The following is a 72,089-nucleotide window of genomic DNA, read 5'->3' as shown; positions in this document are numbered from 1 at the left end:
ACTTTATGTTAATACCTATCGTGACAACCCTTTTTTTGTTACGATTGTTTTCCAGTAACGTGGATTCAAGGTTCTTATTCTTCATCCATTATGATTTCTTTTTATTCAAAGTCCTTGGAGCAATCAAGGCACTGGAAAGATCTCATATGGTCTTTGATTAGAAGTCGGGATCAATTCTGTCATCTCTTGAGTCCTTACAACTCTGGCATGCCCGCGCATCACAATCTGTCGCGTTGGTGCCGAATTTCTGGGTAAAGAGACCCTTGCATCTCTTGGAAAAATTCAATCTCATTCTTCTTCTGTGGAGTTCTATTGTCTCAATCTTGATCTTTAGTTTTCTCATTCTCTTTTTCAATGTTGGTCCCAAACAAAACTTCGTTAATGGCAATTTCAATAGATAGGTTAAGCATCAAGACTCTTGATTTGGTTCTGAAGTGTGCGAAACGCAGAATTGCCATTCACACCTCCATGGTATCACATGATGTAGAAAAAAAAAACCCCCGTCAGAGCAAGCATTGAAGATCATGGAGTTAAGCTCCTACCCTTTCTATTCCATCTTTCGGAGAAGCAAAATATCGGAACCCAGTTCCAACTATCGTCTTTGCAGGCCGTGACCGATCTAGAACAAATGATATTACTTACCCTTTTGGTGGGCACAAAGCAGGACACCAAAGTGAAGAAAGTAATAACAGTCGAAATAGCTCCCAACGTCTCGCCAACATTTGCAATCCTTGGGTAGCTCTGTCATAGCAAAACCTCAATGAATGAAGCCCTAAAGGAAATTGCAAACCCAATAGTCATTAACTGCAGCAGAAGCTCATGATGCTTCATTGTAGCCTGGGATCGCAGATCCACAATTCCTGTAGCAGTTGGTAAAGCTAATCCCACCAGTTTCTTCCCTAGGATGAGGAAGACGAAGGACAAGATTAGTCGCAGTACTACAGAGTAAGAGTTTGGGTTTGAACTATATTCTCCCTATCGTTTAGAGTACGATGGGATTGTATATTTTTATTTGAAAATACTGTTACATATTACAAATGTAAGAGTTTACGATAAGTACAAACTTTTGATTGTCATTTTGGATGTGTATCAACCAACGAAGTAGGAGCAGCCTGGGCTTCTGAGGACTCATTCAATGTGGAATTTAAATTTGAATTTGAGTATGTCTTATCCTTATTCGTTACACTCCCCCACAAGCGAAACGGTCTCTTGTAGACTGTGAGCTTGTCCCTTAGAGTCCGAAATCGAGGACCTGGGAGACCCTTCGTAAGGGTATCTACGATTTGATCATGACTGGGCACAAACCAAATACTCAGTCGATTAGCTGCCACTTTCTCACGCACAAAGTGATAATCAATTTCATTGTGCTTTGTGTGGGCATGAAAGAGTGGATTTACTGCCAGGTATGTGGCACCGATGTTATCACAGTAGAGCATCGACGGTGGTGATTGAACTCCAAGATCACTAAGTAATTGGCGAAGCCATATCAGCTCTGTCGAAGCATTTGCAACAGCTTTGTATTCTGAATCTGTAGAAGATCTTGCTACGGTCTGTTGCTTCTTGGATCTCCATGAGATTAGGTTTGAACCTAGGTAGATGCAGTATCCACTGGTGGATCTTCTGTCATGTGGCCAACCGGCCCAGTCAGCGTCACTGTACGCACTTAATAGTATCGACTTTGATGGCCGAATTTGAATTCCAAGGTCTACAGTGTCCTTCAAATACAATAGTATCCTTTTGACGGCGGCCCAGTGTTCGATTGTAGGACTGTGCATGAATTGACACACCTTATTTACAGCGAACGAAATGTCAAGTCGTGTGAGAGTTAAGTACTGTAGTGCACGCACAATGCTCCTATAAAGGGTGACATTGTCAAATGCCGCACTTCTGCCTCGTGTTAGAGCTGTTGTGACAGTTGGTGTGGGCATCGGTTTTGCATCAACCATCTTGGTCTTCTGTAGAAGATCCAATGTGTATTTGGTTTGGGACAAGTGATGCACCTGTGGTGTACGAACCTCAACTCTAAGAAAGAAATTTAAGTCGCCAAGATCCTTAATGGCAAACTCTGTTCCAAGAGTGTTGATGAGGTCTTGTACCATCTTGGAGCTGGTTCCTGTGACTACAATATTGTCTACATAAACAAGGATGTAGATCATAGTATTGTTCTAGGTGCGAACATAGCTATGTCACTTGCCGAGGAGCAAAACCCTAGTGATATGAGAAATTTGCCAAGTCTTTGCGACCATGCATGTGGCGCTTGCTTCAGGCCATACAACGCACGTTGAAGATGGCAAACATAACTGGGATATGCTGGATCTACAAAGCCCTGAGGCTGTGTTATAAACACCTGCTCTTCCAAATCACCATTGAGAAAGGCATTCTGAACGTCTAACTGACATAGGACCCAGTCATTGGACACTGCAATAGACAAGATAGTTTTGATGGTGGCTGGTTTGACAACGACACTGAACGTATCAAAATAGTCAATGCCTTCTCTTTGATGAAAACCTTTGGCAACAAGTCGGGCTTTATACCAAGATATAGACCCATCAGAGTTTCACTTGATCAGATATACCCATTTGTTTCCTACTAAGTTCATGGAACGATTGAAAGGAACCAATTTCCAAGTACCATTTTTCAAGAGGGCATTGAATTCATCACTCATTGTTGCTCTCCATTTTGGACTTTTGCTAGTAATGGTATATGAAGTCGGTTCTGCTTCAATTTGGGTCATAGTAGATGTCAAGGCAGTAGCTAGCGGGTACTTTGTGACCATCATATTTAACTTCTCCACATGCTTTACAACTCCAGACCGTGATCGAGTGACCATGGGTTGGGTGATAGGTTGTTGGGGTGGTAGAATATGTGGTGCTGCAGTTGCTTGTTGCTCAGTCGAAGGTGATAGTGGGTGTGGTATAGTGGATGGTGATGGTAGATTTGGGATATTGGATGCAGATATAGGTAAGTGGGAAACTGGTTCTGTAATGGTTAAGTGGGAAATAGATTCTGTAATGGGTGGGCTAGGCACGATGGTGGGTAGTGTGGGGTTATTTTGGTTTATGTGTTGGTTAATAGATGGGTTGATGGAGAGGATGTTATCACTGGTCACGATAAGTGGTGTTGGAGTTGTTGAATTGGTTGGAGAAGATACATCAGAACTCTTGATGGCATAAGGGAATAGCTCTTCATCGAATTGTACATGCCTTGATATATCTGTACACTCAATCATTGGATCAAAATATTTGTATCCCTTGTGACTGCTGCTATAGCCAAGGAATACACATTGGTCGACCTATACTGCAACTTGTTCTTATTATATGGTCAAAGCCAAGGGTAGCAGGCGCAGCCAAAGGTTCTCAATAATTGATAATCAGGGTCCTTATTGAACAACACTTGGAATGGGCTTTGGTCTTGCAAAACTGGAGTTGGAAGCTGGTTTATCAAATACACAGCCGTTCCAAAGGCTGCTGGCCAGAAAGACATTGGAACTGAGGCTCTTGCCAGAAGTGTAAGCCCAGTCTCAACTATGTGTCGATGTTTTTTCTCCGCTCTTCTATTTTGTTCAGATGTGTGAGGGCATGAATATTGACGTGTAATGTCATTCCTCTTGAAGTAACCATCAAAGGCTTGGTACTCTTTGGCTCCATTTGACTGGAAAATCCTAATCTTACAATTAAAAATATTTTCAATGTGAGCACTAAATTGCATAAAGATATTAAAAGCCTCAGAACGGCGTACAAGTGGATATACCCAAGTAAATCTACTAAAGTCATCAAGAAAAGAAATGTAATACTGATATCCTTGAACAACAGGAGAGGGAGAAGGACCCCAAATATCGAAATGTACTAATTGAAAAGGAAAATGTGCTTTGGATTTATTGACTGCAAATGGGAGTTTGTGAGCCTTCCCCATTTGGCAGGAGACACAGACTGTTGGTGATGGAGTGGCCTTAAATGGTAGAGCAGACCGACGAAGGAGAGAATCTATGCACTTCAAAGAGGGGTGTCCAAGTCGATCATGCCAAACTGATTTGGAGACCCTTTCGCCAAGGTGAATAGTGGGCAGCGGCGATGTAGTGGCTGATGATGTTGAAGATGCCTGTGAGAGGCGATAAAGACCACCTTCAGTGGTTCCCTTGAGCAGGATATTCCCCGTGCATGGATCCTTCACATAGCAACATTGAGGATGAAATTCCAAAACTACATGATTATCGGCAGTGAACTTACTGACAGATAACAGATTTTTTGTAATTTTTGGCGCATGTAATACATTGTTAAGAGCTAAACTTTGAGAAGAAGAATTAATTTGAGAAGATCCAATGTGTTGGATATGCAAACCTACACCATTACCGACTCGTACTTGGTTTGAACCAGTGTAGGGTGAGCTTATAGCCATGTTGCTCATATCAGAAGTGATGTGGTGTGTAGCACCTGAGTCAGGGTACTATGCAGTGTCAAAGGAGGCAGGTGGGGCTGCCAAAAGTGCCTCAGGTTCAGCTGGACAATTTGCTTGATTGTTGTGTTGGTAATTCGGGTTGAACCTGTTGTAACAGGTTGCAGCTGAATGGTTTGTCCGATGACAGATCTGACAAGGCGTGGATGATATAGGCAGCAAAGGGGCATTCTACTGATTGGAATGGTACTGACCACGGCCTCGATTATAATAGTGGCCACGACCACGGCCATGGGTGCCATTGTTGGAGTAGCCATGGCCTCGGTTGGATGAAGTACCTGCAGATTTTGTTGTCACAAGGGCTTCAACCGATGGTAAATCCATATGAGATGTTCTTTGATCCTTAAGGATTTCCTGGGTAAGTAGAAGACCAGTAAAATTGTCAAGTGGTATTGGATCGATGCGAGTGGTCATTGATGTGGCAAAGGACTCATAATTTGGTCCAAGCCCATGAAGATTGCTTAAGATTATGTCTGAGTTAGGTACTGGATTAGCGGCAGCAGCAAGGTTGTCGGCCAAGCTTTTGACACGCTGAAGATATTCAGCCATGGAAGGAGTCCCTTTCTTCAACTGAAATAATTGGTATTTCAGTTGCATTATACGAGCTTGGGAATGAGACGCGTAGGTGCATTCAAGCGTGCTCCAGGATGCATGGGAAGAAGTGAGCCGAACGATCAGTGCTAGTGCACTCTTTGTGAGAGAGGAGATTATCCAGTTGAGAATAATTTGATCCTGTCGACGCGGGGTTTGGAGCTGAGTCGGAGACAAATGAGGAAACAGGAGAAGACGATAAAGTGTGAGGTGGGCAAGGTTTGCTGCCATCTACATGGCCATAGAGGTCGTGCGCATGAAGGAGGGGCATGAATTGAGACTTCCATAAGAGGTAATTGGTCCTGTGGAGTTTAACAGGAAGAAGGGAAACGATATTCGTTGGAGATATCATCGTTTGTTGAGTGGGGATAGCGGAAGGAATGGTGGTTGAATCATCAGAGTTTGTCATGGTGATCGATGACGTGAGTCATCGGCGGATGATACCAAGTTAGAGTTTGGGTTTGAACTGTATTCTCCCTATCGTTTAGAGTACGATGGGATTGTATATTTATATTTAAAAATACTGTTACAGATTACAAACGTATGAGTTTACGATAAGTACAAACTCTTGATTATCGTTTTGATGCGTATCATCCAACGAAGTAGGAGCAGCCTGGGCTTCAGAGGACTCCTTCAATGTGAAATTTAAATTTGAATTTGAGTCTATCTTATCCTTATCCGTTATATACAGAAAAAAGGAACTGGTGGATTCATGAGTGACTCCATCGAGAAGGGCCGAAGTAGTGGTAGGCGCCGAAAACTCAGATATTTGCTGCAAATAGCCGTCTCAGATTTATCAAGGACTGGAGTAGGGGTAGGTGTTCCAGATTTATCTAGGAAAGAAACATTAGAATTGCTGGACCCAAAACCAGAGAATTTCCTGGAAATAGCTATGCGAGAAATTTCCTCGAAGTAGCGCTGAGAAATCGTCAAGTAGTGATTTTGGCTGGTTCTTTCTTCTCTCAATGACTTTTGCTCGAAGTGGATGAAACACAGAATTGCCACACACCTTCTCTCGTGTGTGAAAACGACTGGATAAACATTTCAAGGATTTGATCTTCTAGGTACAAAGGGCGTTGGTGGGGTTCTGGTACGGTCCTTTCCTTGTGTCTCTTTATTTTTTGGTAGAACCTTTCCTTGTACCCCTTGGTAACAAACAAACGTGACTCATACAAAAGCCAAGGACACAGAAAGGGGAAAACTTGAAGAATTTTTATCTGCTTGTACTGACATGCTCCATTTTACTGCTGTACTAGCTTAGATGCTTGGCACGTGGACTGACTTAATCCAACGATCATAAAAAAGATAAGTAAAAGTTTGATTTATCTTTTTTTCACTTTTGCTTTTACCGTTTTTTCATTTTGCTTTTTCATTTTTTTTATTTTCCCATTTCCCTCTCATTTTCTCTCTCCTTTCACGAAGCCTTGCTTCGTTTCTCTCTGGTCTCCGACCACTTTGAAGCTCCGCCGGTGATGGACCACTGTGAAGAGCTAAAGTCTTTGCCATGAGCGCTCTGATCTCCGACCACTCTGAAGAATCTCCGTCGGTGATGGAGCTCCGCCGGTGATGGAGCACTGAGAAGAGCCAAAGTCTTCGTCGTGAGCGCGACAGTCTGAAGAATCTCTGGTCCAAGCTCTTCCCTTCCACGAAACCTTCCTTCGTTTTTCTCTCTGGTCATCAAGAGAAACCCCCCTTCGTTTCTCTCGCGACAGTCTGAAGAATCTCTGGTCCAATCTCTGGAAAAGTCTTCGCCGTGAGTGCGACCAGAGATCTGGTTTCTTGTACCCTGACTCGGTGAGTTATCGCAACTTGGAGAGAGTCAGAGCAAGTTTGGAAGGGGAAATAGGGCAAGTTGTCAGCTATAGTTGCTGGGCAGAAGGGGCTTAATGAGAAGGTGTTGCAGCAGCGTTTACCCCCAGCCCAAACTAATGGACCAATTTTATATCTTCTGTTTCACTCTATTTTCTTAATTTATTTTATGTTATACAAGGCATATAATGTAAGACTAATCTGTAACATAGTAATACGTAAAATACCTATTGTCAGTACAGAGACACAAACCAGAGAGGAAAACTTGTACAGTACGAACAGGAACAGTCACGAACATGATGAGTTGAGTCGTATCCGACAGATACTCTCCTTAAGGTTTTAGATGCCCCCACTTCTGCAACGGGGTTGACCTTGCACCTAATCCTCCAAGATGAAACAACTCCTAAACGTATAGGTTGCAGAACCTGACACGAGTACTGAAGGATATCAAACGGTTATATTAGCCCTCTACTACTAAAGAAAATACAGTAAAACTTGTATCTAGAACGGACTATTGCAGAGATAATTTGTTTCTATTGTATGTATAACGTAGGCAAGACTTTGTATATATATAGTAATGGAGTACCCTTTCATGAAGGGATACATCCAAACAAATACATGAGACGTACGTATTTTTCTTTCACATACAGGGAGTGGATGTACCTATTCGTGTACATATATGAATAGACACATACGGCTTAACCATTTAAATGAACCATGGGTGAACCAAACCGAGTTTTAAATGAAGAATCAAAACTCAAAAATGCAAAACTTCAACTTATTAAAAATAAGACTTTGCCCATACCCACACCCCGACCTCGACCACAGCCCGGCCCGGCCCGGCCCGGCCCAATTCGGCTCGGCGTGCACGATTCAAAAACACCCCAAGGATCCCCCACACACCAGAGAGTAGGGTGACTTCCTCTCCAAAGGGCTTGTACCTTAAGGAAACAATCATATATATATATACCCCTCAAGTAACTCTCCCACAACCGATGTGAGACTATTCTTGAGCTCAAAATTCTCTTACATACAAGAGAGCACAACAAATTCAAACAAAATAGTGAAAGGAAATAAAAAGGAGAGAATGAAACAAAACACAAATTTTGAAACTTTGACACACTTGAAAAAGTGTTTTTTGAAACAAGTATTTTGACTCAAAAAGTGCTTTTTATAAAATAATAATACAACATTTTAACATTGGTTGTGAAAGAATGTCTCTATTTGACTCAGTGGGATGATAAGTTTATTTTTCTCTTTCTTTGAGTAATGGCGATGACCTTGGGTTTGCTGTTGAATCACCACAGTAGCTTGCATTTCATGAGAGAACTCACAATGTTTTTTTTCCTTACTTGGTTTACTAATATAAATGTGATTGAAGTATGTGGAATTCTCTTCATCATACTTACTCTTCATCATACTAGACCACATATCACCATTGAACTCTAGTTTCTTTGATGCCCGTACTTTCTTTGCATATCACACTCTGACTAACATGGTCTTCCCAAGATAAAGTGGATGGTTCTTCTTTCTGGTACAATGTGCAATGATGTTGAACAGACTCTATATCTTAATCTTCCTGAAAGTAGATTTATGACAAGCATTCAAAATGGTCGAGTAATATTCTTTTTTTTCTTAAGATGTAACCATGCTTTCCAGCCATAATGCGCTACCCGCAGCTCAGCAAGTTTGCTAGGTCATATATTCTGGAATTAGAATGTAGTTGGGCCTTTATGTAATTGTCTTCAAGAGAGAAGTATCTAACTATTAGCCAACACTGGCCTTGAAATACACACTTAGGCAGCAGTTGGGTCTATCACCTTTCCCCCCACCCCCCCCCCCCCTCCTCTCAAAAAGTTGCAAAAGAACTTCTCCAAACTTCATATGGATCATAGCCGGATAGTCCTAAAAGCTCATCCAAGTGTAAGGAGCACCTTGCAAGGGGTTTTCTACCAGGAAATTATGATCAATAGATTGGGAAAACTCCGTATACGTCTAGAGATTTATCTTCTCTGGAAACTTCATACAGTTGTAGTCACCTTCAGCAAGTATTTTCTCTTACATGTATAATGTATTTATATACGCTGGAGTCGATGAAACTTGACATTCCCCACCTGTCTCAGATTCTGACATTAGTCCTTGTATTACTATGGCATTGATCGATTAGGTGTGGATCCTTTCCTCTGCATGGGTACCATGTAGAAGGCTAAACCCAAGTTTTGTTTTACTTGTATGGTATTTTAATCTTAAGTTTAGACAGAGAACTGGGAAGACTAAAAACTTGTGAGCTTTCTTAGGCCTACATATTTACTTGCTTAAAAATTTGGATCTGGTCAATTGATGAATTTCTTTGGTTCATAAATATGATCGAACTGGGGGGCATGCTGTTTCTATTATTACTTCACCAGTCCTCTCAAGGATTTTGTTTTAACTGGCTATTTATTAACTGAATAATCTTTAGAGTTACCCCAATTCTGAGTTCTTCATGACCTGTGTAACATGGCCAGCTGGGGTGCTTAAAAAACCATGAGTCCACTAGCATCTCTACAATTGTGTCACATACACCCATATCAACACTCTTAAAGACTAAATTTAGACACTTGAATGGATCAATTCCAGCCCTCCAACCAGCATTAGAACAGAATTAGCATGGGATCAAGGAAAAATGCACCAAAAAAATCAAGAAAACATATCAGTAACCACAACACATTAGACCCTTTGTACTTAGCCCTAAAAGTGCAATACAAATATCACATAAAGTGCAATACAATTATCACAACCAATAAGCCTATTACAATATTAATCTTAGTTTTTAGTGTTTCATCCGACTTCTCCATCCGCTTCAGTATATTCTTTGTCTTGCGGTTGTCTTCCTTGATATGTTGCAAGTGTGGACTTCTTTCATCTACCATCTGTCTTTTGGTTTTCATTGGGTACAGTCATTCCTCTGGGTCCTTGTATGGGGTCACACCAAGAGAAGAAATTACAGCCTCCTCCGGGATACTCTATGCAGCAATATTAGTAGAGCATGTTCGGGTTGTCTGCAGATTGTGAAATTCTTACCGCTGCTCTTCTATTACAAGCACATTTTATGTTCAAAAACTGCAAGTAACCTTGATTTTTATTGACACTAGATGTTGACATTGTGTATCTGCAAAATAAACAAAATAAACATTAAATTTTCTCTAATAATAAATGTTCACTAACAAAACAAATTGAAAGAGATCAATCCCCCACCCCCACCCCCACCTCTCCCACCCCCCCCCCCCAAAAAAAAAAAAAAATAAAAAAAAATAAAATCAGCAAACTTTCAATTCCAACACCTGCACAGACATGCCTTTTGATTTATAACTTAGCAATGTAGCAGTAGCATTTGTTGCAATGCGCAGTAGCAAGAAATGGATTTTTTATTGTAAACTTTCAGTCATATACTTCTATTACCTTAGAGACCTATCCTTTTTGATTACTCAAACTGTGAGCAGTAGCATTTGTTGCAATGAGTGGTTATGGACAATTGCCATGGACTGAATGAAATTAAAACATATTGATTGAGAAGATTCTAACAAGTTCAGGTGAACTCAACAGTTCAATATGGGAAAAAATTCCCTGGTTCTTCTTGTTCCATCAGTAGCATTTGTTGCAGTGAAGATTCTAACTTTAAAATGGGATTTTGTAAAGAACAATGGAATCAATCATGTGTGGTCAGTTTTCCATTTTAGAGACCTCAATTATAAGGGGTGTATGGAGAGATTGGATGTTGTGCCAAACAGATCGAAAACCAAAAATCAGCTTATGTGAATCCAAAATCCAATAGAAACAGCAAGAAAATTTGAACTATAAAATAAAACTAAGCTCCACCATGAGAGAACCCACCCTGAATGTGCTGAAGATTCTGTGAAAATTTATATCTCCAAGATTATTCTTCATAATAATTTGATTTCAAATGGGTCGATTGGAGTGAAGCTGAAAGAACCCTACCCATCAAGAACTCTACCCATCATTTTGCTTTCCCCTAATTATCTAAACTATTAAGAACCCTACCCATCAAGTGTCACTGTTAAAGGAATAAATCACCGAGTGAGTAACTTGGAATAAATCAGATCTATGGGGGTTGGACAAGCCATCGATCTTACAAACAAATAAAAGAAATAAAAAAGTGATGGTGTTGCAATAACTCATCGAGTTAGGGTACAAGAAACCAGATCTCTAGTCGCACTCACGGCGAAGACTTTACCAGAGATTGGACCAGAGATTCTTCAGACTGTCGCGAGAGAAACGAAGGAAGGTTTCTCTTAGTGACCAGAGAGAAACGAAGGAAGGTTTCGTGGAAGGGGAGAGCTTGGACCAGAGATTCTTCAGACTGCCGCGCTAACGGCGAAGACTTTAGCTCTTCTTCACAATGCTCCATCACCGGCGAGATTCTTCAGAGGGGAGTGGCCGGAGACCAGAGAGAAACAAAGGGAAACTTCTCGTGAAAGGGGAGAGAGAAGAGAGAGAAGGGTAAAAATAAAAAAGTGAAAATAAAAAATAAAAGAACTAAAAAATAAAAAGCAAAAGTGAAAAAAAGAAAAATCAAATTTTTACTTACCTATTTTATGATCGTTGGATTATGTTAGTACACGTGTCAAGCATCTAAACTGGTACAGTAGCAAAATGAAGCATGTCAGTACAGCAGCAGATAAAAATCCAAAGTTGAACTAGATGTAGGACTCTTGTGTGATGGCACCCAAAGGATAAATGTGAATATTTCTTTGTAGGGAGAGAATTGATTCGTAATGAATAAGGCAGGAGGCTATGGTTTTAGTACATAATATCGGATCGGATATCGATCACTTGTAAAATCGATACAAAATTATCCTTGAATCTCCTTAAAAAATGAGTTTTTTGACCATTTTATCCATTGTCCGTACCATGTCACAGATATGGTATCGACACAGTATTGAGATCAGTTGGCTACATTCAGGCGATACGATACCGATACTTAGAACCATGCAGGAGGCGGGAACGCTTTCTATCTGGATCATTCTTAATCTTACTAAACTTACTACCTAACATGTATAATGAAAACAATAAATCTAACTTAGCCTAGACATCTAAGTAAAAAACAATTAAACATGTAATAAAGCATAAATATCTAATTCAAACATAACAGTGATAAAGTTGTGTATATGTATATAAAATCGAATCAAAGCATAAGATTGTTCAGCTGCCTACATACCTTCACTAGGGATTAGGTTAAATGTAGTTCCGCATAGGAATAGTGGTATGTGAAGAGATAGGGGACATGAAACCATAGCTGAGTTTAAATCGTCGATCTTACGTGCTTTCCTCATCTAAGTTTGCTATCGGAAGCTTGAATATAGCATGGAGAGAAATTTACGGAAAATTATCTCCTAAGGTTCTTTGTCCGATACAGTTCTCTAGTGCCTCTAATAAAAGGGGGTGGACTCCACTGACAGTGTAGTCGGACAGGGGGTAAAGTAGTCATTTCTACCCCCTATGAGAGGAACAGTATCAGGCAGGCAGAGGATAAAGATCCAGAAATTTATTAGTAATTGAGAAACAAATCACAATAACAAAAGCCCAAAAGTGACTTTGACTGATTTTTTCCCCATGGGAGCCCAGAATGGTCAATTCACATCTTGATGGGAGCTGCGCCATGGTTTGAGATATCTATCGCTAGTTAGTTGCCGATCCTCATATCGATATCATATCGGTCACATGGTACAAGGGGTAAAATAGTTAAAAACCTTATTTTATTTAAAGAAAATCAGGGGCGATTGTACCTGACACGGCCGGCCCATCCATATTGACAAATAAAAGCATTGCGTGAAGTGGACGAAACGTGGAATTGCCGTTCGCCCCTTCGTGGAAAGTGTTTTTTTCGGTCAGACACCTTCGTGGAAAGTTGACTATGAATCTGATGCGTTTTCACGCAGGAACTTAAATACGTACCCATCGTTACCTGAAGAATTTTCTTTTCTTTCGAACAAGGATTGAAGGTCAAGGAGAAGAAAAATTTTCCTCCATCAAAAGTAGTTATAGTTACTTTATCTTGGATTACTGTGTTCTCTATGTTTCAGTTACCCTTCGAGTACATTGATGGGAACCCAGTTCCAACCATCGTCTTTGCAGGTCGGCCTTCGACCTTTCAAGCTTTCTTAGTGGCAATTACCTTTGCATTCACTGGGTCGATTTGTGCAATCTATCTCTGAAATATTTATCCGAAGATCACGAAGTTATGCAGATGCTTGGGTGGTGCATCGATGGCCACAGCTCTAGTTATACTGATTTGGGTCGTCTGTCTCTCATTTTTCTAATATTGGAGCTAACTCACTGGTGTCCTCGCTTGTTTTAATAATCTACTGAGTCCTGGACTCCTGGTTGTGACTTGTGACGATTTCTACTAATTTTTTTTTTTTTCTTTTACCGCCCTACTAAGAAATGTCTTTAGTTGATAGGAGGTTCTTTAGTAATAAGCAGTGCCTTTGTATCTGTAGTTGATACCAATTGAAGTTATTTGTACTTGGTTTCTCAATTTCAATTACTGTATAAAAGTTTTTTTTTTTTTTGGGTAGAATTACTGTTATCCCTATTGAGCCTTATCTCTCCCTCTTTTGATTAGGGGTGTCAAATTTGGACCAGAACCGGTAACCGGACCGAAATTGGCCCGCTAGGAACCAGAATCGACTCACCAAATAGCTTATTGGTCTGGCTTCGGGTCTATCGATAAGTTATTGGTCCGGTTCCAGATCTACCGATAAGGAACCGGTAGAACCGGAATAAATTCACATCCTAACCTTAATTCTTTAGACTCAAGGTCATGAGAGTAAAGGTCAAACCCTTTTATTCTTTTAGTTTTTCAATTTTGGCTGGTACCACTTGTCTCATATACTATTTTACTAAAGATTTGACTGTAAATTTTTAAGGTCCATTTAGTAATGCTAACTTAAGAACATACCTTAAAATAATCCTAACTTATGAGGGTGGTGGTGTTCCTACTTATTAATTGTTGGAATATATAATCCAGAATATCGTGGGGGTATTCTGGTTCTTTTGGGGTAGTTTATTTGTTATGTTATTAGGTATTTACTGCTGCTCTTATAGAGTCAATTAGTTAGGGGTATTACTATCTATGTTAGTCTCTTTGTAATGTTCCTCTCTATTATTAACAGAGGGGCTTGCCTATCAATGAATACAAGCTATTATTTTCTCTCTATTTCTCTCTTTCTAAACCACGATTCTGACAACATGGTATCAAAGCAGGTCTGATCTAGGTTAGAAAAAGAGGAAAAAACCCTACTCCTTCTCTTCAATCGACTTATCCCTTCTTCTCCCTTTCTTGGCTTCTCCTTCTTCTGGTTTTCTTCTTCTCATCCTTGTAAGGGAGCAGCACTAATGAGGTAAATAAAGTATTCAATGATTTAGTTGCTGCCCTCCTCCATTCTATCTATTTTTTTCATTAAAATTTTGCTAGAACCATCTCTGTGATTTGGAGTTTCCCTCTTCTTTGGATATGAGATCCCTATCACCATGGAAGGTTGATCTTCCATTATTGGAGCCTCCTATGCACCCTTTTCCAGTACCTTTCTACCCTCCATTGTCCTCTTTCCCTTTTTTTTTTTTTCTCCATGTTTCATTATTCATTCCAGCCTATAGTACCCTAATCGATCTCAACTTGTCAGGGTTTTTCTAAAACCCTGACTCCAACCGATTGAGTTTCCCTTTTCAGATGTAGCTGATTTTTTAGGGGTGATTCTCTACTACTATATTCCCTACTCAACTTGAATTTGGACCCTTTCTGATGGCTGGATTTGTTTCTACAACAAAACTTTCTTAACCTGCTAATTTGGGGCTAAAACCCTGACTCCAATCGAAATTAGGGTTACAGGTTTCAGCTTTTGCTGATTTTTAGAGGGTTGATTACTTCATCTATAAGGACCACTTAACCTCAATATTGGCCTCTTTCCAAGTGTTTGAAGACCCCTAACCCCAATCGATCCTCCTTTTTAGGGTTTTACAAAACCCTGACACATATCGATTTTAGGGTTGGGAATGCTTGCTGCTACTGGAGTTTTTTGGAGGTGTTTCTACTATCAAGAGGGACATTCTATTTCATCAATATACATGGCTTGGAGAAGTTCTATTTCGTGTGATAGCTGTTGCCCTTTTTTTCTGCAATTTTTTGGTGTTTCTCCCTCTTGAAGATCAAGTCTCAATTACAAAAAGAGGTTGGTTCTTTGTATTGGAGATCCATTCAAATAGTTGTGGATAGCATCTATTACAAACCAGCAACAATCTTTGACAAGTCATCATCTCTTTTATGAAGCCCCCTTTCCCTACAATCGATGTCATCTTTCAGGGTTTTTTGACTATAAGCGATCTAAGGGTTAGGGTAGTCCTCTCCTGCTGATTTTTTTAGGAGAGTTTTATCACTATCAAAGGAGTACTCAACCCAAGTTTCAGCATCATTCATGGAATTTTTTTGAAAAAAATTCAAGTTCACACTTATCGCTTGATTACTTCAATTATCAATTGGTTCCTATGTGGCTGCTTGCTTCAACTACCTATGGATCTGTTGAGTTATTTATTTTATAATTGCTGGTTCTATTGAGCTTTACTACATACCTTGCTGGTTGGCTTCTGTAAGCATGACTGGTTGACATGTTACTGCTACCTTTATGTGGACTACTGCTGCCCTATTATTGAGACTGAGTATCCTGCTATTGGAGATCGAATTTCTTTCATTGTTGAAGACTTTAATCTACTACCCTGGAGATCAGCTTATTTGGGATTACAACAGTGTGTTCCATGGTTATTGGTTATAACTACGAACCTATTCAGTTATGTGAAGCTTTTTTGGTTCATATCCGGCTTATTTTGGAGCTTGATCCTAGCATTATTCACTAATTCAGATCTGATCCAAGTTTTTTTGAAGTTTATTACATCAATTCTGCCCAGATATCTTCGTCAGTTCTATTTAGCATGTGGGAGTTTATAAATTGGAGTTTTTGCACACTTGTTCTTCCTTGTTTGAAGATTGATCAAACCTTGATGATTGGAGTTTTTCCTTACCTCAAATTAGATCTGTTTACTTATCAGATTTGAATATTGGAGTTAGGTGTTTCTCCCCTGCAGGAGTTTCCATCTAAAGTGTTTGTTTAATCGTTTGAAGATGGTTGACAATTTATATGTTGCATTGTTTTATATGTTGCATTGTTTTTCTCCGTGATTCATTATTCCATTGCCTTTTCTTTTCACTTCACCACCTCCCATACCATACCTTTGGCATATACCCATAACCACTTTGGAAGTTTATGGTATTCTCTATATTGTCATTTCTTCATTTTTTTCATTCCCTTAGCACCTTTTGGAAAATTCTGGAATATTATGCTTTTGCCCTATCACTTACATCATCTCTGTTATGTCCAAGTGTACTACTACACGTGAGGGGGAGATTATGTATAGTACACCTGCAGACATTGTAGAAGCAGAACTTGCAGGAACACTTGGTGCAATACGTAGAAGATCAAAGTTTCCACCATTGCCATTGGGTATCTCCTTTTTTTTGGGTTGAGTTTGCCTGTATGGGGGAGATTGAAGTATTAAAGTATTGAAGATGTTTGGTTATTGCTTGCCTATATGAGGTTATACAGTTGAGTAGATCATTTCTGCTGCCTGATTTATTTGTTTCCACTGCTTGCTACCCTAGTTGCTTATCTTCAAGATTATCAGTCAGAGATCCATCACTGGACAACTGTTGAAGATTGGTGAAAGTTTGCTGGTCAAGATTGCCCAAATTTTGGAGATCAATTGTTTCAAATTCTTGAAGGTTTATTTGGGAGCTGCATTCATATGTCAAGCTGGATTCTGCTGCAACTTAGTTTCTTCACATTTTGTTCAAGTTGGGCATTAGTATCTTGTATGCGCCAACTTGAGGGGGAGTGTTAGCATTATTATGGTGTTCTTTTTTTTCTTATTAGTTCAAGCTGGATTTTTCTTCTTCTCTTATTTGTATAATCTAGCTTGAGGGGGAGTGTTGGAATATGTAATCCAGAATACCGTGGGGGTATTCTGGTCCTTTTGGGGTAGTCTATTTGCTATGTTATTAGGTATTTACTACTTCTCATATAGAGTCAGTTAGTTAGGGGTATTACTGTCTATTTTAGTCCATTTGTAATGTTCCCCTCTATTATAAATAGAGGAGCTTGTCTATCAATGAATACAAACTATTATTTTCTCTCTATTTCTCTCTTTCTAACCCATGATTCTAACAACATTAATTAATACCGAACAAGAGGTAATGTAGACTAGTTATGTGATTTGAGAAAAAAAAATGAATCATATCTCAAGTAATTGAAATTAGTGTCTTATTATAATATTATTAAATATATGTAGCATGTATTAGGGAATTTTTTTAAAATTTTTTATTGGACTGCTTGGAACCGTTTAGGAACCGGAACTGGCCCACCCATTAATTAATGGTCCTAGATGTCATGTTTGGAACCGATTAGTTATTGGTCCGGTTCTGGTCCTGACCCCTTAGGACTATAACCATTAAGGAACCGGACCGATAGCTCAGAACTTGACCAATTGACACCCCTACTTTTGATAATAATAATAGGCCAAATGTTCTCTGTGCCGGGGCGCAGGCTGTGCCCAGACACATGGGGGTGGGTGAAATGACCACCCTACCCCCTGAATGGCAGACCCATGTGTCTAGGCGTAGGCTGCGCTGCAACACAGAGAACATCAGCCCATAATAATAATAATAATAAAATCATTGAAAAAAAAAATAAATAAGAACAATAGCTGTTTTCTGTCCGAGAGTGTGGCCCACGCTAGAATCGAGATCCTCTACTTCTGCCTGCCCAGTACTGTCGTGCGCCCTACAGATACAGCAGGGCGGTGAAAAGACTACCTTACCCTTGCCCGGGCGCCTTGCCCGAGCGGTGGTAAGGCGGTCTTTACCACCTTGCTGTGTGTAGGGCGCACGACACTACCGGGCATGCGAAAGTAGAGGATCCGGATTCCCTACGCCCACTACAACAAACTAGGTTTTTAGAGTCGGAAAAATGCTGTCCCAAAAATGTATTTTCCGTCGCTAAAACCATCTTGGGACGAAACAAATATCCGTCCTTATCCCGTCGCTATAAGAGGCGTCGCATATGCTAGCGACGGCAATAAATATCCATCTCTATAATACCTTATTAGCGACAGTAATCTTTCCGTCGCTAAATAAAACTCAATTGGAACAGATTGTTTCTGTCTCCAATATAATGATTTTAGACACGAAAATCCACTATCCCTAAAAATATTTTCTATTGGGACGATAAGTTTCTGTCGCGTAAAAGTTTTTAAAGATGAATACGTTCCGTCTCTACCCTTGTATGTGGGGACGGTTTTGCCATCTCAAAAAATAACAATTTAGGGACAATTATTATCCGTCGGTATTACTGTACTTTTTAGAGACGGAACATTTCTGTCTCTATATTACATTATGGGACAATTCCCTCCGTCACTAAGGTTATAGGTTGGGACAATAATATAATTTTAGGGACGGATATTTTCTGTCGTTAAAACTTAGAGACGGTTTTTCTCTGTCTCTAAAGATCCATGATTGGGACAATTATTTACTGTCTCTATGTTGATTACAGGTACAAAACCTATTTACCTTTTGGTAGGGACAAAAATATCCATCCCTAAAACACACTTTTATGTATATTGTACATTAATATTTATCTATTTAAGAAAAATAAATAGAAATAAAATTAAATAAAAATACACAAAATTAATATTAACATAAACTATTCTGAACAAAAGATGATTCTATCCAATTTTTATATTTACATCCCAAAAAGTGTAGCATTTTGTCCAACTATATAATGTTCTTCTCTACCCCATCCCATCCTACTAGCTTCTTTCATTCTACCAAAAAAACACTTGTTTCTTTTCTTCTACCAAAACAAACTGGGTTCTTCTTTCCTTTTACCAAAACAAACCGGCTTCTTTCCTTCTACAAAGACAAACTGACTTCTTTCCTTGACATTCAGTAACAATATGAACCTGAACAAGTTATATGGGATAAACATTAGTACAATATACTATAAATATTTGGGACTTAAGTAATAATAATTAAATACTCTTAAATAAATAAATAAAATGCACACACCTTAAGCTTTGGATCAACATGATCGCATGATTACTACAACTGTGATGGACCATCTCCATGATTTGAAGCCTAAAAAAATAAAATTCTATCAAGATTTTATTTATAAATTGATTGTATTAAAGATTTCATAAGATGTAGAGAATTAGTATGAAAACACAAACCTCTGTGGACTGCATGCTTGCTGAAGTGTTTCCTCTCACAAATTGCATTAACTCATTAAAATCGGACCGCATCGAAGAGATTTCTTCACCTTGTTTTGCTAGCCTCTCTTTCAAATCTCTCACCTCACTCCGCAACTCGGCATTTTCCTGCATAAAGGCAGCAATGTTTTTATTTGATGTCCCTTTTGGACGTATTACAACTCCAGCTAAGCGCTCTCGACCATGTATATCATCTCCCATTTCATCGCTGAAGATCTCCTCATGCACTGCCATATCCCTTTGTTCTTCCTCAGGTTTCTCCTTGAGTTTGTCTGACATCCGTTTCTGTAAATCATATTAAGTGAGTGAGACATAAATGAGAGACTCATTTGAGAGGTAACATAAGCAATTTTCTAGCTTGTATTTCAGAAAGCAACCATGAGAAATTTATCCCTAAGAAAATTTTTGTTAGCAATCAAGATTAAATCTCACATATGCAATCTCACAAGTTCAATACAATACATTAACTGGATCCGTCCATGATAAATTCCTCCTTCAAATTCAGTGTCACAAGGACCCCTAATGGCAAATTGCCATTCAAATATATTTTTCTGAACATATTACATCAAAATCAGCTGATTTTCGATAAAGAAGAGAAATAACTTCATTCATGAAATGGACTGCCACCACTAAAATTGCATGTAGACCAAGATATGAATGGAAAGTGCTGTGTTCTTGATCTCCCCATGCTTTTGTGGGAAACAAAATATAATTTCTTCAGTTGTCTCAAAGAAAAAATAGCATACAATTACCAATACATCTCAAGCATGCATACAAAATTCATTATGGATGCTACAAGACCTAGTTGAGGGTGACAACTGAAAATAAAAGGGAAAATTACTTGGACATCTCCTATACTATAGCCATTTTACTTAGACTCCCCAAAGTTTGAAACAATTACTTGAACACCCCGGTAAATAATAAGGTGTGAAACCATGAAGGGAGAGGAAGAAGGGAAAGAAAGGAAGAGAGAAAGAGAGAAAGAGAGAAAGCAAGGGAGATAGAGCAGTAATTCAGACATTAATAGACTCTATAGGGGGTTTAGAATCACCCATTATAGCAAAGCAAAGTAGGTTCAGCACCAAGCATAGATCAGAATATGGTCAAACCACAAGGCAGGCCAAGAACATAGTAGATAGATCCCATTCGCAGATTGTAAACAGACATGACCATATCTATGACCATAAACAACAACAATAACCAGCCAGAGGTAGCAGCAATATTGAAAATCAACTTAGAGTCAACACAAGCCATAACCAGAAGCTGCAGGGTAGAAGAACAAACCACACAAATCACAGATTGAAGCAGAAAATACCCAAATCACAAAGAAGTAAGGCTGTGAAATTGCATGGGGCAAGAGTTGTCTTATTGGCCTGAAACTTTGGTTGAGTATCTTTATGAGGAGAACGAATCTCCATTTTGCTCAGGTAAATCTAGAGGTTCCCTTATAAATGTGATAATCTAGGTCTGCTCTATGTTATGACTTTTGAAACCTATAGTAACAATATAGAAAGTTGTGTGTTTTGACAATACGAATATACCATAATGCTTCAAATAGAGTGGTGGCAGGGTAGGATTTGTGAAACCAACCCCATATAGTTGGGTTAAGGCTCGATGGATTCCATCATGCTACTCCCTATAACAACCTTGTGACCCAAGTGCACATGTGGAATAGACTCCATTCATTCATTTTTTTAAGCTTATTTTGAGGTCCATTCTACTAATTCAAGAAACATTCCATTCTACTAATTTAAGAAACAATTCATGTATGGACAGAGCTAGACACTCTTTTTTATGCTGCTGTGTGTCTTTTGCCTATAAGCTAGCTCAACATAGTTCTACTTGAATGTTACTTTTTATCTTAAATTTGTTATCAATTGTATCCCTTAATTTGCTGTACTAACTTACATTCCTAATACACATTGGAAACAGCAATCTTGTTTGGGATTACTTCTATACGACACCAGGTGTGACCTTTGGGACATACAATCTTGCCATAGTCTCACAGCTTCAGGAAATCTTTGATGCAGATTGGAACTCTCCTTTCACAGTTCCAGTTGAACCATTAGATGGAGCCAAGGTTTATTCAAGTCAACTAACCCTTGAGGAGTCCATCTAAGCTAGCAACGAGAGAATTTTTACAGCAAATGGCTGCAAATGTGTTTCCAGCCATATAGGTTTTAAGATAGGCATCGAATAGAGCATCATAAACTGACTGATTATATGTAATTTTGTTATCTCTACTATTATCTCATCTACTAATAAAATCAAAGCCTTAAAAAAGTTACTTTCAAGGTTAAGATTTTTCAAGTACGGGAGCCAAAAAAAGGCAATGTAGACCCATAAATGGAGGATTTATTATCTAAAAGCCCGTATCCAAAGTTCAAAGCAACTATATTAGGCAATATAGACCCATAAATGGAGGATTTATTATCTAAATGCTCGTATCCAAAGTTCAAAGCAACTATATTATCAAGCATCTATTTCAAATTCCACATGTTATTCCAAATTCCACAACCCATATCAAATTTCAAAATTCAAGCACCATATATCAAAGTATGTCAACTTCAATGACACATTCAAAGTAAACAAGATATTCAAATTAAGTAGGGCAAGGATATTTCTTAAACTTCTCTTTGTATCTCGATACAACCCGGTAGCCCTCTCTCTCTCTCTCAGAAATAAGGCTATATTTTGGGCTTCGGTGGGTTAAGAATTGGGAGTACACAACATAACAAATAAGAAATAGTTTGCATCCCCCTTTTTTACTGAATCAGCACATGTGTTTTTGTAGACTTGGTTATTACATTAAAAAAAATATATAATAGGGTGTTAAAGTAACCGATCTCATAATGTAAGGGGTACATGACCATATGTACCTTCAGATTGCCACTCAATCCCTGCCCCAACCCCTTCTCCCACTTTGCAAAACCTTCCTTGCTTCCTCCTCTACAAAACCATCCCTCCCCCCACCTTCACCCTTTAATTTTTCTTTGTGTTTATCCCCTGCCCTACCCTGTACCACAAAGAATTTCAGCCCAGCATGAAGATGCAAGTTCAAGTTTGAGGAGCAGCCACTTCATGCAAAAATGTTAAGGCTAGGACTGAGACAATTTCAAACCCCCCCCCTAAACAAAGACCCTACAAATATGAAATGAAAGCACTTGTGATCCTACAAATATGACAAATATGAACTTCGCACATCATAATTGAAATGCAGGTTGAATAATCATATCATTTTCTCCTGTGATGTGCTGTCTACAGGAGATCCATCCTTTCTAGTATGTGTTTCCATGAAAAGCTCCAACCGAGAGGGAGGCACACCATCTGGGTTCTCTTTACGCTGAACAAAAGGTATATATATTCAACATTAAAAATTTGATATTTGACTAAATATATTATATACTTGTGAATAACCCTCTTCTATATTACCTTCCTCTCTCGTATTTGTGCAAAACTCCTCTTTCCTGCAGTGTGGCCCATTTTAAGTTTGGACCTATTATCTTTATTACGCGTACACATGGCCTAACATATTTGAAACAAACACATACAAGTCTTAGCCATAGTTTGAGAAAATTATATATGCAAATCTTAACAAAATCTCGCATAATAAGAAAAACCCCAATTTAAAATTAAAAAAACATAATTTCATGGCATTAGTAGAGGTCATGCCTGAAAAGAATCGGCATCCCACAAGCGGAGGAGATCTAGCCACTACTCTAGTGGAACACGTTTATCACGATTCAGAACCCGTTCCTCATATGTGGTATATCGGTTATAGATCTTTGCCTTCAAGTCAAACTTAAAGTCTCTCCAACGATCATTCAACTTCTGTAATGCCCATGCCTTAGTATCATCGGTAAGATTAAATTTTTCCTGTAAACATTAAAAAAATAATATCAATTACTAAAACATTGAATCTGTTGGAAAAAGTAATACTGGTTGTTATTATTTGAGTGTCATGTTACTTTGATTTTCTTCCATGCATCATCTTTCTTCTCCATTGGAATCTTTCTCTAATCTGTATAATTGCACGGCAAATTCGATGAAGCACATGCTAGTGTCCCAATCCAAGTCATCAATTGGGATGTTTCATCGTTGCATGGCTGCCCGCGATCATTAACAAAAATGTCCACTCTTTGGCCAGGGGGCAATGAAGCAATTTTGAGGCCCCTTGCTGGTCCTCGCCTCTTTCTCATAATTGGTCCAGAATCTACATGCCAAAAATGTTCATTCAATTACCTTAGATGTCGTGAAATTGCATCATTTCTTCCAAAAAACATTATATAGATAGAGGAGGGATATATGGTTATGGTAAGACAATAAAATTATCAACAACTTCTAATTAAACGTTATACTAAACCAATAAAATACCAAAGTAGAAAAGTCAAGTAAAGCAAGCAAACATGCCAATAACGTTGGATGTTCCAAGTCTCTCCCCAACACATGGGTACCCCAAGATCCACTTATTCATTAACCAATAATTACTAATTGTCTTACCTGAATCCATTCCATCTGTATTAGCATCAGAGTAGGGTTCATCTTGGGCCAAGTGTGGATTAGAGGTTCTAGTTGGAGTTGGAGCTGGAGAAGACTGTCGACCATGTGATGGTTGTGATGGCTGATCAGTAGCCTCTGACTGGTTTTGCATCTCCTCTCTCGAGTGTACCCGACTTTGTTTGTGTTGTATCTTTCTCATTAGTGATACCTGTTTTTGGCAAGAATATTAATAAATTGAACTAAATAATACATAATAATATTAAGAAAAAATAATAAATAATTTATAACAAATAATTTCATGTTTACCCATTATGGTTATTCAATTTGAGGTCACTTCACTAATTAACTTTCCATTGCATTGATAACTTCGATCGGAGTGTCTATTATCATTCCTTCCATATCAGACCTGATCCAACTAACATCACCATCACTTTCCCCATTTAAACCTACCACATTTTGCCCAACTTACAATGTGCTCTGTGTTATCACCTGACCAGGAACATTAGTAGACTTCTAGACATAGCTATTAACTGTAACTGAAAAAGGCAAAAGTTAAAATTTTAAAGAGACATAATGCAGATAATACATATTAACACAGAATATACGATCACTTAAAAAATGATCATACGAAGATCAAGGTATTAAATTGATGGGGTCCACAGCCTAGAATGGGGTCCTGAAGATCACAAAGTCTGGGAACATACTTGGAACCAGAATCTAAATTGAAAATTCTGGCTTAAGGTAAAAGGGTTGGAAGCATAATGACGACATGGGTTCCATCTAAATTGGGATATAGGACTTGATTTTGAATTTAGATTGAATTTCTTCAGTGGTCCCACTGGAGCTTCCATGAAAATACAAAGTAAACAACTAGAAGAAGTGTAGCAAATCTGGGCAGCCTATAAATATGAAACAGAAAATGACTGCTCTGTTTTAGATATGAATATGGCCAGAGACATTCGACAGATTCAGGTGGGGAAACAAATAGCAGCAAGCTCTAAAGAGATATTTAACACAAAGAACATAATGGAGATGGTATGGAATTAAGCAAACCATATAAATGTGGGTCACTATACTACAGGTCATGACCCACATGACCCAATTTGCAGATATTCCAGTGTTATGTTATTTGTAAATCTAATAACATATAAATTTGGTTAACTAACATATGATGCTATCCCAATTTGCAGATATTCCAGTGGTTGGCCAGCATGCCAGTAGAATTGGAGGGGTATATCTATCCAGGATGCACCATCTTGATCATATTCATTGCAATACCCCAATTTATGTGGGAGAAGGTGATGAATTGCTTGATTTCAGAAGGCTGTTGTAGTGTGTTTCTACTCACCTTTCTCTTTCACAATAAAACTCAGTTATTCATAACTAAAAGAACTGAGGAAAAAGAAAACAGAGTGCAAGTCATAGTATAGTTGTAGGAAAACTCACCAAGAAGTTATTTTGTCATTTGCATGTCTATAGTAACTATATTTAATTGGGTGGTAAATCACCTAAGGCTTAAGAATTCAGAAATCCCATAGAAAACAAGAATTGCAGGAATTGAGGAACCAAAAAGTAATGAAAGAAAATCAATAATGCTTTCAAACAGGTCTGATGTGACTAAAATTCAAATTGAGTAGCCTGTTCAACAGGAGGAATGGTTCTGAGAACAAAATCTGAATATGAAGGTCAGATTGCAAGTTATGGTGGTTTGCTACTGAGGTTAGGAAACTAAAAATCTAGACCAGACACTGAAACAACCACAGTATTTTCAGTCATTAAAGCAGATTATTATGTATGGATATAAGAGTTGATTTAGCAGAGAATTAAGTCAAATGACAGAACCAGAATATTAAAAACAAATATAAAAAAAAATAGAGATTTTAACAATTTGACTAGAAGGACTCTTGGGTTCAACCAGAAATTTAAAAGTTTTCAAAACTGAAATCAAATCAGAACATACAGTTAATAACCAGAAAAAGAAATTTCAGGAAGAAGGTAGAACTTTAGTAAACAGAATAGTAACTAAATAAAGAAAACATAATTAAGAGAAGAAGAGGATAAGTGTCCAGGCATCCCACCTGAAACACTACCTTAGAATCACCACCAAGGCCTCCCTAGAATCGCCACAACAGAAATACTCTGAATCACCACAGAATTGGTACGCTGAAGTCAAAATTCCATTAGTCAAATCATTGGGAGCTGTTAAGCCTTAAAATATTTCTTTAAAATTTAAAAAGACAGTTCAGACACACTAAAAGTCCTCCATCAACCAACAGTCTTTGGAAAATTTTCTAACTTGGCTCAATTACCTTATAACAACCCTAACTTGATTAGGTTACTGCTTCCCTTGCACAGGCTAAGAGGAGAGTCCCTAACTGACCAAATAATGTAATAATAAAAGAAATAAAAACCCAACTAAAAAAAGAAATTTCTTCCTATCATGGACTTAAAAGGGCGGAATTCTAAACTGAATAAATAACTGACATAGACTTAAAAACAGATCTGGAATTTATAAGTGGTATTCTAGTCTATCCAAACAACTTAAACAGCAATAAAATAAAGGAAATAAACTGCTAAAAGCTAGTCCATGATTTGGAGAAGTTTGATTGATCCAGAACTTGAACCATGGGTCAGGTTTGGATCAAAACCGCATGCCATCTTTCTCTTATTTATATCACTGGAAATCTGCATCACCATTGCTCCCCTCAAACAGAGGGCGGCAAAGAGACTCTTTTCTCATGGCAGGCAGATTTTCCATGACCAAGGAAGGTTATATCATTGTAGTGGTCTATTATCTTGGGAATATTAACTAGGATGTTCTATTATTATTTTTTTTGGGGGGGAATCCAATAGGGATGGCATAATGACAGTTCGATTGCTGATGAAATAATTGGTTAACAAGTTGAGATTGGATAACGAATCAGAGGTAAGTTATTTCACTTTAAATTGCTTATGCACAAGCAAGACCGTTCTACACTCTTCACTAACACAAAAAAGTTTATCAAGTTATTCTCCAACATTAAAGCATCAAACCAGAGAGAGAGAGAGAGAGAGAGAAACTCACCAGCAACAGAGATAAGGGATTGGATCTGTGTTTAGAACCCAGATGATGATATCGCAGCTCTGTTTGTCCTCTTATCTATGCTTGCTTCCAACGATAATGATGCAAATCAGATGTTAGAAGAAGACCACATTGTTAACGTTCATGAGAGAGAGAGAGTTTGAAAGGGAGAGTGATTAAAGAGAGATAGGGGATTGCAAGAGGGAGAGTGAAAAGAGAAAGAGCTTGAGATTTCTGTGCTGAGTACAGAGAGCGAGAATCATTAGAGAGAGGTAGGGATTTCGAAAGAGAGAGTGAGGGAGAGCGATAGGAGACAGAGGGTGTTTCATGTGTTAGGGTTCTACACTTCTCACGCAGAAGTGTAGATGTGGAAGAGGAAGGGTTTTTCACAGAATAGCGGGAATGAAAAATAAAAACCATTCCCGCGCGCATAACACCAATTACCGCGTAATCCAAAAAAAATAAAATAATATAAAGGACAAGAGATCGCTACTTGGTTGCATGGTCCCTATACCAGCATCTGGGCTAATGGTAGAGTATACATGGGTATCTACCAAAAAGGGTAAGAGTGTCATTTTCACAGTGTCCTATGAGAGGGTGTACGGGGGCACCAAGCAGGGATCTTTTCCCTAATATAACTATGGGAAAAAAGATCTCTACTTGGGGGTGTTTCCTACGCCCTCTCACAGGAAACCATGAAATGACACCTTTGCCCCCTTGATGATACCCAGACGTGCTCCCCCATTGGCCCAACCGCTTTAGAGACCATGCGACCAAGTAGAGATCTATTACCCAATAAGTATTTGGGGGGGGCCCTAGGCCAACACTCCCATGAGTTTAAGGGTGTTAAACGGTCTGGATTCAGTTAAAAGGGTCCAAATCAGTTTAAATCATTTAATTAAACGGTCTCAATTTTGAAACCATAAGCAAACCATTTATTAAATGGTTTTAAGGTTCCGGTTTTAAATGGTTTGGTTTGGTTTCAGTAAATGGTATCTATTTGATTTTGGCACATTAATTTACGTTTATTTAAGGGTGTTAAAGTTAAACTGTCCGATTTGGTTTAAACCGTTTAGTTAAACGGCCTTAATTTTGAAACCATTTATTAAATTATTTCATGATTTTTATTTAAACGGGTCAATTCGGTTTCGGAAAACAGTTTCGGTTTGATTTTCTTACATGAGTCTATTTCTCTACTCCCCAAGTGAAAAGACACCTCTACCCCCTTGTTTTGAGGAGGAGAGAGATAGACACATGGGAGTGCTGGTAAGGGTGTCAACCAATACGGTTTCGAATATTCGGTTTGGTTCGATGCCTTGTGGGTGTGAACCGAAACCGAGTCGGTTCTAGGACTAACAACCAAATACGAAACACCTCAGTTCGGTTCGGTCTCGATTTTAATTCAGGTCTAATTCGGTTTTTATAATACATTATAATACGGTTCCATTTTTTATAGGCTGTTAGTTCATCCATTGTTGCTGCTTTGCTATGTTCTCAAGGAACTCTATTTGTATAAATAAATGCTCACAAAACCTTAAAGGAACACATCAAAATTATAATTCCAAAAGAAAAAACATCAATAAAATCATAGAGAATCACATCAAAATTAGCTGTTCCAAAAGAGATTATCATTTTGATTTTGGTGCATACCATTTTGGTTACTTTACTTACTTTATTAATAATCATTTACCCAAAAGATATTGACAGATATAGGGTTTAATTGGGAATAAATGGGTATTCAGTTCGATTTCGGTTCAAACTGACGAGTTTGGACATGAAACCAAAATCGAATTAAATTATCATACATCTGAACAGAACCAAAACGAATTAATTTGGTTCGGCTCGCTTTTGAGGTCGGTTTGGTTTTGACACCCTTAAATGCTGACATGTGAGTACATTTTTTATTATAAGGAAAAGTGTTACAAATCAATAAGGTTATGAATATGAAAATTGATTTGTATAATATGAACGTCAAATCAATTTTCCTATTCAAGTGAATTAAAATGTATTTATCGAATACTTTCTCACTATATGTAAGTTATGAATGTAAGATATCATTATGGTTCAAACCTGAAAATATATTAACCAAATATTGAAAAAACCGAAATTAACAGAAATTGCATCTTGACCGAAAACTTATGTCTCTTAACGGTTTGGTTTTGGTCTCACTCGTTCCGACACCGAAAGTCTTCCAGCCCAAATCGACCATTGACAACCCTATTCACGCGTATGGTATCAAAAAGTGGGGAAAAGGTTGGTGTGAATTTTTACACAATGTGGCTGAATAGGGGCCACTGATATCTACGTCAGAATGTCCATCATTTCCTACGACCAACCTTGATTCATCCTTGTTTGGCCTCCTCCGGTTTATGAACCCCTGTATGGTAAAAGCAACATGGTTAGTTGCACCGCTATCTAGCCACCAAGAACTGGATAGGGTTTCTGATAGATTGGATTCACAAACAAAAGCCAAAGAATCATTACCTGATGGCTGTTTAGGTTTGAGTAACAAAGCCTTGTATTTGTCGCAGTCCTTCTTCATGTGACCTTTCTTCTTGCAAAAGAAGTAGCGATCACTCTCTTTCTTCAAAGAGTCTTTCTTGGGTCCCAAATTGTTAGTCTGATCGAACTGTTTATTGACAGACTTATGAGTATGGTTTTTAGACTTTTTACTCTTACGGGCTTTGGAAGTAAACAGGGCAGTAGCCTTTTTCTCTTTCTTCAGTTTCTCTTCCTTAGACACAACCCTAGAAATTAGGTCATTAATACTCCAGACTCCATCTTGGGAAATGTAGTTGGTTTTTATGATGTCAAAATCAGAAGGTAGGGTATTAAGAACTTTATGAACAATCAAGGCATCAGGAAGAGCAATATTCAAGGCTTTGATTTTGGTTTGATAGTCAACCATCCAAACAATATAATCCCTAACACCCCCAGAACCATGATATTCCATATTAAATAGCCCTTGAAGAAGTCTCCCAATCTCAGTATTCGATGAAACTTGGTATCTCTTGGAGATTGCATCCAGCAACTCCCTGACAGTACATTTATCAGGCAGACTACTCTTAAGGTGTTCTGGTATTGTTCTCTTTATAGACAGTACAGCTAAGCGATTACTCTTTTCCCATGCAGAATGCACAGATTTTTCATCATCAGTACTATCATCTGTTAGGTGCATTGGTTTATCTATAACAAGGGACGTATGCATATTTGCCATCTCCATGGAAAATATAATGTCCTCTTTCCACTTCTTAAAATTTAACCCAGTAAGAATCTCAATAGTGACCATAGTATTGTTGACAGAAAAAGTGGCTGAAAATTTAAACAATGAACAGTATAATAATCAGCATGATGCAAGTATAGCTTGAAACCTTATAAGTTAATGAGAATTTTACACACATCGTTGTGAAAACACCTTTGGGCTGAATTCCCAACATGCAATTGTAAAAATCCCTACATACCAGTGGCCATGGGAATACAGCTCAACTTTCAAAATCCTCCACCTTTAGGTGTGCAGAATTCTAGCTAGGGTCAGCCTATTCACATGCATACTATATATGTACTCCTTCAAGTACCAATACATGATCACCACCTTTGGGTGTATGACCACACATCAGAGTTGAAGGACATCCCATAACTATATAAGACCTATGTTTCACAAATCCAACAAGGAAGGTCGCTTTGGCGGCTGCATCCTGTCGAAACCATGAAACCCTCTTTCGGGATTTTTCAAAAATACTTACATCCTTAAACAATGTGTTATTTTATAATTTATGACAAGGGGCTTTAAATGTCTTAAAATTAACACAAAAATAATAATAATTCTGTCCATCAAGATAGGTATTCCAGCAAGTCAGAAATTGGTTCGGTTCCCAATAGAACGAACTGATAAATTACATAAAAGGGCATGCATCAAAAGAATACTAAAAATATTTAAAATATGCATATTTGATCAAAACAGAGGGCACCACTGTGTAGAGCACAGAAAAATAGAGCCAACGCAAAAAATGAGACCCCAAACGGAGTCTCGTAGCCCCCAGAAAGCCCGGTCAAAGTTCAAGCCCAAATACGGTTTACTTTACTGGTCAAACAGGTTCGAAATGTCAAACCGAATCAATTTGCTCAACCCGGTTCAACCAGATCGGTTCAATTTCGGTCCAATCGGGTTTGGGTCAACCCTAATCGGGTCAAATTTTTGGGTCAGAAAATGATTTGACCCGACCCGATGGCGCACGTTAGCAAAAGCCCTAAAGCGATACACGGTGCACGATAGCAAAACCTGCCTCTCATTTTTTTTTATTTTATTTTAAAAACCTGAACGGCAAGTGAGATCACCCGCCGCTGCTGGCGGCGCTTGAGGGCGCGTCCGGAGGCGGCAGGCAGCGATCCACCCGCCAAAATTCCTAAAATTTTGTGCTCTACGCACCCATGTGGTCAGATTCTATTTTCGCCGGCTAAAAAAATCGGCAGTGTACCATGTCCGTACGGGTTTTTTGAAAAATTTTAAAAACCCTAAAATCCTTGATTCAAATCGAAATTTTTTTGATTCCCTTAGCATGTTCTATTATTTTGAATCCATATAGGTTTAAGAACGGATCTATGGAGGCTCTGATACCACATGTTAGAGTAAATCGATCCGAATAGGGATAAAATCCCAAAAGCCAGGATCTCCATAGGGCGTTCAAGAACACAACCAAATAAATAATAGAAACAGGGATAGAACTACTAACCTTGTTTCGCATCCATAGTGATGATGATCGCAGCGAAAAATAAAGAACAATATCTAGGTGCTTTCCCTCTATTCCCAAAGTAACTGGCCTGATGAGAATGCCAAAATGCGCAAGGACGATGAATACTGAATATCTCCCTTTCTGAATGCACTCCTCAAGAACAATTGAGAACTAATAATTGTGATGAGTAGAGGGGGGGGGGGGGACCTAGCTCTCTTTATATAGTAATTCCTAAAGGATCTCTCTCATCATAGTCCCAGTAGGAATCTATCTAGCCCACACTAAGCCAGTCCACATTAGACTTCTAATACAACTTAATGACCTCCCTAATTAGACCAAAACTCTAATTAGCCTGGTTTAAGATATTTAATATTAATCCATATAATATTATAATATTAATCCTAATGGAATTAAAATTCTAACATTTCTCTCTCGTCAGGTTCGATTCTTCTCCACTGCTAAATGCTTGCAAATAAGACAAAACAAAGGAGGTGGTTACAGATGTTTGCATTGGCTGAGAGTTCACACACAACCATGCTGAAGCATGTAAGCAGACAATGGATATGCTTCAAAGCATTATAATTTATCACTTCACTAGATTTCAGATACGAGTTATTAGTGATGTCCCCATGTGTATATAAGCCAATTTTTACATATACAGGAAACAAACCATGGCTGCCGGTTTTTAGTGGGCTCTCATATAAGCCATTTCTTACATACATCAATCCAATCACCCATGAAAATGCAAGGTCTGCAAAAGGGTTTCGGATCAGGAAAGGCAATCACCCGTGAAAATGCAAGGTTTGCAAAAAGGGTTTCGGATCAGGAAAGGCTTTGGGAGTTCACACACAGCCATGGTTGCCGGTCTTTTTTTTTTTTTGGTTGCAGGGACAGGGTTTGGGAGGTCACATGAGAGTTCACACGCAGCCATGGCTGCCCTTTTTTTCTTGGTTGCAAGAAGAAGAAGGGGGGTAAATCTCACTTCAGTACCCTTTTAGGGTAGTTTAGGCATTACAAAAAATTTAACCGATGACATCATCACTAAACTAACGAACTTGACCTACTTGAAACAAATAGTAAACTGCAAGGGGTGTTCAAGTAATTGTTTCAAACGTTGGGGAGACTAAGCAAAATGACCATAGTATAGGGGGTGTCCAAGCAATTTTCCCTTATTTTAATTATTGACGCTATGAATCATCGATGATGTTGTAATTATTTTATGGGAAGCAGTTTTCTGTACGGGAGTGTGGCCTACGCCGGCACTCCCAGAGGTGAAAAGACATCTCTGCTCCCTTGTTTTAAGGAAGAGAGAGATAGACACATTGGAGTGCCGGCGTAGGCCACACTCCCGATAAAGAACTTTTTCCCTTATTTTAATATATCTTTTTGAAGTATGAAAAAAAAAAAATACAAAATAAAACAAACAGCCTCAGAAGGTTTCCTATATAAACCGAGATGGGGACTTTTATGCTATCGACCAAAGTTCCAAGGCATTGAAGGAGATAAATGGAAAGCAGTGAGAAATCTTTGAAGCTCCAAACGCAGCCATTGCAAAATCCTGATTTCATCACTATACGACTGCCTTCATCAGAAGTATCGATTGTTGGTATCTCTTGGATGATTGCGTTTTCTATATATCAGCTTCCATTCGAGTACATAGACGGCAACCCAATTCCAACCATCTTCTTTGCAGGTCGACGACCGTCTATCTTCTTTCATGCTTTCTTAATAGCACTTACCTTCGCATTCACTGGGTCGATTTGAGCAGTTCATCTCCGCACAATTTGTCCGCAAATTTCGAGGTTTTGCAAATACTTTGGTGGAGCATCGATGGCCTTGGCTCTAGTTATACTGACCTGGATCATCATCATTCCGACCCTTTTCTAATGGAGTAAAATTATGAATCTCTCTATTTTATTTTATTTTTTTTATTAGTAGTTGTAATTTGTAACACAACATAAATTACAAATAAGGTATGGTGGTGACAGTCCAACTTATTCTCACATCCCTTAATCGCAACTCCTGCATCTCTCTCCAATTCTTAAAGATCAGTAGATGAATGAACTTATCTCATGCAAAAAAAAAAAAAAAAAATTTCTTATTTATTTATTTATTTATTGGTGGTGAATCAAATCTCGGTTGATTCACATGAGAAACTGGAATTTCAGAAAAAATAATGGTAATCTCGATAACAACTTATCAGTCAACGAGTTTCTAAGTGTGGTAGTGATACGCCTTCTAAAAACAGGGAACGAGAAATTAGATGATGCAAAGAGAAAAGAAGAGACGAAAGAGAAGAAGGAGCACAGGATGAGAGAAAAGAGAAGGTTTGGAGATTTAACTTTTTGCATATCCTCATAAACTTGAGTTACAGATATTTATAAACTACTACCCTATCCTTATATGACACCTATATCATCTCATTCCTGACATCCAACAGAATTCCTTAATTCCCATGACATTCCCATGACTTTTCTTATACAAATTCAACCAAATGGGTGGGGCGCTTTCTGATTTTGGCCGTACGTCGTGGAATACCACTCATTTGACGTGGGGTTACTCCAGCTTCCTCCACGCTTGCTATCACCTCTTCCATGTGATCTCCAGGTGTCGCTGTAGTCATAACATTACCTGGTACTGGGAAAAAACAACCTTGACCTCAAGGTTGAGGTTGGGGTACGTGTCCAGAAGAACCGAAAAATCCACCCACGAAGCATCCTCCAGGGGTAGCTCCTGCCATTGCACTAAGGCTTGTTTGATGGAGGAGCTGCCACGAGTAATGTGACGAACTTGTAATATTGCCACCGGGGTAGGAGTGGCGGTCGCCTCTGCCGAGAATGGAGGAAGAGCTTGGGATTGGGTTGCAGGGTCTCCCACACAGGGCTTGAGGACTGATACATGAAAAACAGGGTGTATCTTGGCAGACGAAGGAAGATCCAGCTTATAAGCCACCTTGCCTATGCGTTCCAGTATCTGGAAAGGATCAAAGAAACGGCGTGACAGTTTTTGACTGGCACGGAAAGCCACTGACTGCTAGCGGTAAGGACGTAAACGAACAAAGACCCACTCGCCCACAGAGAACTTGCGATCAGTCCGCTTCTTTTTTTTAGGAATTGGGAGCTTTATATATATTTTTTGTATAGAGGGGGGGAATCGAACCGGGGAGGGGATAAGGTATCAGCCAGAAGACTCAAACTTGAGACCTCCTAGTGAACATGGGCATGAAGCGCACCACGGCTCACCAATTGAGCTAGACATTTTCATTCTAGGCTGGGCACGAATCAAATTGGATTTAAGCCCACAAAGAGTGTGGTCTCTTGTCTGCAACTCCTGATCAACAGCTAAGTTTCTAAAGCTGTCTGGTATATAGCGGAGTAAGGTAGGTGGGGGACGACCATAGAGACCATGGAAAGGGGTGGTGCCCATCGCAGTGTGATGAACCGTGTTATACCAGAATTCCGCCCAAGAAAGATGCTTTACCCACTATTTTGGCTCGTCGACGAAGAAGCTGCGCAAGTACATTTTGAGGCAGCAATTGAGAACTTTCGTCTGGCCGTCGGTTTGAGGATGATATGATGTACTCATAGACAATGTCGTGCCCTGGAGCTTAAAAAGATCACGCCAAAAAGAGCTGATGAAGAGGGGATCCCGGTCGCTCACAATAGAACGGGGAAGGCCATGAAGTTTGATTATTTCAGCCGTGAAGACCTCGGCAACCCTGTGACTTGTAAATGAGGTGGTAGGGGGCAGAAGTGTGCATACTTTGTTAATCTATCAATTACCACCATAATGGCCGTCTTCCCTATCGATGGTGGTAACCCCGTAATGAAATCCATTGACACATCCTCCCATACCAGTTCAAGGATAGGCAACGGCTGGAGCAGGCCAACTGGGGAACAATTTGAGGATTTCATTTGTTGACAGGTTGCGCACTCGGACACAAAACGTTGGACGTCCTTCCTCATCCCTTTCCAATACAAGTTGTGTGCTACACGTTTGTAAGTGCACAGGTAACCAGTGTGTCCTCCTTGAGGTGAGGAATGATATTCAAATAAAAATTTCTCACAGAGATTGGAGTTAGAGGGAAGCACCAGTCGATGACGAAAATATAGCAGTTCATTTCGAAAGGTGTACTCTGGAAATAAAGCTGGGGTATCATCTAACCGTTCCCGTATTTGCTGAAGTTCAGGTGATGAAGCAACTGCCACTTGTAAATCTTGAAGAAAATCAAATGTCAGAACTGAGAATTCAAATAGAGAGGGTTCTCCTTCTGGCATGCGTGATAAGGCATCGGCTGCCCTGTTCTCATGGCCCGGCTTGTACACAATATCGAAGGCATAACCCAACAATTTGAAAAGCCACTGCTGCTGCTCAGGGGTCTGAATGACCTGGTTAGTGAGCTCTCTAAGACTTTTCTGGTCGATTTTGATAAGGAATTTTTTTCCCAATAAATATTGTCGCCAACGTGCCACCGCCTAGGTGATAGCAAACATCTCATGGACATAAACCGAGGAGGCTTGCATTTGGGGAGATAATTTCTTGCTGAAATAAGCCACTGGGTGCCTTTCTTGAGACAGCACCGCTCCTACTCCCACTCCGGAGGCGTCGGTTTCTATGGTAAAGGGCAGAGAGAAGTCCGGCAATGCCAATACTGGTGCCTGGGTCATGGCCATCTGAAGCTCAGAGAAGGCCTGTTGAGCTGACTCAGTCCACCGATAAGCCCCTTTCTTGAGCAACTCGGTTAGGGAGCAGCTCGGTTTGCATATCCTTGTATGAACTTCCGATAATACCCCGTAAAGCCCAGAAATCCACGGACATCTCGAATGTTGCTGGGTATGGGCCAAGAAATAATGGCATCAATTTTATTTGGATCCACAGCCAGCCCCTGGGCCGAGACTACATGGCCCAAATAATCGATGCTCTACTGCCCAAATGCACATTTGGATCTTTTAGAGTACAGTGAATGGGCCTGAAGTGTTTGCAACACTAATTGAAGGTGCTGCATATGGGCCTGCCAAGTCGGACTGTAGATTAGTAAGTCATCAAAAAATATTAAAACAAACTTCCTTAAAAATGGATGAAAAACAGAATTCATCATTGCTTGGAATGTGGATGGAGCATTGATAAGCCCAAAGGGCATCACCACAAACTCATAATGCCCCTCATGTGTACAGAATGCAGTCTTGTGAATATCTTCACATTGAACACGTATTTAGTGATACCCGGACCGCAAGTCCACCTTGGAAAAACAGCACGCCCCATGTAGCTCATCAAACAACTCATCTATGGTGGGTATGGGAAACTGGTCCTTAATAATGATGGCATTCAAGGCCCGATAGTCTACACAAAATCGCCATGTCCCATCCTTCTTTTTAACCAATAAGACCGGTGATGAAAAGGGACTAGTACTAGGGCGTATGACACTAGTGGAGAGCATCGCAGCCACCTGATTCTCAATTTCCCCCTTCTGGAAATGGGGGTATCTGTAGGGCCTCATATTCATGGGCTGGGCCCCTGGCACCAAGTGAATAGCATGGTCCTGTTCCTGCACTGGTGGTAATTCTTTAGGTTCTTCAAAGACTGTGGAATAAGCTTCCAAAAGTGCCTACAGTTCAGTTTGGTCACAAATGGGCAACGACAAGGTAGTTGGTTGAACCTCCAACCTGAACAATGCTGTATAAGCTTGGGTTTCCACCAAGCGACAAAGGGTGTGGTATTGCAATTGGGCTGGCACCTGGCGAGGCTCTCCTACCAGTCTGACCGTAGAGCCTTCAACCTGAAATTCTAGTGTTAATTGACCATAATCAAACACTATGGGGCCTAACTGAGCCAGCCACTGCACGTTTAAAATCAAATCTGCCCCAAAGAGGGGTAATACATATGCATCAACAGACACAGTAATTTTAGGGGAATCTGTTTGACTAGTCCCTCACAGACCAATCGACTCCCACTTCCTACCATAACAGTAATATTTGGGGCTGCTTCCACAATTAAACCAACATGCTGAGCTACTCTGCTCCGAATAAAGTTGTGGGTACTTCCCCCATCAACTAAAACTTGTATAGGATGCCCAGAAATATAACCAGTGAACCTGAGAGTCGTTGGAGAGATCTCACCGGTCATGGAGTGGTACGAGAGTTCAGTTGTTAACATCACTCCGTCTGGGGGCGGTAGGTAGCCCTTTTCAAGCGGCTTCACTCTGCTCCAAGGCTTTTGCTTGGCGGCAGGTAGCCCTTTTTTGATGGCTTTCACTCTACTCTAGGTAGCCCTTCTCCTAGGTAGCCATTTTCGTGACTCGAACCCTTGACTTGGTGCCCCTCGATACTCAAATGTTAGGTGATCTTGACTAATACGCCAAAAGCTCCGGTCGATAGAGCGAGTTAAATCAAGCCCTTTAACCTATCCCATATTAGGCTGGTCCAATCTAGTGCCCATACACTATAGTGGGCCCCATTAGGCACATAACACTAGCTCTATCTCGCGTGCTTCCTCGTCATCGTATTCCAATAGGAACAACTGTCGAGTTTTGCAACGATGGCCCGGCGTGAATCATTCCTCACAGTTATAGTAAAGGCCACGCTCTCGTCTCTGTTGCATCTCCATCGGGGTCAACCGTTTAATTGGTATTGTTGCAGGCGATTTCGTGGTTGGGTGGATCTGAGATATCGGAGTGGGTGATAGAATCACCGTAGATGGCGCTGCCGATTTTGCCGACGAGTAGGATTTGGGGTTAAGCTGATGCATCTCTGCTAATTTGGCCTCCTGGAGTCGAGCCAGACTGACCGTGTGCACCATGGATGTCGGTTTGAAAGCCATAACTTCATTTTTTATCTCTGGACGAAGCCCTGAGATAAAACAGCTCACGAGGAAGGCAGCAGGCAGGTCATCGATGCGGTTAGCCAGCGACTCAAACTTGGTCTGATAATCTGCTACTGTAGAGGTTTGCGTTAGTTTGGCCAGGGATGCTTGGGGATCATCGAACTCAGACAGTCCAAAGCGAATTTCTAATGCTCTGATAAAAGCTTTCCAGGTGGTGAACTCACCGTTACGGTACATCCACTGGAACCACTGTAGAGCGAAGCCATCCATGTGAAAGGATGAAACTAGCAAGCGCTGCTCAGTGGGTGTAGCATGGAAATCGAAAAACCTTTCCGCCTTAAAGATCCAGCCTACGGGATCGGCTCCGTCAAACCATGGGAACTCCAAACGAATTGTTCTGGTTTGTATCGGATTGGTGGTTGGTGGTGGAGTATTTGGTGGGGGTCCCAAAATTCCTAGCCGCGCATCGTCATTTCTGGGGCGTTGATCCGGGGTTGGTGGCACCACTCGCAACACCTGTTCGAGCCGGCCATCCATCGTGGTCACCTGCACCACCAAATCTGTAAGGGCTTACCGCTGAACGTTGATTGATTCGTGTAGCGCATCCAGCTGTTCGCCTTGCTCTATCGACGTTACTCCTAGTTGCCTGATCGACTCGTCGAGCTGTCTCAGGCGTGTTCCCTCAGCCATATCCGGCAGGTCGGACCAATGATACGCCTTCTAAAAACAGGGAACGAGAAATCAGACGAAGCAGAGAGAAAAGAAGAGACGAAAGAGAACAAGGAGCAGAGGAAGAGAGAAAAGAGAAGGTTTGGAGATTTAACTTTTTGCATATCCTCATAAACTTGAGTTACAGATATTTATAAACTACTACCATGATCATGAGTCCTACCCATACATCAAATTACTCCCCTATCCCTATATGACACCTATATCATTGCATTCCTGACATCCAACAGAATTCCTTAATTCCCATGACATTCCCATGACTTTCCTTATACAAATTCAACCAAATGGGTGGGGCGCTTTCTGATTCTGGTTGTACGTCATGGAATACCACTCATCTGACGTGGGGTTACTCCAGCTTCCTCTATGCTTGCTATCACAGTATCACCTCTTCCATGTGATCTCCAGGTGTCGCTGTACTCATAACAGGTAGCCTAGTGCACTTGGAAGCATCTGGTGTGTACGTGGAAGCCGCTTCTAAAAGAGGTATTGGGTAAAAGTCTCCTAGCTCACATCGTCTTCCCTCCTCTCTTGCTAATAAGCCGCATCCTGAGTTCCAGAAACCTGCTTTCGCTGACCCACCCAATAGTTTATTGGTTTGGTTCTGGATCTACCGATTAGTTAATAGTTCAATTCCAGATTTACCAATTAGGAACAGTTAGAATCGATGGGATCGTAACAAACTCAAGATCATGAGAGCTAAGATCAACCCCTTTATTTTTTTAGTCTTTCAATTTTCGCTAGTACCTCTTGCTTCATATACTATTTTACCAATGATTTGACCGTAAATTTAAATGTCCATTTGAGAATGATAACTTAAAAACATACCTTAAAATAGTCTTTATGAGGGTGGTGGTGTTTCCACTTATTAACTAATACAAAACAAGATGTAATATAAATTAGTTCTGTGAGTTGATTAAAAAATGAAGCATATCTCATGCGATTAAAATTAGTGTTTTATTATATTATAATTATATGTAGGATGTGTTAGGGAATTTTTATTTTTTATTTTTTAGGAATCGGAACCAGCCCACCCATTAGCTAATGGTCCTGAATCTCAAGTTTGGAACCGATTAGCGTATTGGTCTGGTTTTGTTCCAGGCCACTTAAGGTTGGAACCATTAAAGAACCGGACCAATAGCCCAAAACCGGACCAATTGACACCCTACCAACTTCTCAACTCGCGATGTTCTCTCTTTCACTCATCGTTTGAGGTATCGGAATCGTATCACCCATATCAGGCAATACGTACCAATTTTGCAAGTGACCGATCTTGATACTGTGTCGATACCGTATCGGTGACACCATACAAACAAGGGGTAAATTGGTAAAAAAAAAAAACCCATTTTTAAATGAGAATCAAGGGCATATTTGTCTAATACGATCGATCTGTGACAGTACCAATCTGATATTGTATCAGTTTCTGGGTTGATCGATTCATATTCATTCGAATATCATGTACTAAAACTATGCTCTTACCATCACACTCCGAACCCACCCCAGATAGAAGGGTCAAGTTGTTACAAAGCTATATTCACATTAAACATTTGGGAAAATTTCGAGTGACATGGATACCCTGCCAAGGTGAAATCCATTTATAGTATTAAATAAAGGACCATTTTCTTCCCTCTAGGGCTCGACTTTGGTGACCATCACCGCTCTGACTACGGCGACCATTACCAGCGGCAAGGCAAGGAGAAAGCGAACTAAAGAAGGGCGACAAAACGAGAAGATGACCGAACTTCCATTTCCACCCATGGCTGAAAGCGAACTGAAGAAGGGCGACAAAACGAGGCAAATACATCTTCCATTTCCGAAACCCCATCACCGACCCTCTCTCAAAACCCATCTCTGCTATAACCACCATCATCTCCACTAACCCCTATTTCTCCTTTCATCCCTATTCTTTTCTCTTTATTTTTTTATCATTTTCATTCTAAAAACCCTCATCCCACCATCACCGATTCTCCTCTCCATTTCTTTTCACTTCTAATCTAACCCACATCCTTGTCTAAACAAAACCCCAATCTGAATTCCAGCCATGACCACATCCATCCTCAACTAATTTATCATTTCTGATCCCATCATGTCTTTGATTTCCTTTTCCATTTTCCCTCCTAATAGCCATCGGATCCCTATTTCTTTTCTTTTATTCCCATTTTTCCAAACCCAACACAGAATCAGAATCCATTGGCTGCCATCATTTTTTTTCAAGCTCTCTGGAATCCATTGTCAGCTGTGGTGCAAAGAAATGTGGAGCAGAAAAAATAGAAGAAGATTAGGAAGAAGAAGAGGAAACCCGGGCGGAGAAGAAGGAGATGGGGAGGAAATTGTGCGGACATAGAAGGAGGGCTAGAGGGGGTGGCGATGGTGGTGGTGGTGGTGGCGGCGGAAGAAACAGCAGAAGGAGAAGAAGGAGAAGAAGAAGGGGAGAAAAAAGGAATAAAAAAAAAAGTATTGAATAAAAACAAGGGCAAAATTGTTTTTTTCTAAAAACTAACTTCTAACATCATTAATTCATCATTAAGGGTATTATAGGGATTTCACGATGGTAAGGGTAATTTTGCCATTTAAAAAGAATTAACAGACACTTAACTGCAGAGACTAACGGAGTGGACTAAATTTAAATAAATTCATAAGAATATGGGGTGTCTGTGACATTTTGACAAAGCATGGTAAGTTTCTGAGATATTGGATACTTTTAGGGGGTGTCTGTGAAATTTTCCCTTACATTTTTTATCTCCCCACAACCTGTGTTTACCATATTCTAGCCCATCAGGCCAAAAACTAATTATTCAGAAATATTTACAGTGTATCACATCCACCAAAAGAATAATATTTCATTGATCAGAGTGCTCGAAAAATTAGGATTTACAAAAGGTAATATCCACATTAATTACATTTTTTTATCTCTCCACAACCTTTGTTTACCATATTTTAACCCATCAGGCAAAAAACTAATTATTCAGAAATATTTATAGTGGATCACATCCACCAAAAGAATAGTATATAACATCAAAAGAGAAGTTCCTCCTCATCAAATTCTGTCATCCAGAGATACCCTAATCACATGCATAAGAGGGATCACACCCCTCAGGATCCAAACAAGGATGGTGATTGTGATCATCCTTAAATGCTTAGTCTTTTTTTTTTATTGAAAAATGTTGGAAAGTGTCCAAGTGGCACGACTCAGCCCTTCTAATTCCTTAAGTTTCTCTATGTATTTTCAACTTCGTGATATTGTACTTGTAGGATTGAAATCCCCATTATACACGAATACATAAGGATTTTGCTAATATAGAATATTCTAGAATCACAAAAGATCGGATTGCTGTTCTCCACATAAAAGATCAGATTTTGGGGAGGGTTGGCAATGCCAAATTCTTTTCCAAATCTCTTTCTGGGGCTTTTTGTGGGTGGGTGGGGGGGGGGGGGGGGCAGTTTGAAGTACTTGGGCGTGCCGAGGCGATCATGCGTTGCTGATTACAAAGGTAATGATACGTTGACTTTACAGTTTTTTTTTTGGTGAAACGCTGACTTTACAGTGAGTTGCAATTCTTGGATGCTTCCTAAATAATACAAGCACCAACTCTGTGTTATTCTACCCAAAAAAAGAAAAATGTTTCAAGAATGGCCCACTTAACACAATGTATGAGTTTCTTCAGTGACATTCATAATAACTGCATTAATCTATGTAGTAAACCTAAAGGAGACTAACGAATAACTGAGTAAGCAGACCATGTCAGAAAAAACGAATAAAATAAATGGATGTTCGTGTGTATAGAAAATTAAGTACTCAAAGGACAGAATTTTTGTGCACATGACATATTAAAAAATTGCAACCCACTTAAGCAACATCAACTCTAAAAGCGCCTCATGAAGCGTCTTACCTGGGTTCATTGGTGATTTAAAACATTGTAACTCAATTAACCATGATTTGTAACCCCAAGAAGGGTGTCTACTGGTCCAATGCGGTCGGGGTCGGCTATAATCGGGTCTTAAGGCTGTGGGTATGTTTAACTCTAAATGGGCTTAAATCAGGTTCTATACAGTGCAACTAGACAGTACTGAAGAGAAAATCCAAAAATAGAAGCAAGCTGTCTATTTTGACCCATTTCATCTTGGTCAAGTCAAGCTTGAATATAATGGGCTTATCTGGATAAGATACAATATATAGACTTTGGAGTAGTAGTAGTTCAGCTTTGCAGATTCAATGGGGCAAGTCATTGATTGATATATCAGATATGGGGGCCTATCAGGCTAAGTTACAACTTCTATTATGTGAATTGAAAATTCATTCTTTAATATCTTAATTTAAGACACAAGCACAACACCGAGCTGATCATTGTTTTCTCTGATTTAAATATCAATTATGATTATGAAACAAAACTTCTCTTACTCAAACAATTTTCATTTTACAGAATTTGATGAGAATAAAACAACATATAACAAGATCAAACACATTCACATAGGGGTGTCAATACCCAATCCGAATCGATGAAATTGACCCAAATCAGCCCGAACGAGCCCAGACCACACTGGACCGAACTCTTAATGGTTCGGGTTCGGTTTGTGGATCCAGAGAGGCAAACGGTTTGGTTTGGTTTGGGCTAGCCCGACGGTGCACCAGTAGCCCGAACCCAAATCGAACCGACCTAACCCGGTAAATAAGTAAATCAATAAATGCCTAATGCCCCATTGTCCTCTAAATGTGTTGTGATAGTTTCTCACTTGATCTCATATCCTTTGTTAGTGATTACCCAACCAATTGTATCCATAGGCCATAGGACATAGGATACAAAGATGCATTGTATTTGAAATATTTTATGTACTTAAAAGAAAAAGAGAAGAAAAATTAACACTAACCGGACCTTACTAGTTATATAAAACCGGTACCAAATCGAATCCAAACCGATATCAACCCGTTATCATAAATCGAAACCGACACAAAACCAAACCGCACTGAAACCGAAACCGCACCGAAACCGAACATTTCTTAATGGTTTGGTTTCGATTTCTATAAAAGTCACACCGAAACCGAAAAGCCCGAACCAAAACCGGCCCGAACCGGCCCATTGACACCCCTACATCCACACATGGGAGGCCGGAGAGGGGAGAGGGGAGAGGAGGGGAATTTTAAAGTTAAAGGGTTGGACTAGGTTAGGCCGTAATCGGACGGGTTAGATCGGACCTGGAATTGGTCAGTTCGGTTGGACGCCCGACGGGTTAGAACCCCATACCTGAACCGTCTTGTTACTAGTAAACGGGCCAGGCCTAGAATTGACACCCGATACATGGATTCAAATCTCCTTTGTACCAACCTTGGGGCCACACCCCCTCTCAGAAGCGGAAAGAGCATGTGGTTGCAAGCCAAAACAACATGCTTTCAATCAAAACAAAATTTAAATGACAAATTAGTATCGTCACAAAAAAGTCTTATTTTTTCAAATGTCACATACTATCCATTCATCCATTGTCAACAAATGATATTACCGTTTTGACTGTTAGACACACAGAACATGACATGGATTAAACACATTCGTGTGTCAATGTTATAGACATTAATTTGCACACTTATCTCATTCTTCAAACCATTATAAAAAAATTAAAAAAAAATCTCATCCTTCAACGTCCTCCCCCTCTTTTGAAATGAATCACCTGCCCCTCATATGTGATGTCCTGTCTCAGACTCCTATTGATACGGTTGGTTAGCTTATTACACATGAGCGATGTACCTATGAAAAAATATCACCTCAATTTGCCTGTCCGTCAATTTCCTTAATTCCCTCTAATAGAGGGAGGTGGATCCCACCCCGGGTAATGTGTTCGGGCAAGGGATAAGATGGTCATTTCTATCTCCCTTTTAGATGGAATTGAAGAAATTGAGACAGACAAATTGAGGGGATAAAGATCCGTGTACCTATCCTCTTTCTCCCCTTCCGTAAGAAAAAAACAAGAAAAAAGAAAATGATTACATTTAAAATTACCCTGTGCATTTGGAACTCAAAACTATTGCGCGTCGATTGGCTCGACTCCCCCGATCGATGCGTATTCGTCCGATGATCCGAAGAGTTGTATAAATACACAAATAAGGCAGATAATGGTGCAGATTACCAAAACCCACACCAGACTGGTGGGTACATAGGAGTATACCAAGGTGAAAAAAGTAATAACAGTCATAACAGCTCCCAACGTTTCCGCAGCATTCGCTATCCTTGGGTGGATCCGTCGCAGAACCCGAATGAATGAAGCCCCAAATGAAATTAGTAACCCAACAGTCAATAACTGCGGCAGAACCCACACCAGATTGGTGGGCACATAACAGGACACCAAACTGAGGAAAGTAATGATTGTCGAAACAGCTCCCAACAACGTTTCGCCATCATTCGCAATCCTTAGGTAGTTCGGAGGCAGCAGAACCCCAATGAATGAAGCCCCAAAGGACATTACAAACTCAATAGTCCATAACTGCACCAGAGCCCAGACCAGATTGGTGGGCACATAGCAGGAGACCAAAGAGAAGAACGTAATAACAGTTTTACTGAGAAACGTTACAAATTTCTTTCCAAAATTAGCGAGGAAGAACATGAAGAAGAAGGACAAGATTAGTAGAAGTTTTACAGAAAAAGGAATTTGAGGACTCATGAGTGCTGTCAAGAAAGATTGGAAAAGTGGACGAGTCATCACTAGTTTATGTAGCAATGCAGAAATTTCCTGGAAGTAGCAATGCAGAAATTTCCTCCTGGAAGTAACAATACAGAGAAATCGTCTAGAAATACGGTGGCTCCTTCCCTCAAAGACTTGCCCAAAAGAGAAGAAATTTGACAAATTAAAAAGCATTGCCTGAAGTGGATGAAACGCCGAATTGGCCCCACAAACTTTCTGTTTGTTTGTTCGAGGAAGCAGCCAGGATAAAAAATTTTAGGATTTGATCTTTTGTTAAAAGGTGGGAGAGAGAGAGGGGGGGGGGGGGGAGCTGGGTTTTCTCCTTCTATTCTATCAGGCAATCTCCTGTTAGAAGAGAAGGAAAAAGGTTCTCTATAATGAAACCAATAAATCTGACTTAGGACAGATTTGGTATAATTTGTATTTCAATTTCCAATTTATTTCATAAAATAGTCCGTCCCCCTCTACACTGCAGGTGTTATCTTAAAAGTCAAACCAAAAAGAGAAATGTCATATTTAACCTTAAATCATTCTTTTCTAACCTAATCCAATCCAACCCTAACTATGGTTTCAAACCCAACTCTCTCTCTCTTTCTCTCTCTCTCTTGTAACTCCCGGAGACGGCAGCGGTGGTGGTAGTGGTGCTTGGGCAACAACAACCTTGCCAACCTCAATCTTGCCGACCTCAACACATGCGACTTAACGAACTTATCCAATTTCTCTTCATCGTCTTTGAATCTGTTCATACCCAGAACTACGAAAAGAGCTTCTTTGCCTATCAGTTTCTTGCCTCTCCAAAGTGGCCCTCTTGGTCTACCATCATGGTAACTCCTGAAATCCAATATGGGTTTGCTCGAAATGACACCCAGAGTTGGAACAGACGTTTTCATGGGGTTATCTGACAATTCAATGGGAATTATCAGTTCCCGGATGAGCATCAAATTCAAAAATGGTATTTTTTATCCCGAAAAAGCTCTCAATGCCATGGAGCCTTGCAGATAAAGCTCAATTGAGGGTGTGGAGTGATTGGTTGAACCCTGTTTTTACCAATCAATGGTTACTCGTTAAACCCTAATGCATCAAAAGAGGATCAGTGAACAAACCCCATCCCACAACAACCCTAGCCCTTTCCCTTTAACATCGATTCCACTGAACTCCCAACCCCATCCCTATTTTGAATTCGATTTTTTTTAGAGCCACCGCTGAGTTTTACCCCGACTTGAGACAGGAGTCGTGGTCGCAGGAGGAGGATGGTAGTTCGCCAGTATCTTCCTAGGCCGTCGGCCCTCTCATTCGACCACCGCAAGAGGCAGCAGTGTGATGTTAAAACCCTAACTCCATTCTCAGTTTAGTGATTTGAGGAAGGAGAGGAAATATTCCCTCTCCGATTCCTTGTTTTAATTAAAAAAAAAAGTTTTTTAGCTCCAAGGGTAAAATAGAAACTATACACTAGTCAAGAGTAGTTTAGGATTTAAAAAAAATTTAACCCGCTAACTTCATAAGTTAACAACGTAAAACTAACGGTAAGGACTAATCTGTAATATAGGGCAACTAACGGTAAGGACTAATCTCTAATATAGGGCTCTAAAGCAGGGGGTCTTCTGAGTATTTTCAAATAAGAGGAAATGACTTGAGATTCGTTCCATTTTTAGGGGTGTTTCGTAATTTACCCAAATTGTTTTGGTTGCATCAATTCGAAATATTTCAAGAATAAGAAATCCATTTGATAGTTTAATTTCTTATAATAGATTCTCTATATTTCTTTGGGAGATGGCGGTAATGGTGGTGGTGGTGGTGGTGGTGGTGGTGGCCGAGGCAGAGGTAGAGGCAAAGGTGGAGGAAGTGGGGGTAGAGGCCAGGACGGTGTTGGTGGTGGCAGGGGCATGGTGGTGGGGAGACCATCAAGAGAAGAAAAAGGGTGGTGTTTTATTTTTTACATGAAATTGTTGTTTTGCCCATCAAATGAATCATGTGCTCATTAAGAAGCAGGAGTATAATCAATTTCAATTTCAAGATTGAAAAAGCTCCACGGTTATTTCAGAAATTTTATTGCATCCTATTTCTATTTTACTGAAATAAGGTGCAAAAATCAAATAAAACAATTTCTGAAGTAAAAATCAGCCATTGAAACCAAAATATAAATCATACAAAATAAGGCCTTAATCTAGTTATCTAGGCCAAAAAACAATTAATAAAATGTGATAAAGCATAAATATCTAATATAAATATAGCATTGATAAAATTGAATAGGGATGGATATAGTATGAAAAATAATAATAACTCAGCCTTGTCCCAACTAAATGGGATAGACTATATGGATCCTTGCAAAACAATGTAAGGAAAATTGAAGTCCACACAAAAGGGAAATGAAAGTAAGAAGAATGATGAATAAAACTGAAGAAATGAAAGAAGAGAAGAGAGAAATGGGAAATGAAAATAAGACAAAAGAGGTACAGCCCAGGAAGTCAAGAAAATCTCACCTAAATGGGGTCTAAAACATGGATCCTTGCCGTCCAATAGGCTCTATCCGAAGTCATACTTGGCTCAAGACCCAGACTATGCATTTCATTCTTCACAACCTCTCGTATGGTCATTTTAGGCGTGCCCCTAGCTCTTTTAGCTCCTTCAATCTGGATCAGATTACTCCTCCTTACTAGGGCGTCCCTAGGCCTCCTTTGGACATGTCCATACCACCTTAAATGATACTCTTAGGGCTTGTCACTAATCGATACAACTCCCAAATCAGCTCTAATACGTTCATTCTTTACTTTGTCCTTCCTAGTTTTGCCGCACATCCATCTTAACATCCTCATTTCTGCTACACATAGCTTCTTTGTATGACACTTCTTCACTACCCAACATTCTGCCCTATACATCATAGCCAGTCGGACAACAGTCTTATAGAACTTTCCTTTAAGCTTTAAAGGAATATGTCGATCACACAGTACTCAATGATCCGAATGACATAGAGAGTTTAGGATTACTTTGAGATTTACAAAAGCAAATCCTCCAATGGAATGCAACGCTTGTACCCATCAACGTCCGATGGAAGAAGCTCCTCTAATGGGGTGAAACCCTAATAGAGAAGAGACTATCACTTTTTCTTTCTATAATCCTCACTCAATTCTGAATTCTGAATTCATAAGAATGATTAGATTTTTTGTCAATCATATTTATAAGAGATCATCTTTTTATCCAACGATTGTGATGATCAGAGCAAGTGGTGTGATCCAAAAGGGTGATCTCACAACTTGTCCATATTCACACATAAGAATAATCCATGTAAGATGTAACCATTTAATCCTCAAGTGATAGAAACTTTCATTATGTTTTAATCCCTCCACTTAACATAACATAACAGATGTATGAGTATGGAAATGGGTACCACAAAAAACCTTTAATCCATAACATGACCAATATCATAGAATCTTAACTAGTGATTTGGAAATAAATATTTTTAAAGTAATTTAAAAGAAGTGTCTGAATTACACCTCTATAGGTGTAAGGAGAACTTGACACCTTTTAATTGTCCGTTGTCTTATTCAGACATTTTTTGAGATAGGGGAATGAAAGGGCTTTCAAAAACAACATAAAAGTGACATAACAAAATATCATTATGTCACCATCAAAAGGTGTCATTGTCATGCACAATATTTGAGTAGGCATATGAATTGATACTATTTATATTGGAAAAAATTGTGTGCCATACCAAAAGGGCAAAAAAGTTAAATTACAAATTATTTGACACCATGAGGGGCGTCAATAAGAAAATCCTGAGTTTAAAATATAATTATATATTTTTAATAAATCTTAGAACACTTTGCAAACAATTTTAAACCGATCACCAATATCAGAATTTTAATCTAATTAAAATCGAACAGCTTTCTCAAGATACATTGTTGAGCATCTTTTCCATCTATAACAGAATTCACCGACTCTTGTTTCTTTGGTGTTACATACAACTCTTTCGGTTCTATGTTTTTGTGATGGTGAAATCCAAATGAAAGATGGAAGAAAAGGTTCTCACTCGTTTTGGGTTTGCGGTATGACGACGTTTTCTCTATCAAGGGAAGAAAGAAAGGTACTGAGGCTTTTACGTATTTTGTCATCACAGGTTTTGAGGTGAGAGTATTATGATCTTGTGAATCCAAATTTGTTTGGTGAGTGCTTTGTAACCCAAGAAGGGTTTGTTCTTGATGTTTTTGTAGCCTCTGGCATTGTCTAAGGAGAAGATCTTGTAATCCCATTATTTATCGTAGTGAAGTTTTACCTGGACGAGGTCCCGTGATAACCTCATTATTTGTTTCAGCATATTAATACTTTACACATATTCTATTATCATTGTGTACCTCCATTTTTTCTTTTTAGTAGACATTGTGTATCTCCGTTAACTTGCACATAGGTGAGAAATGGTTATTTTTCCCAATATGTTCACACTTATATTCTACAATCACATTGGGAGAATATACAATGTGACAATTGTAAGAACAAAACTATCTCTAGCTTTGAACAGTTTAAAGCCATACCCAGGATAATCATCACACATAGATTATCAATGCCAATTAGTAGACTCACTTTGTAATGAATAGATTTGATGAACACATATAAATATATATCCAACAGCCTTCCATGGAAGAAGTTGAGATATGGGATTGAAAATGATGGATTTGTTTGGATGGACTATGAATCTATTGCGTTTTACTCGATGTGTAAAAGAAAATTTTTTGACAGTTTAGATGGGTTTTCCAATAAAATCCCTCCATCAACAACCAAATATTTTGTTCGAACAAAGATTGAAGATTGTTGCTGTAGAAAACTGTCTTCTGGTAAATACGAGCTACGTTGGTTGATGAACTTGCAGGACTCAAAGAACTTAACACCGTGAGAGGGCCAGAGTGGACTTTGGCAAGGGCTCTTCGATGCCTGAGTCTGCTTTCTCGCAACTAAGAGGAACAACAGATCAAGATCACAAGAGTCTTGAGTTATTGAGATTGTTGAACATACCTTACCCCTTGGGGGAGGCTCTTTCTATATTGAAGTGTGGTAGTTGGAGGAATACGTCTTCCCACCCAAAGTAGTAGTTTCCTTTTGGGAGACGGTTTAAGTTTGAAAAGTCCGGTTATAGAAAGCTTCTAATCCCAGTTGGCTTTGTGACAATTCCCTCCCTCACTAGGGAACTTGATTCTGACTATTATAGACCTCTTCAGGCACCGTGATGCGGACTTCTTTAGGCCCTCTTTGGTATCATTTGTATTTTTTATTTCAATCCCAAAAAACGTTTCTGATTGCGTTTGGTTTCTTTATGGAACCTATTTCTATTTAAAAAAGATTGAAAAACCATAACTGGGTCGAAAGTCGAAACCCGTTTATGATTTTCGTTGAAAACTGTTTTCCACTTGTATTTGCAGACGCTTTAATGAGCACATTGTCACAGCCCGCCTAATTATGGCCCAAGGCTAAGACTTGCAAGGCCCATTGACATGGACCTTGGGCCAAGGAAGAACCAAGGTCTAGAACTCTCCATACTTGGAAGAGGCTAGACTCATTCTAGAAGTATTGAAGAACCTCTAGAAGCTAGGAAAGATCTAGCAAGCTTCTAGAGCACTCTTGTAAATATCTAGGATTATTCTAGACTCTATTCTAGAGGGTTCTCCACCGTTGGATGGAGAACACATGTAAATATCATAGCCATTCATTGTAGGCTTGGTTGCCTATAAATAGAGGTGGCCTCATTTGGCCAAGGCATCAAGCAAGCAAACTATCAAGTCTTGTACTCAAAGCTTTCAAGCAATTCAAGTGTATTCTTTCAAAGTCCATCTAGTGTTCTCTAAGTTTTCTTCCCAAGTCCCTTGCTAGAGTTGGTGAAAGGCTGACTTAGTGCTAGAGTGAGTGCTAAGTGCCGGCGCGGTTGCTTAGTAAAGTCTAAGGCCGTGACAACATGCTCATAAACCTCAAAACTGAAGGGTAAAACAGTAACTTGATTTTATTTTTTAAAAATGCAACCAACTGCCCCGTCCTCCTTTTCTTCTTCTTCTTCACCGATCAAGTGGCCTGAAATACAAGGATCGGTGATAGTGAAGGGCAACAAGCAAGAAAACCCATCATAAAACTCCAAAGAATGAGGAATCAAAACAAAGACAGAAATAGAATCCAGACCCCAACAACGCCACTGTAAAATTTTAAAACAATAACCATCAGTCAGGAGCAGATTGCTAACCTGCAAATACATCCCTAGATCTAACCCCAACAAAACACCTCAACTGGCCCAACACCAGAATCTAGTAAGAATTACAGTAACTCCACATGGAAATGACAACCAGATATAGGAAACCCAGCAAGCTATTTTCATGTTGGCGCCGATTTAGGTCAAAAGGGCTGAAAACCCAGTTCAGAAAACCATCACGAACTAAACAAAACAAAACAACAGCTGGAACAGATTCTGTTGCGGTTTTGTGAAGGAATGGAGATGGAAGATGGGTGAAGGGAGAATCCTTTCACCCATTACTTAAACTATATATCATATATGGAATCCCTATTCCATTTCTTCTAAATATTATACAAATTATTTACACTGAGGTAGTTAACAAACGGTTTTCCATTCTAGACTCTTTTAATACTAATGGTTACCAAACGATTTTTATGTTTTGATCAAAAATAGGTTTTATTAATGGTTTTTGTTAAATAGGTAAAAATAAAAAATAAAGATGATACCAAAGAGAATCTGTTTCCTACCCTTAGTATGATTTTCATATTTGGTGCCCAATTTGTAGTAGGTTTTTATATTGGGAAAGATGAGCTGAAGGTAGGGGTGCAAGTTTGGCTCCGTCAGCCCGAACTCGTCCTGGCTTGCCCTAAGCCTGAACAGAGCCTGGGTTGAGATACCTAGCCCTGAGGTCGGGTCAGGACTAGAAATTTTTGGCCATGAGTTAGGGTCGGTCGGGCCAGGGTTGAGGCCTCGGGCTAAGCCCGGCCTGGCCCAACCCAACTCTGTTTTAAGTTATATTGTAAATATATACTGATATACTATATATATCATAAACTTTTAATGTCAATCATATTTTGTTATATTATATATTGTATGTGAAGAAAATAAGTGAGAATATATTTTATTATAGTCTTATTTTATGTAAAACTGATAATTGTCTCTCTGACCCAGCCCAACTCAGTGCAGTCCATGCATATCTCCCTTCCGTAACTCCGTGATTAGGGCCAATTAGGGTCAACCCGGCTTGACCCTGAGGGCGGGTCAAGATTGGATTTTCCAGGCCCTGAGTCAGGGTCAGGCCGGGCCTGGGCCCAACTAAGGGGACTAAGGGTTGGGCTGGGGTTGTAAAAAGCCCGACCCAACCCGACCCTATTGCAGCCCTAGCTGAAGGTATACCGGATTATGCTTCCAATTTCGCATATCCACGTGTCGTGTTATGAGTGGTGGAGGTATTTTACACATATCAAAGATCATGGAGAGCATGGAAAAATCCATAATCGATGTTTTTACCATCTAAGTTCGCTATACCTTAAGCTTGAAACTTGAAAGTAGCATGGAAGGAAATTTACTTTAAGGGAAAGGAGTTCGTGCACGGTAGATTCTATGCATCATTCATTCAACAGGGGGGTGTAGGGGCTTTATGGTCAATTTGAATGGGCATAAATGCCCATCTAACAATAATTAATGCAGACCGTACATGTGCTCGGCCGTGGATAAAAACTTTTGCCACGAAAGGAGTTCGTACACGGTAGATTCCATGCATTCAACAGGGGGTGTGGAGGCATTATGATTAATTTGAATGGGCATAAATGCCCATCTAACAATAACTAATGCAGACTGTGCATGTGCTCGGCCGTGCATAAAAAACACAAACAAAAAAATCACAGTAACAAGAATTTTTTTTTTGGTAAAGACAATAACAAGAATTTTTTTTTTGGTAGAAACAATAACAAGATTACAAGAGACCAAACAAGATTACAAGAGACCAAAAGTGATTTTCCTCTGATCGGTGATAGGTTAAGCACTAACACTTTTGACCGATATTGAAATGGGACAAAAATTGATAACCAAAAGTGAAGTGGGCTAAACACGGAATTACAAATCACACCTTCCTGGAAACTGTGCGGATGAATCTGCTCCGTTTCAGTCAAACAATGACAAATAAAAGCATTGCTTGAAGTGGAAGAAAAGCGGAATTGCCTACACGGCTACACCGAAAGCTTGATGGTAACACATAATAACAAGAACCCACATAGAGACTTTCCTTGCTTATTTAGCTTTATTTATACGGAAAATTACGTTTATCACGTATGGGGTTTCAAACAATTACATCTACCACGCAATTTCATGTATTTCATAAACCTCCCTTATATTTTGAAAGGTTCTTATAAACGTATCCTTACTATTAGATGAGAACAATTAAGTGATTGTTCCATCAAGAAATCGTCGGGTGATCCTTCGGGTGCCGCAACCTGTAAAAGAACGTCAGGGACATGGGAGAATCGGTTTGATTCCGGCCTAGGACTCTCCGATGTCTAAGTTAGATCTCTCTGAGCAACAGAAGAATTGTTAGAATTCAAGATGGGTTAATGAGGTGGAATACCTAGGTATTTATAGTTGTGTATGCGGTGGAGAGTCTAGGTAGTTAGTGATACTCTCCTTGGTAGTAGAGTCCATCACGTAGTAGATCACACCCTCTTGGGAGGTAGAGCCCGGATAGGGAAGGTGTTCCCTAGTAGATGGATATGTGCTTCCCTCGCATATTGGATAAGATCCTTGAGGGTCTTGCATAGATGAGGTTCATCTCCTTTGGGATAAGATCCCTTTGTCGATTTTGGGTGATGACCTTGGTCCTTGCGTGACCTACTGGGTCTCTTCCTCTTAGGTCTAGCAGATGGGTTTTGATGTAGCCGGGTATGGGTTGTCCTCCCTTCATGCCATGCCACGTGGCGGATCGGGATTGGTCCCGAGTATTTATGGTTTATCATGTGCCCCCACTCTCTTGAAATGAAATGCTCAAGGGAGTGGTTTCTTAGTGTGGCGAGGGGCTCATTGCAAATAAGTCTACATTGGGGAGCTCCATGCTAAGTCTTTCTGGGCCGTCCGATTAGTCTTGATCTTCATGGTGGGTGTCTTGTAGTTCTTTTAGTCAGTGTGGGAGGTGAAGGGTTCAAATCTTCCCCACTACACTTTTTTCTTTCTTTTTTGGTCTCTCCCATCCCTTTTTTTCCTGCTTTGGTCTCTCTCCCATTTTGTTTTTGGTCTCTCCCATCTTTTTTTCTTTTTTGGTCTATCTTCCATCTCCTTTGTCGTCTCTCTCATCTTTTTTTTTTTTTTCTCTTTTTTTGGTCTTGTCCATCTGGTCTTGGTCTTGCCTCGATTACTCGACCTCAATCACTCAGCCTGTGCACAGTCACGTTCACTCGTCTGCTCGCTCGTGGTTGCTCAACGCCTAGGGTCTCTCGTCGTCGGTCGCCCATGGTCTTGCGTCGCCAGTTGCCCACGGTCTCGCATCCCGTTGCCCACTGTCTCATTGCCATTGCAAAAAAAAAAAATTTTTTTTTTTTTGGCTAGCCCATGGTCCTTCGCCCTTCGACTACTTGCCCATGGTCCTTTTCCCTTCGCCCACGGCCTCATGGCCGTGGCCAAATTTTTTCTTTTTTTGGGTACTGAGTTAAATTGGTCTTTTACCACAAACATATCTTTACTCGAACCTTGACCTCGACCCATCGCAAACTTCGACCTTGGACCTCGACCTTCTTGGTACGTTTCCTTGCGTTGTTGCTATCGTTCATTGTGAGTACCTTTGCCATTTGGTCTTTAAGACACTTCCTTGGTTGTATGTTTGTGCATGTGGCAGTACACTGCTGGGATGTTTAGCCTGGGAGCCGAGGAGTGTTGCCCAAGTAAGTCCCCCTTCTCCACGACTATGTCCAGTGATTCTAATCCTAACACTTCTCATGAGGGTTGTGTCTTTGATGGGCCAATTTATGGCTTGTCCTCGTCCTCGTCTGCGTCGGGCGTGGACACTCTCCCTCCTTTGCCTTCTCCTAGGCCTATTTCTAGTGACGGGGAGGATGTCATTGATAGTCCTGGCCTAGATGGTAGTCCTCCTAGAGATGATGCTGGGGTGGCACCCCCGATCATGGACCCCGATAGTAGGATGGGACGGCTATCGAGCATCTTGATCGCATTGGACTTGGTGTCTTTTCATCGATTGTACCACATACCTTCTGAGATTGTCCTTTGCGCCCCTGGGGGAGACGATCATGCATTCTCCAACCAGGTAGATAAGGTCTGCCTTTATGCGGTTTCCTTCTCCTACGGCCTTCGCTTCCCTATCCTTCGATTCACCGAGTTGGTCTCCGACCATTGGCACCTTACCCCCAGGCAGATGTTGCCCAGCTCATGGAGGGTTATCCTGGGCTTATATGTATTTTTCATCTAGATGGAGCGTGCCGCTACTGTTCCTCTGTTCTCGCATTTCTACGTGTTGAGGAAGGGGGATGGCGAGTGGTACCACTTCTACCGCCGCACTCTCAAGGGGCCCTTCGCCAACTTCTACTTCTTCGAGGGCCTCACCAATGCGGTGAGACGTTGGAGGGATCGATTCTTCTTTTTGAATTTCTGTGGTTGGATCCTCGCTCCTTTGTACATTGCTTTTCGTTGTTTAGTGGCCAACAGGCCTTGGTGGCATATCGCCTCGTGGCCAGCAGGCCTTGGTGGCATTCCGCCTTGTGGTCGACAGGCCTTGGTGGCATTCCACCTCTTGGCCAACAGGCCTTGGTGGCATTCCACCTTGTGGCCGACAGGCTGTTTGCAAGAAATAATTACAGCAAGCATACAGATCAATCGTAGCTACGGGTCGAACTCAAGGAGATGTACGCCACTCTATTTTACTCATTTTAAAGCAATGCAAAGTGAACCAAATTAATTAAAGTGGTGGACTAAACTAATGATAATTAAATTAACGCGTCCTAACTCACAAGCATCTAGCAAAATTATGTATCTAACAAATTAAATTGGCGTCCTAACACACATCCATCTACCCTATCAATACTAACGTGGATTGGAAGGAATAAATCGCAGCCACACACCACAACTATATAAGAAAAAAAAATAAAAGAAGAATGAGACTAAGAGATTAGAGAGGTGAAACCCAAAGGTGCTTGAACCGGATTGAAATTGCTTCTCTACCACACTTGAAATGGTGCTACCAAATCTGAAATTAAAACAAAAATAATTAAATTAAGATCCTAACATAATGCATGATGATAATAGTGAATAAAAAATAAAAATCCTGAAAGCATGATTGAATTAGAGAGATGGAGAATGAGAATGAAAATAAAAATAAAAAATAGAGAATTAAAGTCCTACTAGAATGAAGGGAATAGAGGGGATGAAAGTAAGATTAAAATAAAAATAATGGAAGAGGTAGGAGATTAAGAAGAAGAAAATAAAAATAAAAATAAGAACTAATACTCCCTTCTACCAAAGTTGAAAGTGCATAAATTAATTAGGCTTTGCATGAATGTAATTGATAAAACTTAAACACTTGAATAATCCTTGCATGGTTTCCTCTTCCAAGTCTCTAATTCTTCTCACTAGAATTAGAAGCATAGACTAGAAAGCTTTAAAACTAATGTAGAATTAAATTATTACAATAAAATTGAAAACATAAAATTAAAGCATGAATCAAAAGCATTACAATCATGAAATTGAAATCATAAAATCAAACTAGAACTTAGAAAGTCAAAAACTAGAAGAAGAGAAGAAGAAATTTCACTAATCAATTGAACCAAACTTGCATTAAAATTGAACTAAAACTGAACTAGAACTAAGTAAAAACTAACTAAAAATTAACTAGTTACAACCCAAAGAGTAAGGGGTATTTATAGGGAGAAGGAGAGGAGAAGGGAGAAGAGAGAAGAGGCAGGAGAAATATTCCCTTCTCCTTCCTTTACATACCTTGATCCCCAAGAAAAAAGAGAAAAATAGAAAGAGGGAGAGATAAAAATCTTAGCTACATAAACATTCTATGTTTCAAAAAGTGACTTTCTAATTCTATTCTTGTGCTTCCTTTTCTTTGTAGGTGTCTTCTCCAAGCAATGAGATCAAGGCATCTTTGACTTTTCAACCTTCCATGGATGAAAAAATATTTTTCAAAAGAAATCTATCCATAGTACAATTCCAAAAGTGTCCTTAGAAAGTTGGAGGAGAGAGAGAGTAAAGGTAATGATTAGGATTCCACTCACAATAAATAAAATACCCATTCTGTCTTTCAAAAAACGTAGAGCATGGGATGCTTATATAGGCCTCACTGTTGCATTCCTTGCAAAAAATCACCCAAAATAGACCCAAATTTCGTTCAATTTGGAGTTCAAGATCCCAAGATATCTCAAATTGAAGTTGGACTGCTCCAGAGCTTTCCAAATGGAATCTTTCGGCTAACAGAAAAGATAACTTTTGATAATTGCAATATGGCCCCTCAAATCCAAACTTCTACTTTACTTTGTCCCCTACCAATTTTTTATAATTACAAATAAACCCCCACATGCCATTTTCGCGCGTTGTTACGAAAACGGCCATAACTTCTTCGTTTCAACTTGGAATCAAGTGCCGTTTGAACCGTTGCGAAGCTGACTCGACGGGCTATGTATCCATACTATTAACACCTCAAAATTATGTTAAGGGTCCCACTGTACTCACGTTCAAATTTGACTAATTGGCATGATTCTTTCAGTGCTCAATCCAAACTTGATTTTCTTGACTCCTGGGCACTTCCAGCTGTTGCCAAACACCACTAAACAGCTTAAAAACGGCTCCTTAGCATCATTTGGTCCATTTTTACATGAATTCGCTTAAAACCTGAAAACACAAACAAAAACCTCGAGTAGCTCCGTTCCAAGTATAAAAATGCATGTTTTATGGCCCTAAGATTTCACATATACATGTGCTCATCAGATTCCCCCACACTTGAACGTTACTTGTCCTCAAGTAAACAAAAAGAAAAAACTAATCTAAAATGCAGAAATACTAACTCACTATAGTAGGAATCACGGTTGCACTTAGCATGTGCAACAAGCCTTTAAACCCCTAGGTTATAGTGGACGAGTTTTGTCTTGTGGGTGTTTGCAGTGAATGTACACCCAAAATTCAATAAGTCAAAAAAAATGCTGCAAATTTTAATCATGGCATAAGTAAGATAGTGCACACAAGCTCTAAAAGTGTTCAACTAAAGATCAAGGAGCCAAAGATTCCCCCACACTTGAATTTGATCACCCCACATCAATTCAAGTAACAAGCATGCATCAAGATTAAGGGATCTCCTCATATTTTCTGAACACTACTCACCTTCAAGTAAACCACTCATAGCATCGATGGAACCAAAGACTTAGGCTTTGAGTATTTTTGACCATACTTTCTTTTCAGGCATTAAGGCAAAAGCTTTTCTTTCACAATAGCAAACTCTATTTCTACTCCACTACTATTCTCTGAATGACATGGTGGACCATACACCAGACACCCAAATACTTGGTAGCTTCGCTTTTTGCATATATCCATAAGACATTGAGACATTGATGCAAGAATTTTTTTTGTTTTTTGAGTTTCCTTCCAAGGAATTTTGAACAAGTCACCCTACTTCCTGAGGCAACAATGTCCTGTCTAGTCCCAAGGAATTCCACTTTCCTTTATTCTCTCTTTTTTTTTTTTTTTTTTTCCATTCACGTTCATGCCTTGTCTTGTCACAAACAAATTGGTCTCAACTACTAGCCAAAAGATTAAAGGGTCCATAAAACACATAGAGAAATCTAGCCATCAAACGAAATAGCACTCATATTTTTTAATTCAGTCCCTTTCACCGGATACATATCCATTACCGTCCTTGAAAATGGATTTTTTTATTATTTCGCATGCTAGGGCAACTAATTCCCTCTCTCTCTCGCTTCGCAATCAAAGAACATATGCACAAAACCAAAACTACCGCCACAATCAAAATTCACAAATTAAGTTCACTCACCCCCCCACACTTAAATAATGCAGTGTCCTCAATGCATGCAGAAAATAAAGAATAAAGATAAGGGCGGAGATGAGGGGGCTTACTAGATATCAACAAAGAGGATCATGAAGAGTCATGAGCTCTACAAAAAATACTAGGGGCAGCAACAAAAATCTCAATCCATGGCCGGTAAATGTAGAAAGAGCTTCAGAACCAAAAAATATTTGACCATGAATTTTAGAAAAATGAGAAATAACATGGAAGATAAGCACAAGTGAGAAAATACCTAACAGAAAAATCTGTCCACATGGGATAGTGGAAAGCAATGAAAAATAGTCCATGTAAACAAATCCTCCCATTCCCTCCTATGGTCAATGCAGAATGCATATCATTATCACAAAAACCAACCAAGAATGTATCGCAGTAAGCATCAAAAGGATCATAAATATCAGTAACCTCATTAAGATAATCATAAAAAATGGGAGGCTTACTCAAATCAATCCTAGCAATAAAACTATCCGCTCTTTGCATAACTTGGATTGCCAAATAAGGATCATGATAATATGCTTAAAGAGCATCATGACTAACATTGTTCTCCTCAATAAAATCAGCAAACCTAGGAGGTTTGGACAAATCAACATACGGGACAATCGAATCCTCAACATGACAATTATCTGGGTTTTTCAAAGAGAGAGAGAGAGAGAGAGAGAGAGAATTTTCCTGGGTTTCTATGCTATCATGAAAATCTAATTCTAACTCAGTAGAAACACTAAGCTCACTAAGATCAGAAATTTCAAGCAAAAGTTGGACTTCCCCTGGTGGCTCATCAAACTTCGCTTTACTAACATCTTCAGGAAGCTCAGTCTCAACAAATAAATCATCTTGAAATTCATTTTGTTGGGGGTGACTCTCATTAACTTTAAACTGGGGTGGTGGACTTTCAACATTATTAAACTGGGGATGGGGCGTGATGAGCACATTTATGTGTGAAATGTGACGGCATAAAGCATACATTTTGTCACATTGGACAGAGTTACTTCGGTGCTTTCTTGTGTTTTTCAGGTTTTAGGTGAATTCTTATACAAATGGAGCAAAAGATGCTAAGAATAGCCAGAAGCGCCCAGGAGTCGAGAAAATCAAGTTTGGGTTGAGCACTGAAAGAATCATGCCAATCAATCAAATTTGAATGTGCTTACAGTAGGCCCCTTAGCATAATTTTGAGGTATAGATGCGTAGCCCATCAAGTCAGCTTTGCAACGGCTCAAACGACACTTGATTCCGAGTTGAAACGAAGAAGTGACGGCCGTTTTCGTGGACAAGGGTTTATTTGTAATTATTGATAGTCGATCAAGGACAAAGTAAAACAGAAGTTTGGATTCTAGGGGCCTTAGCACAATTATCAAAAGTTATCTTTCTGTCAGCCGAAAGATTCTATTTGGAAGGCTCTGAGCAGTCCAACTTCAACTTGAGATATCTTGGGCTCCCGAACTCCAAATTGGATGAAATTTGGGTCTATTTTGGGTGATTTTTCGAAAGAAATACAACAGTGAGGCCCATATAAGCATCCCATGCTCCACGTTTTTTGAAGGACAGATTTGATATTTCATTAATTGTGAGTGGAATCCTAGTCATCACCCTTGTTCTCTCTCTCCTCCAACTTTTCAAGGGCACTTTTGGAATTCTACTTGGGATAGATTTATTTTGAAAGATATTCTCTCATCTATGAAAGGTTGAAAGGTCAAAGATGACTTGATCTCATTGCTTGGAGAAGACACCTACAAAGAAAAAGAAGCACAAGTTAGAATTAAAAATTTACTTTTCTAGAAATAGAAGGTTTATGTAGCTAGAAGTTTTTGTATTTTCTTCTTTCTATTTTTTTTCTTTTTCTTAGGATTCAAGGCATTATAAAAGAGGAAGGAGAAGAGAATATTCTCTTTTCTTAGGGAATATTTCTCCTACACTTCCCTCTTCTCTCTTCTCCTATCTTCCTCCTATAAATATCCCTACCCTCTCCTTTGTAATATTGCTCATTCACTTAGTGAAATTTTTTCTCTTCTTCTCTTTCTAATTTGCGATTTTTGGCTTTTCTAAGTTCTAGTTTACTTTTATGATTTTTAGTTAATGGTTGTAATAGTTTTAATTTATGCTTTAATTTCAATTTAAGTTTTCAATTGGGTTGTAATTTCTCAATTCTAGTTTAGGTTTTAAGCCTTCTAGTCTAAGTTCTTAAGTTGATGACAAGATTTAAAGATTTAGAAGAAGAGGCCATGATAAGTTTATGCAAGTATTCAATCCTTTCAATTACATTCATGTAAGCACATCCAGGTTTTACTATCTAAACTCTCAATCTCATTCTCCCTCTCCTCTATCTCTCCCTATCTTCTTCTTCTTCTTCTCCCTTTATCTCTTTTATTTTTTTTATTTTTTATATGATTGTGGTTTGTGGATGCATTTTTATTCCCTTATTTTTTTTTATGTGGTTAATATGTGTGGCTGCATTTTTATTCCTTTCAATTTGCTTTAGTTTGATAGGTTATATGCTCATGTGTTAGGACGCCAATTTAATCCTTTAATTTTGTTAGATGCTTATGAGTTAGGATGCATTAATTTTTGTTAGTTTAATTAGTTTAATTTAACACTTTAATTTGGTTCACTTTGCATTACTTTTAAGTTAGTTAAATAGAGTGGCGTATATCTCCTCGTGTTTGACCCGTAGTTACGATTGACCCGTACACTTGCGGTTTTATTTTAACTCAAACAAGTTTTTGGTGCCATTGCCGGAGAGATTATTGTCCATTTTATTTTTTTGATTTTTAAGTAGTTCGAAGTGTTTTAGTTTATTATTTTCTCTTCTTTTTCTTAAAAAAAAAAAAATCAGTTTTTGAAAACCTCTTCTTGTTTTTCTTCTGTTTCAAATAGTGTGCACCCAATCTAAAGTCCTTCATATGCTTCAACCCTCCATCTTTTGGTGTCCCTCATAGGATTAAGTTACCTATGACGCTACATCTTGACTTGGTTGGGTGGATTGGTATGTGACTTATCTTTGGAGATGACCACTCTTGATAACAGGAAAGCGACATAGTGAGAGCGTTAGAAACATAAACGTATAGCAGACCTCCACTCTACATTAGAATCCACATTGGAGTCACCTGTAGGTGGCTATAGAAGACTATACGGGTTCTCTTGCTGTCAGCCTATATGGCATCCTTACAGCTTTTGAACCATTGTTTCAATTTTTGAGGGATAGATGCAGTATCTCCCTTGGGCTCCCTCTTGTTTTTAGTATTTTTTTTAAGTATTTTATTTTTCTTTAATTTTTCTAAAGGAGACCTCATATTTGTTTACGTGGCTAAGGTGTGGATTCGTGATTCAAGTAATCGTCTTATTAGAAGACCACCTTCTCTACCACCTTTGACCCCACCTTTGACCATGGGTGACCAATAACCCAAGACTCTTAAGGATAGGTTCTACCCTACCAGGGCTGCATAGCCCTCATGCATCAGTCTGCCTGTTGTTACAAGGAATAATTATGAACTCAAGACCAACTTCATCAGCATGCTACCCCATTTCCATGGGATGGCTAATGAGGATGCATATCTCTTCCGTAGGAAATTTGAGGAGGTCTGTGTTCTAATTAAGGTCCAGAATTTTATTGATGATGCAGTTAGGCTTAGGTTTGTACCCTTTGCCCTAAAAGACCAGGCCAAGAAGTGGCTCTATGGACTGCCTACTAATTTCATTACCACATGGGATCAGTTTACCATTGTCTTCTTGAGAAAATTTTTCCCTCTTTACAAGACTAATAAACTCAAGAGTGACATACTCCAGTTCAAGCAGAAACCACATGAGTCCTTTTCTAAATTCATGGAAAGATTTAAGGACCTCCTCTTAGAATGCCCTCACCATGGTTTCAATTTGTGGCAGCTATACCAAATTATTTATGAGGGTATTGATTATCAGACCAAACAACTTGTAGAGTCCATGTGTTCAGCAGACTTTACTTCTTTTTCTGAGGAGAATGATGCATGGACATTCTTAACTAATTTGGCTGATAAGACTAGGGAGTGGAAATCTTCTCAAGAGGTTGAAAGAACCACTAAGGAGTATCTTATTGAGGGTATGACAGCAAAAGAGGCCAAACTTGACAGCCTCATAAAAAGGTTGGAGTCCATAGTTCTTAAAGAGCCTATACCGGTTAACCAAGTCAACCATGGGTCAATATGCAGTTGGTGCCATACCCCTGGACATCTTATGGAGGAATGCCCCAACACCTTTGTGGGTAATTCCAACACCGAGAATGTAAGTGTCCTTTACCAAAACAATCCATATAGCAATACTTACAATCCAGGATGGAGAAATCACCCAAATTTCTCCTGAAATCAAGGGAACCAAGCAGGCCCATCCAACTTTAATCATCAAGGTCAGCTTGGTGTCCAAAAGCCCAACTATGCACCACAAAGCCAAGAAATGTCTCCTAACCCCTTCCCCTCTCATCCTCATTTAGGACTTTCTATTAATTCTATTAGGCCACCTCTCCTTGCTCCTTATCAGCCACCCGTAGGGTTTATCAATACAGGAGAGGCAACAAGAATGAGTGAGATGGAAAACAAGATATCCCTTCTTATGACAGGTCAAAATAATATAGAGAGACAGCTCACCCAGCTTGTCATCATTGTACATAAGAGAGAATCAGGGAAGTTACCTAGCCAACTTGAGCCAAATCCTAAGCATCAGGTTCACACTCAGTAAGGTACCCAAGCTCCTCCACTCAATGTTGCATAATGCAAACAGCATCAAGGGCCTTCTAATCAGGTAAATGCAATATATGCTTTAAGGAGTGGTCGTGAGTATCAACAGGCTAGTATACCTCAGTCTTTACCATCTCATACTCCTGTTGACTCTCCCCCTTCTGATGGAGCCTTTGAAGTGCCTATTGTTTCTAGTTCGTCTGATGAACCTGAAAAGATTCCAGATGATTTGGTTGAGGAAACCAAAGATGATTCTATTGAGAAAGAGAATAGGACCACCCCTAAGAGAGTTTATACCCCACCTGCCCCTTTCCCAAATAGGTTGGTTAGCAAGAAGTCTCCTTCGGTGGAAAAAATTTTGAATGTTTTTAAACAGGTTCAGATGAATATTCCTTTACTGGATGCCATAGCTTAGGTCCCCGCTTATGCTAAAGTACTCAAAGACTTATGCACCCAAAAGCGGACCACCAATGTGCCCAAAAAGGCATTCTTGGTTGCTAACATTAGTTCTCTCATCTCACAGCCAGTAGCAGCCAAGCATAAGGATCCTGGAAGCCCCATCATCTCTTGCACTATAGGCACCACCACCATTGATTATGCCTTATTGGACCTTGGTGCAAGTGTGAACCTGTTACCTTACCATGTCTACCAACAATTGGGATTGGGAGAGCTGAAATCCACCAAAATCACTCTTCAGTTTGCAGATCGGTCGGTTAAAGTTCCTAAGGGAATGATTGAGGATGCCCTGTTGAAGGTTGGGGAATTTATTTTTCCTGTGGATTTTATTGTTTTAGATATCCAACCTACTACCAACTTTAAGGACCAAATCCCTATTATTCTGAGTAGACCTTTCCTTGCTACCAATAATGCTTTAATCAATTGCATGAATGGTCTTATGAAGCTCTCTTTTGGCAATACCTTTGTGGATTTTAATGTGTTCAGGTTGGACAGGCAGCCTGATATGGATGAAGAAGTACATGTGCTTCAGGAACTCCTAGATGATGAGACTTTTTTTTTTGATTTTGATTCGGGATTTCAGGGCTGTACAGAGGAATTGGAAGGTGTTGATGATACCACCTTATTTGAGGTCTGGAGCATCCAACCACCATTGGAGTCCCTTGAACCCCTATCCACCTCCATTCCACAACCCTTCATATTTGATTCCCCCATTATTGCCCCGTATGTTGATTGGTCCAAACCTCCTAGGTTTGATGATTTTATTGAGGAGGACAATGTTAGTCATGATGCTTTTGAAGCAAATTATCGGGATCCTTATTTGTCAACCCAAGTTATGCAAAGAGCGGATAGTTTTAATGCTAGGATTGATTTGAGTAAACCTCCCATTTTTTATGATTATCTTGATGAGGTTACTGATATTCATGATCCTTTTGATGTTTACTGCGATCCATTCTTAGTTGGTTTTTGCGATAATGACATGCATTTTATATTGACCATGGGAGGGAATGTGAGGATTTGTCTACATGGATTATTGTTCACTACCTTCATTTTCCACTGTCCTATGTGGGCAGATTTTCATGTTGTGCTTAACTTCCATCTTCTGTCTCACTTTACTAAAATTCATGGTCGAGTGTTTTTTTGTTCTAAAGCTCTTTCTACATTTATCGGCCATGGATTGAGGTTTCTATTACTTACCCTAGTACTTCTTGTAGAGGTCATGACTCTTCATGATCCTCTTTATTGATTATATCTGGTAAGCCCCCTCATCTCATCCCTTATCCTTATTCTTTCTTTTCTGCATGTATTGAGGACATTGCATGAATTAAGTGTGGGGGGGTTAATTGTTGAATTTTATGAATTTTGATTGTGGCGATAGTTTGGTTTTGTGCATACGTCTCTTTGATTGTAAAGCGAGAGAAAGAGGAAATTAGGTACCCTAGCATGCGAAATAATAAAAAAATCTCTTTTCAAGGACGGTAGTTGGTTTGTATCCGGTGAGAAGAATTGAGTTGGAAAATATGAGCGTTATTTTATTTGATGGTTAGATTTCTCTATGTATTTTATGGACCCCTTGATCTTTTGGTTTGTAGTTGAGACCAATTTATTTGTGGCAAGGCAAGGCATGAAAGTGAATGAAAAAAAAAAAAGAGAAACAGAAAGAAAAGTGGAATTCCTTGGGACTAGACAAGGCACTGTGCCTCATAAAGCAGGGTGACTTGATCGAAATTCCTTGGAAGGAAACTCAAAAAAAAAACTCTTGCATCAATGTCTCAATGTCTTATGGATATATGCAAAAAACGAAGCTACCAAGTATTTGGGTGTCTAGTGTATGCTCCACCATGTCATTCAGGGAACAGTAGTGGAGTAGAAATAGAGTTTCTAGTTGAGAAAGAAGAACAAAAGAAAGAAAAAAACTTTTGCCTTAATGCCTGAAAAGAAAATATGGTAAAAAATACTCAATGCCTAAGTCTTTGGTTCCATCGATGCTATGAGTGGTTTACTTGAAGGTAAGTAGTATTCAGAAGATAAGAGGAGATCCCTTAATCTTGATATATGTTAGTTGCTTGAATTGATGTGGGATGATAAAATTCAAGTGTGGGGGAATCTTTGATTCCTTAATCTTTAGTAGAGTATTTCTTTGAGATTGTGTGCACTATCTTACTAATGCCATGAGAAAAAATTTACATCATTCTTTTTGATTTATTGAATTTTGGGTGTATAATCACTGCAAACACCCACAAGACACAACTTGTCCACTAGGGGTAACCTAGGGGTTCAAAGGCTTATTGCACATGCTAAGCGCAACCGTGATTCCTACGAAAGTGAGTTAGGATTTTTTGCATTCTAGATTAGTTTTTCTTTTGCTTTGCTTGAGGACAAGTAACGTTCAAGTGTGGGGGAATCTAATGAGCACATTTATGTGTGAAATCTTAGGGCATAAAGCATATAATTTATCACATTGGACAGAGTTACTTTGGTGCTTTCTTGTGCCTTTTCAGGTTTTAGGTTAATTCTTGTGAAAATGGAGCAAAAGATGCTAAGAATAGCCGGAAGCGCCCATGAGTCAAGAAAATCAAGTTTGGATTGAGCACTGAAAGAATCACGCCAATCAATCAAATTTGAATGTGATTACAGTAGGCACCTTAGAATAATTTTGAGGTGTTAATAGTATAGATGCGTAGCCCGTCAAGTCAACTTCGCAACGGTTCAAACAGCACTTGATTCCGAGTTGAAACGAAGAAGTTAAGGCCGTTTTCGTGGATAGGGGTTTGTTTGTAATTATTGACAATCGGCCGGGGACAAAGTAAAGAGGAAGTTCGGATTCCAGGGGCCTTAGCAAAATTATCAGAAGTTATCTTTCTGTCAGCCGAAAGATTCCATTTGGAAGGCTCTGAGCAGTCCAACTTCAACTTGAGATATCTTGGGCTCCTAAACTCCAAATTAGACAAAATTTGGATCTATTTTGGGTGATTTTTCATAAGGAATACAACAGTGAGGCCCATATAAGCATCCCATGCTCCACATTTTTTTAAGGACAGATTTGACATATCATTAATTGTGAGTGGAATCCTAGTCATCACCCTTGCTCTCTCTCTCTCCTCCAACTTTTCAAGGACACTTTTGGAATTCTACTTGGGATAGATTTATTTTGAAAGATATTCTCTCATCTATGGAAGGTTGAAAGGTCAAAGATGCCTTGATCTTATTGCTTGGAGAAGACACCTGCAAAGAAAAGGAAGCACAAGTTAGAATTAGAAATTTACTTTTCTAGAAATAGAAGGTTTATGTAGCTAGGATTTTTTGTATTTTCTTCTTTATATATTTTTTTCTTTTTCTTAGGATTCAAGACATTATAAAAGAGGAAGGAAAAGAGAATATTTTCTTTTCTTAGGGAATATTTCTCCTACACTTCCCTCTTCTCTCTTTTCCTCTCTTCCCCCTTTAATTACCCCTACCCTCTCCTTTGTAATATTGCTCATTCACTTAGTGAAATTTCTTCTCTTCTACTCTTTCTAATTTATGATTTTTGGCTTTTCTAAGTTCTAGTTTATTTTTATGATTTTTAGTTAATGGTTGTAATAAGTTTGATTTATGCTTTAATTTCAATTTAAGTCTTCAATTGGGTTGTAATTTCTCAATTCTAGTTTAGGTTTTAAGCCTTCTAGTCTAAGTTCTTAAGTTGATGACAAGATTTGAAGATTTAGAAGAGGAGACCATGATAAGTCTAGGTGAGTATTCAAGCTTTTCAATTACATTCATGCAAGCACATCCAGGTTTTACTATCTAAACTCTCAATCTCATTCTCCCTCTTGTCTATCTCTCTCTATCTTCTTTTTCTTCTTCTCCCTCTATCTCTTTTATTTTTTTTATTTTTTATATGGTTGTGGTTTGTGGATGAACTTTTATTCCCTTATTTCTTTTTATGTGGTTAGTATGTGTGACTGCATTTTTATTCCTTTCAATTCGTTTTAGTTTGATAGGTTAGATGCTCATGTGTTAGGACGTTAATTTAATCCCTTAATTTTGTTAGATGCTTATGAGTTAGGATGCATTAATTTTTGTTAGTTTAATTAGTTTAATTTAACACTTTAATTTGATTCACTTTGTATTACTTTTAAGTTAGTTAAATAGAGTGGCATATATCTCCTCGTGTTCGACCCGTACCTACGATTGACCTGTACGCTTGTGATTTTATTTTAACTCAAACAGGGCGGTTCATTCTGAACTAGAATCTTATAACATGGATTAGGTTCAGGCTGACTAGGCAATTTATCCGTTTCCTCCTCCTACATCATGGTGATCAGTTGAGAGAGTTGTTTCTCCATTCTATTACTACTTTCTACGAAAAGGTCAACAGTCTTCTCAAGCTCACTTATTCTATTAGGGGGTTGTTAATACGGTGCAAGAAGAGGTGGAGGGTTGGGCATTGGAGGACCAAACTGACCATGATATTGGAAATTGGGTGGTTCAGCTTGGTTATTCCATTGATCCCATGAGAAATTGTGATGATCACTCCACCCCTGATTGTAAGTGCCAAAAGAATTGTACTGAAATAGAGGACTCACATTCTTATCACCATAGCTACCCCCATAAAGATTAGGACATCCTTCTATAACATGGATAGTCTGGGGATGTGACCAATCAAAATTTTTTGAAAGCCCATAGTTGGGTTGGGGAACGAAATTGTACTGGGGTGGTGCAAAGTGGTTCTCTAACTCACTACTTTTGGCCGCCCTAGCCTGTTTAAACCTTTCCCCCAAAGTCATGGCTGCCTTAGCCTGTTTCCACCTTTCCCCCAAAGTCATAGGTGGAGGTGCACCTCCCATTATTTCAGACATGCTTAAACTAACCACCTATCGAAAATTGAGGTCTCCCTAAAATTTTTTTTTTTTTTTTTGGAGTTTAAGAAAAAGGACTGGAAAAAAAAAATCACTAACAACAAAAGCACTCACTATGTCGTTTTCCTGTTATCAAAGTTGGTCACCTCCAAAGATAAGACACATGGCAATCCACCCAACCAAGTCAAGATACAGCGTCATAGGTGACTAAACCCTATGAGGGACAGATTGGCTGGGTTTGGGCATATGAAAAATTTTAGATTGGGCGCATAGTCTTTGAAACAGAAGAGAAACAAGATGAGGTTTGCAAAAATTTTTTTTTTTTTTGAAAAAGAAAAAAAACTAAAGCACTTCGAATTACTTAAAAATCAGAAACATAACAATAATCTCCCTGGCAACGGTGCCAAAAACTTGTTTGCAAGAAATAATAACTGCAAACGTACAGATCAATCGTAGCTACGGGTCAAATTCAAGAAGATGTACGCCACTCTATTTTACTCACTTTAAAGCAATGCAAAGTGAACCAAATTAATTAAAGTGGTGGACTAAACTAGTGATAATTAAATTAACGCGTCCTAACTCACAAGCATTTAGCGAAATTATGTATCTAACTAATTAAATTGGCGTCCTAACACACATCCATCTACCCTATCAATACTAACGTGGATTGGAAGAAATAAATCGCAGCCACACACCACAACCACATAAGAAAAAAAAATAAAAGAAGAATGAGACTAACAGATTAGAGAGGTGAAACCCAAAGGTGCTTGAATTGGACTGAAATTGTTTCTCTGCCACACTTGAAATGGCGCTACTAAATCTGAAATTAAAATAAAAATAATTAAATTAAGATCCTAACATAATGCATGATGATAATAGTGAATAAAAAATAAAAATCCTAAAAGCATGATTGAATTAGAGAGATGGAGAATGAGAATAAAAAAAAATATAAAAAATGGAGAATTAAAGTCCTACTATAATGGAGGGAATAGAGGGGACGAAAGTGAGATTAAAATAAAAATAATGGAAGAGGTAGCAGATTAAGAAGAAGAAAATAAAAATAAAAATAAGAACTAATACTCCCTTCTACCAAAGTTGAAAATGCATAAATTAATTAGGCTTTGCATGAATGTAATTGATGAAGCTTGAAAACTTGAATAATCCTTGCATGGCTTCCTCTTCCAAGTCTCTAATTCTTCTCACTAGAATTAGAAGCCTAGACTAGAAAGCTTTAAAACTAAAGTAGAATTAAATTGTTACAACCAAATTGAAGACATAAAATTAAAGCATGAATCAAAAGCATTACAACCATGGAATTGAAATCATAAAATCCAACTAGAACTTAGAAAGCTAAAAACTAGAAGAAAAGAAGAAGAAGTTTCACTAATCAATTGAACCAAACTTGCATTAAAATTGAAATAAAACTGAACTAGAACTAAGTAAAAATTCACTAAAAATTAACTAGTTACAACCCAAAGAGCAAGGGATATTTATAGGGGAAGGAGAGGAAAAGGGAGAAGAGAGATGAGGTAGGAGAAATATTCCCTTCTCCTTCCTTTACATAGCTTGATCCCCAAGAAAAAAAATATATATATAAAGAGGGAGAGATAAAAATCTTAGCTACATAAACCTTCTATTTTTCAAAAAGTGACTTTCTAATTCTATTCTTGTGCTTCCTTTTCTTTGTAGGTGTCTACTCTAAGCAATGAGATCAAGGTATCTTTGACTTTTCAATATTCCATGGATGAGAGAATATTTTTCAAAAGAAATCTATCCATAGTAAAATTCCAAAAGTGCCCTTGGAAAGTTGGAGGACAGAGAGAGTAAGGGTGATGACTAGGATTCTACTCACAATAAATAAAATATTCATTCTGTCCTTCAAAAAATGTGGAACATGGTATGCTTATATAGACCTCCCTATTGCATTTCTTGCGAAAAATAACCCAAAATAGACCCAAATTTCGTCCAATTTGGAGTTCGAGAGCCCAAGAAATCTCAAGTTGAAGTTGGACTGCTACAAAGCCTTCCAAATGGAATCTTTCGGCTAACAGAAAAGATAACTTTTGATAATTTTAATACAGCCCCTTGAATCCAAACTTCTGCTTTACTTTGTCCTTGGCCAATTTTCAATAATTATAAACAAACCCCTACATGCCATTTTCGCGCGTTGTTACGAAAACGGTCGTAACTTCTTCGTTTCAACTCGGAATCAAGTATCGTTTGAACCGTTGCGAAGCTGACTCGACGGGCTACGTATCCATACTATTAATACCTCAAAATTATGCTAAGGATCCCACTGTACTCACATTCAAATTTAACTAATTGGCTTGATT

At 39.2% G+C, this 72,089-nt stretch overlaps 1 protein-coding gene, 1 long non-coding RNA gene and 1 other non-coding gene across 3 annotated transcripts; all 3 read right to left on the bottom strand.

Annotated features, from left to right (window-relative positions):
• Positions 1–4,623: 4,623 nt before the first annotated feature.
• LOC122639140 lies at positions 4,624–5,274 on the bottom strand. Its single transcript, XM_043831969.1, has one exon. The coding sequence runs from the start codon at positions 5,272–5,274 to the stop codon at positions 4,624–4,626; it is 651 nt and encodes a 216-aa protein (XP_043687904.1).
• A 28,005-nt stretch (positions 5,275–33,279) lies between these two features.
• Positions 33,280–49,081, bottom strand: LOC122640736. The gene is made up of 3 exons (XR_006329736.1): positions 49,071–49,081; positions 46,940–46,944; positions 33,280–33,371 (listed from the first exon to the last, which is right to left on the bottom strand). It is a non-coding gene; the product is annotated as an uncharacterized LOC122640736 (long non-coding RNA).
• Positions 49,082–63,515: 14,434 nt separating this feature from the next.
• On the bottom strand, positions 63,516–63,622 carry LOC122641206. Its single transcript, XR_006329855.1, has one exon. It is a non-coding gene; the product is annotated as a small nucleolar RNA R71 (small nucleolar RNA).
• Positions 63,623–72,089: the final 8,467 nt, after the last annotated feature.

Source organism: Telopea speciosissima, chromosome 9 (assembly GCF_018873765.1).
Source record: "Telopea speciosissima isolate NSW1024214 ecotype Mountain lineage chromosome 9, Tspe_v1, whole genome shotgun sequence".
Taxonomy (NCBI): domain Eukaryota; kingdom Viridiplantae; phylum Streptophyta; class Magnoliopsida; order Proteales; family Proteaceae; genus Telopea; species Telopea speciosissima.
The sequence above is the reverse complement of the archived record's forward strand: the minus strand, read 5'-3'. Positions and strand labels throughout refer to the sequence as shown.

Bases quoted from the DNA above. Each gene is read 5' to 3' on its own strand.
- LOC122639140 (XM_043831969.1), bottom strand. From the start codon at position 5,274: ATGGCAGCAAACCTTGCCCACCTCACACTTTATCGTCTTCTCCTGTTT.